The sequence below is a fragment of the Tuber melanosporum genome, assembly GCF_000151645.1.
Source record: "Tuber melanosporum whole genome shotgun sequence assembly, scaffold_116, strain Mel28".
NCBI lineage: Eukaryota > Fungi > Ascomycota > Pezizomycetes > Pezizales > Tuberaceae > Tuber > Tuber melanosporum.
Window position 1 is genome coordinate 132,279 of NW_003298773.1, and position 65,700 is coordinate 197,978.

General features: G+C 46.9%; 7 protein-coding genes; 4 read left to right on the forward strand and 3 right to left on the reverse strand.

Annotated features, from left to right (window-relative positions):
• Positions 1-662: 662 nt before the first annotated feature.
• On the reverse strand, positions 663-2,233 carry GSTUM_00001696001 (uncharacterized protein). XM_052355854.1 has 1 exon: positions 663-2,233. The coding sequence occupies exon 1, from the start codon at positions 1,042-1,044 to the stop codon at positions 718-720; it is 327 nt and encodes a 108-aa protein (XP_052211686.1). The 5' UTR covers positions 1,045-2,233; the 3' UTR covers positions 663-717.
• A 2,889-nt stretch (positions 2,234-5,122) lies between these two features.
• On the forward strand, positions 5,123-6,190 carry GSTUM_00001697001 (uncharacterized protein; the record flags this gene model as incomplete). XM_002835737.2 has 1 exon in its annotated part: positions 5,123-6,190. One exon carries the CDS (start codon positions 5,123-5,125, stop codon positions 5,486-5,488), a length of 366 nt encoding a protein of 121 aa, XP_002835783.1. The 3' UTR covers positions 5,489-6,190.
• A 2,532-nt stretch (positions 6,191-8,722) lies between these two features.
• Positions 8,723-10,176, forward strand: GSTUM_00001698001 (uncharacterized protein; the record flags this gene model as incomplete). XM_002835738.2 has 2 exons in its annotated part: positions 8,723-8,778; positions 8,843-10,176. Exon 2 carries the CDS (start codon positions 9,943-9,945, stop codon positions 10,174-10,176), a length of 234 nt encoding a protein of 77 aa, XP_002835784.1. The 5' UTR covers positions 8,723-8,778; positions 8,843-9,942.
• A 2,785-nt stretch (positions 10,177-12,961) lies between these two features.
• On the forward strand, positions 12,962-14,630 carry GSTUM_00001699001 (uncharacterized protein). XM_002835739.2 has 4 exons: positions 12,962-13,300; positions 13,360-13,440; positions 13,558-13,754; positions 13,846-14,630. Exons 2-4 carry the CDS (start codon positions 13,400-13,402, stop codon positions 14,556-14,558), a joined length of 951 nt encoding a protein of 316 aa, XP_002835785.1. The 5' UTR covers positions 12,962-13,300; positions 13,360-13,399; the 3' UTR covers positions 14,559-14,630.
• Positions 14,631-15,916: 1,286 nt separating this feature from the next.
• On the reverse strand, positions 15,917-16,951 carry GSTUM_00001700001 (uncharacterized protein; the record flags this gene model as incomplete). XM_002835740.2 has 2 exons in its annotated part: positions 16,643-16,951; positions 15,917-16,577 (listed from the first exon to the last, which is right to left on the reverse strand). Exon 2 carries the CDS (start codon positions 16,169-16,171, stop codon positions 15,917-15,919), a length of 255 nt encoding a protein of 84 aa, XP_002835786.1. The 5' UTR covers positions 16,172-16,577; positions 16,643-16,951.
• An 11,719-nt stretch (positions 16,952-28,670) lies between these two features.
• GSTUM_00001701001 (uncharacterized protein) lies at positions 28,671-30,701 on the forward strand. XM_002835741.2 has 8 exons: positions 28,671-28,889; positions 28,944-29,027; positions 29,086-29,234; positions 29,323-29,554; positions 29,610-29,721; positions 29,808-29,934; positions 29,995-30,295; positions 30,343-30,701. The coding sequence occupies exons 1-8, from the start codon at positions 28,772-28,774 to the stop codon at positions 30,564-30,566; spliced, it is 1,347 nt and encodes a 448-aa protein (XP_002835787.1). The 5' UTR covers positions 28,671-28,771; the 3' UTR covers positions 30,567-30,701.
• An 8,585-nt stretch (positions 30,702-39,286) lies between these two features.
• Positions 39,287-40,566, reverse strand: GSTUM_00001702001 (uncharacterized protein). XM_052355855.1 has 1 exon: positions 39,287-40,566. Exon 1 carries the CDS (start codon positions 40,012-40,014, stop codon positions 39,706-39,708), a length of 309 nt encoding a protein of 102 aa, XP_052211687.1. The 5' UTR covers positions 40,015-40,566; the 3' UTR covers positions 39,287-39,705.
• Between the last annotated feature and the right edge of the window lie 25,134 nt (positions 40,567-65,700).

Sequence of the window (65,700 nt, forward strand, 5' to 3'; positions counted from 1 at the left end):
GGAAGGAACGAAAAAAAAAAAAATTAGTTTCGTAGGCACTATATTATTGTTTTGTATTCTTACTGTAGGGGTACAAGGTTTTTTTGGTACAAGGTCCTGCGGGAAGCTATGGGAGAGTTACTTGATGTTGTCGACCAGCCAAATATAATATTATATCCTTGTCAGTTCCGGTTAATAGGTAGGTTCCCTGCCCTTGTACGGTACTGGTAGAATATCACAATATTAGCAGACTGCAATTCTGTACAATACAGTGGATAACCAAGAGAGGGAGGGAGAGGGAGAAAGAGGGAGGGCGCGTGAGCTTGTCAGTCGGTCGGTCGGTCAGTCGGTCGTTAGGCCGGTGATCCTGCGGCGTACCGTATCGTACCGGTCGATCATCCGGCGGTGCTTGTACCCCATACGATAGTGTAGATGGTGGGGGATGGAGTGGGGGGGGGGTGTGCGTGGGATACAGGCTTGACTTGGCCCATGATATGATACTTCACAAGTATCATAGTAGGGTATAGTATTGTACAGTACTAGCACTTCCGGCCATTGTTGCGCGTGCGGAGACATGTGTGCTAGTACAATTTGAGAAATCCTGTACTTGTATTGTAGCTCAAAAAGTCAATACCCCAAACAAGCCGAGTACTGTACTTTAAAAGTCGGAATTGTCAACAATAAGTAATTGGTAGATTTCAAAACGTTTTCTTGATGATCATGACATGATTAAAGTTATTAGGGATTAATTGATATCCTTTTTCCTAGGTGATTGGTTTTAGTAGACTCTGGTCTTTTTTTTTTTTTTTTTTGGTTCTTTTCCCCTTCTCCGCATGATGTGCGGACCAACGCGCATCCGCTCTTCTCCATTTCCATGGAGTCAACCCTTAGCCCAATTGACACTATACCCCCCCTTCCCATCATTCCCCGCCATAAAGAGGGAAAAAAATAGCATGAGAATACAAAAAGGTTCGACCGTGAATTACTACAGATGAGGTAAGGTAGGAAAGATAAAGAGACCGAAATTCCAAAAGACACGAGTACGCCCCCCCGCCCCCCCGACATTACGACACATAAGGAAAAGATAGGAAAATAGATAAATATAAAAATGAAAACCAGGCTCCGTTTCCTTTTATGAGATTAAAAAGAGAGGTAAAATCCTCCCCGACATTCTCAGTAATGAATGAAAATAATTAAACACCCGATATATGCTATCCCAATGGGATGGGACCTATGATTAGGACAAACCAAACAGATCGAACAATAAAAATAAAAAAACCCCCCTGCTATTCCCGCTCGCCGTCAATGCTTGTTCACCGTCGTTGCGTGTCTTCGTTGTGAGTTTGTTACACCTTTTTTTTTTCTTCCAAGGAGGTGTATGATGACATGGTGATGAGGCCAGCTCGTGAATTCGCTTGTTTCGGGATTCCATGACGAGTGTTTCTAGCGATCAATTGGCTTGTGTGATTGTGATTGGGATGAGAAAGGCGATCCGGTTATTTGCTCGGAGTAGGAGGAAGGGGCCTAGTTGGTGGAGGACCAGGACATGGAGGAATACCTGCTGATGAATGGGCAGGTCCGTTGAAGTTGTAGCCCAAGGAACTTAATGAGGTGGGATCGTTGGGGTTCAATAGAGTTTGTGCTGGGGCGGGCATTTCGAAGGCTTGTCTTGTGTTTTATCTCGTGTAGTTGTAGGAGGTGATAAATAGTAAGAGTATTGAAGCAGAGTCAATTGACTGAGCTACTGGCGGTGAAGCGGACGAGAGGTTCTTTATAACCACGGAACCCGAGTCGCTAACAGGCGCAGGACCGATCTTCGGGCAAAAATAGGCGATACAGGGGGGCGATGTGTGCAAGAGACCCCGGTTGTGGTTTGGGGATGCTGGCTGCGGCAAACCAGTGTATGTTTCAGCGCAGAAAGGGGACTCGTATGATTGTAATTTCAGCGGCGGTCGTGAGGACAAGAGGCAACCAAGCCTTCCCGACGGTACTGCGTAGTGGTGGTGGAGGCCTCGGAGGAAGGGACGGGGCAAACAAGCGTCTGGTAGGAGGTAGCGGTGGTAGGCTTGAACTTGGTACAGATGGGGAAGGGCAAAGGGATTCAATCAATTCCTTAATGCCTCAAGGTTGCAGATTGTAGACTTGAGAAAAGCGTGGTGGTGGTGGTGGTGATAGTGATTAGACGGATATGTTTGGCGCCGGTAATAGTTACTAGGCGTAGGAGGTCGTTATGGAGAGCTGTTGTTTGTTTGATAGGAAACAAAAAAGTGCATGGGAAGGAGGGGGGCCTTGGAGGCTATTTATTACACCACAGTTTGTTGGGAAACTGGTGGGAGTCAAGTACAAGTAGTCTGGTCCTAGCAATCATAATCAAAATAATAATAACTAGCCCCTGGTGAAGTCCCCCCCCCCCCCGATGGGGTGCGCAGGCAGGAGCACTGACGACATACCCACGCTGGTGATGAGCCAGGGCCCATGGGTGGGGCGGGCATGGGATGGGATGGAATGGGAGATGGGGCAAAGAGTTCGAAAAAAGAAAAGAAAGGAAAAGGAAAAATGCGAGAGTGGACGCTAGGGGGGGAGAGGGAAAGTGAGTGAGGTAAGAAGGATGATGAGAAACAATGATGGGGTTGTCACCACACGCAAGTCAGGCATAGCCCAGCAAGACACGAACGAACGAACAAATGAGCGAGTGAACGGGCGCACGGACTTACAGTTCCGAGTCACTTTTTATTCAATTAGGGAGGAGAGGAGGAGGGAGAGAGGGAGGGAGGCCAGTCAATCATTCACGACAATCACAGTTTACTCCACTCCACCGACAAGCGCAAGAGCATGTCTCTTTTCTTGTCTTACACCCGCTACATAACAGGTACTGAGTACAAACTGGTAACCATCGTGAAACCTCAGAGTGGGAGAGATAACGCAGGAAGTGCGGAAGAATAACGAATAATAATAACCTCACTCAATTGGATCAAACTTGGCTGGAAGGTTCAGACGACATCCACCATTAAGCCTGAGGCTGGGGGAAGAGGAACAGTTGCCTGTTGTCTCACATCGCTTGCCTACTTGTCATGCTTTGCCTCTCAATGGAACCCGCACCGCACTGTACGGCGGGGTTCCATTCTGCTTCACCCCCCTGTCCCCTCCGCTCTGCTCAGTCTACTGCCGGTACCCCCTTGAGAAGGGGTTGAAGGAGGGAAAAGCTCTTCGATCAAAAATCGAAAATGTGTAAGGGGACGGTAGGCGGGCTAGCAGACTGGTAAGTGAGACGTCCAACCGATCAGCTGGACACAACCACTGCTCGAGTACAAGGGGGGTGAGTTGACAGAACGAGGGGGCCAGTACCGTGCTGTACTTGACAATGCTCGAGCAGATCTTCTGCGTCAAAGTGTGTGCGCTGCCGAGGGGGGGAAGGGACATGGGGGATGGAATAAAGTCCGCCCAATGCAAAATTTAATAATCAAAAAAATATATATTTATTTGGACTGTGCACGGTATGTATGCATGTACGAGTATAGTACTCTTACATACTGTGCCTGTATCAAACCTGTACCCTGAGAATAAAATAAGTACGGTAGCTGTACTGTACGAGTACATATATGGATGATGTCCTGTGTGAGCGCCTCACAGCAAGGATGTGGGTGAAGAGAGAGAGAAAGGGTTCCTGATCCGTTTCGTCGGGAATCTACATCGCTGGTCAGTGCAAGGGCTCGGGATGGTGAATTTTGCATGACAGGCGGCCGCCGGCCCTCATCACAAGTACCGAACCCCCTTCCCTTCTACGGATTGCTGTGCAATGTATGATACAGTACAGTACAAGTGCTCTACAGCACTGCACTACCGGCACCGGTACACTTGCACCGACCGTGTTCAAACGTCTCTGCGACTTTTTTTCAACCGCACACAATAATAACATGTAGGAATCGAACAGAACTAACGTTTAACAGCTAACGGCATGGGGAAAAAGGAACAAACTTCTGGAAACCCGCAAGAAGGATTAGAAATGGAAAGAAGGATGGAAAGAGGAAGGGAGCGGAGAAAAAGTAATTTCACTGACCCCCTAGCTTATTTTAGCAACCATATCAAACACAGCACAAGCAACCAACAAAAAGCCAAACGAACCTTGAGCCAAAAACAATGGAAAGGAGAAAAAGGTGGGCAAAAAAAAAAAGAGAAAACGGTGAGGAACCGCACCGGTAGATTGAAAAGGAAGAAGAAGAAAAATGAATAAAGCCTCGGATATCCGTTACATACGTTATTATTTTTGATCTCATAGAAGATCGTCCACGTGCTGTGCGATTACACAGTATCGTAGAGTGCACGTTACTTGTGGTACTATTGCTGTAGTTAGGCCATCTATCCAAAACGGAGATTGCGTTTGAATGCCCTTTTCCCTTCCCATCTCCCAAAGAAGGAAAGGAAAAAGAAACTTCCATCTCTGCAAATCCTTCTATTCAACCATCATCACCCCTTTTCTCAACAGCATCACAATCCCGACGAGACCTCGTCCGGTACCGGTATGTGTAGCCAGGAAAACGGCTAGCCGCATGGGATGAAACCAACCTATCGAATGATACAAGTACTTCCCAGTGGCACTCAAGCTCATTCAACACGTCGCCCTAAGCTAAGCAGGCGACGGTGACGATGGATGGGGAGCTTGAACTAAGGTGACGAAACGAATAGCGAAACGAAACAATTTCCTTGCTTCCTATCATACCATATCACAGCCCCGAAGGAGGAGCTAGCTATATTGCTAGCAGGGATGACGATGTGCGGAAGAGTCGGGAAAATTTACTGGAGCAACCGTTAGCACGAGTGCTCGCTCGTATAGGGCTGTTTCTCCCCACGAGCCAATCGGCGTGCTGTACCGCAAGAGCCACCAGCATATGAAAATGATGGGAAAAAGAAGGGAAGGAAACGAAGGAAGGGGGAAAAAGAAAAGGAAGGAAAGAAAGAAAAGTCGCCTTTCCGGTACGTCATGTTTTAGGTTACACCTGGAACTACCGTTGGTGATTGTTTGGAAAGGCTATGATACAGAACCTGATGATGGGCTGTTGTTGGGTCACCACGCCTTCCGCTGGTATGATATGGTACGGTACTCTGCCCGCCTGTCCTGGCTAACCTTATCCCCCCAGGCACCACGATGCTCCTACTACCGACAAAACGAGCCATTCGCTCAATCTCACTCGGATTGGAACCAGAGAAATGCCGACCAACCGCAGGCCATGCTGGACCACTTTGCTTCCACCCAGACCGGAAGTTAGGAACGCACGATATGGTACTGTACGAGTGCAATGCAGTACCAAGGGACATGGGATATGCTCGAGTACTCGTACAGTACAGTACACGACGGAAAAACGAAGTGCACTTTCCGCACAATTACCATATCCGAGCTCTCCCCCCAGCTGTGAACTCTTGGTATTTCCTGTCAGTCAGTCAGCCTGATGGGAGCCGGGTAGCAGATGGAATGTGGAGCACACCACCGCAAGAGTGTGATTGCCGCGCATAGCACGGGCGCCCACGCTGGGGACAATTAGGGGAGATTTGTTCATCCGATATATTCTCGAAGAATCCCTAAAACGCCTCCAATCTTTTCTCCATCTTGCTCGATTGACGATTTTAATCTACCAGGTCAGGGATTTAATCAATCTGAGGGGAAAGGAGAGAATAGAAAAATTCCCCCAGTATGATACCGGTAACTTCCCAACAGAGTATCACCAACCGAAGCTGGAAAGTCTAGACATAGCGGTAGACTTCTTTTCTTCTTTTCTGTCCCTTTATTCCTTTCCTTTCCTTTCCTTTCCTGTTCACATTTATGGTCCGCATCAACATGGCGAGATTCTAAAATTTAGCAGCGCGAGTACCCGCGCAGAAGATGGACATTACAAACAAACCTCGACCCGTCAGCCCTCGTGACACCGGGGCAGACTGTAGAGAGTTTGAAGAAATTGGTGCAGTGCGTACGGCAGAAGCAACGAGCCGTGCACGGTGACAGCAAAGTTTAAGGGTAGCGAAACGAAAGCACTGACAAGAGATCGGGATGCCACGTTTTCTCGTTTTCTCGTTTTTTCCTTCTTCTTTCCCTTTTCTTCCGCCCCCTTACTTTTCCTTTGGCCCCGGTTCCCTCGCCTGATCCTCCGAAACATGTTTTTGTTTGCCAATGGTGTACGTGTAGTACGAGCCGCACCACACCATCCGAAGGTGGCAAAAATGGTGGGGATGCAAAGAAAAATCTAGTGGAGAAGGAAAAAACAAGAAAGGAAGCCGCACCTCCAAGACAGTGAGTGAATCACACAGCGCTGTGGCTCTCCTTTCTTTCCTTTCCTTTCTTTTTCTTTTCCACCTTCTATTGTGCAATTCAAGGCCCATGGTTCTGCATCCTGCAATGGCAATGTCCAGCAGAACGGCTTGGGAACCCGTTCCAGCCCTTGTTTTCCTCACTCTCATTCTCACTCTCACTCTGATTCTCACATTCTCTCCACATTCCACATTCCACAATCTGCGATACTCAACCATTAAATTTCGGTCCAGCCCAACAACACACCTTAAGCCACAATGGAGCAAATATTTTTTCTTGTACGAGTCGAACAAGTCCGCCACATATGCATATGCGCCCGCGTTCGGGTTCATCAGGTCGGCCATGGACCATACCGCCATGCCATGCAGTTCGTTTGAAGTGTATGGGTGTTGTAGGTTTTTGGCTTATAATGGCTTATAATGTTTTTTTTTGTTTTTTTTGACCGTGTCTCTGAGGATTCGTTGGTTACACATCCCTCTGGTATTCTTCCTTTTTGCTTATTTCTATCTTGTTGTGGATGAGGAGGAGATAGGCACGGTAGTCTATGATATTTGTTTATGTTTCGATAACAGGAGCCAACATTGGCAAGCCCCCCTGGAGAAACGAAGGGTTCACAAACCTCTCTCACGTAAGTTTCTTGTTTTTGGCTTTTCTTTTTTTCTTTTTCTCGGGATAGTTTCGCTTGGAGGAGGGGCCTGGAGGGCAGTATTTCTTTTCTTACCTCAACTCCTCTGATCGCTGTGGAAAAGTGTAACAGGGATTGGTAATAGAGAGCACGACAGAAGGGCATAAAAGATAGACGGATAGATAGTCTAGACAGTCATACAGCAACCCACTCGGGTACAGACAAGGCTATCTGTCTCTCCGGCCCTCTTAAAGGAAAACATTTACGATAACATGTCGCAGCGGACACCAGATGGGTACAGCTAGGTAAATTTATGATATTGAATGAAGATAACAAGTCGATTTTCGTCGGCCACCTTTGAGGTCGGTTGGTTGCGTTGGATAAGTGAATGTGCCGTCTCACGAGTGCGCAAAGATGGGATGGTTATTAGGCGGCCGGCAACCCGTAGGAAAAAACGTGAGGAGACAAACAATTCTCGGGGGGGGGGAGGGGGGTAAAACGCATACGTACGCCACCCCTTCTTCCCTTGCCTTACCTTCCTTCCATCCATCAATTCTTCCTTCCGTCCTTCCGTCTTTTCCATTCACCTATGGTATGGTAACCCTTCGGGCCAGTTGAATCTGTTGGCTGCCGCACGCAATCACCATGAGCGAGGAAAAGGAAGCTTCTATCGCAAACCTTCTCCCGCTCGCACGAGTGGTGTATCGTACTATCAGTACCATACGAGTACTCTACTACGCATCAATGCGCTGTACGATGGCAAATTACAAGGTCCTCTTCATCCGTCACATCGCAAGAGTGCCGAGGCCGAAAACCGAAGTGGGTGAATTATCGCAATCGGGTCCTAAATATAATAAGATTAAACAAGAGGAAAAAAAAGAACATGACAGGATTATGCCACGATCTCCAACATATAGATAAGGAAATAAAATCTAGGGTACTCGTATGGCGCAGTATTGTGCAAGGAAATACCGGTACAAATACCAATGCACATTTAAAGTGGTTAGATGCGGTATCAGAGTTCAAAATTGCCACAGTCTACTGTACTCGTACATTTCAGCAATACCCCTCTCCTCCTTCCCCATCTCCATCTTCATCCCCGCGTTGCAGCGCCTCCGAACCCCCTTTCCCCTGCTTTTTTTCCCCCTCTCCTTCTTTTCACAACCCAGTTGTTTATTAACGCACCCGTGCTTAATTGCATGACGGACGAATATTTTCACGCATCCGGAAACCCAATCTTACTCTACTACCGGTCCCAGTGTGTGGTGGGGAGGGGAGAAGAGAAATGAAAATGTGGAGCAATGGAGAAAGGGTTTTCTGGGTCGGCGTTGTGGCAAAATGGAATCGCTGGTTGATTCTGAGAACTATTCGGCACCTATGATATCTTGCTTTTTTTTTCTTTTTCTTCTTGTCGAAAAATGCAACTCCTCGGTCGAGATTTCTCGTTTCTTGGCGTGCACGGACATACAATTTTATGGAATGGCAACTCGAAATTTGGGACTTTTCGAATAGAAAAACAAGCGCCAAATGACTTTAATTCAGGAACTCTGCTCGAGCTGTGCTCTGTTGCGCCTCCTGGAAGAAAGGGGGCTTGAATGAGCTGGGGGATGCGAAGTGTGGCGCGTGTGGCTGCCGTATGATACCAAGTTTGCCTCGAGATTTTGGTGGCACATATGGTAGCCGTTCACGACCAAAATATCAGAAAATTACGAGTACCGTACGAGTACGAGTACAATTCGCACCACCAATGAGCAGGGCGACGAATGAGAATAAATTAGAAAGGAACCGTTGGGATTACGTTGCGGTACGTATAGGGGTACCGTATGCAAAGATTCCGGATCACGAGTGAAAAAAGAAAAGCGGAAGAAGAAAAAGAGTTTGGGGACCCTCATCTAGTGTCACACGTGGATATATTTTTTGCTGAATGTTCAAATTATCAGGTGAACCACAGACCATCCCTCCGTCCGTTCAGTCTTGTCACTTTATGAGACATCACACGTTTTCGGATCTGGCCGCCGGAATTTGCCTGGTCGATGGGTGTCATGTCCATGTACCGTACCGGTACGAGTATAAGAGCTCGCAATATAGGATACCGGTATGAAAAACGTGGCAGGATTTTTTTTACTTTCTTTTGGCAAATTCTCTCTCTTCTTAATTATTCCTCCGGCTTAATGCGTTCGATTTTGGACATCGCTTTCTACGCATTAGGGGAAGTGCGATGGGAAAAGGAGCAAGAAAGGGAAGAGAGGGCAATTTAGCAAAACCCCGTTTCCTTGCTCTAGACCTCGGAGGACGTAACAGATTGGTACCACGATGCAGCAAAATTTGACAGAAAGGCGAGAGGGAGAGAAAAAGGAGACCTTAGTTTCTCCCAAGCGGATAAGAAATCTGCGACATGCAGCCTGCACTTGATCAATCAAATATTAAAATGAGATAAAGTTCTGCTCATGCAAAGACTTCTAACTGCAGGAGTCAGGCAGGCAGGCGGCCTCGGAATTGCCCTCTCGGGACCGGGACCAGTAGCAGCAACCGAACCAAGCCAAGCCACGGCAAACGCCACCTTGTTGTTATTGCCGATTCTCGACCGACCAAAACCACGCAAGGGCGGCAACCGGAATAACTTTGGATGAGCGCAGGAAAGAATTTGTTTCATGTACCGGCATGCAGTATGGGGGGAGCCGGAAGGGAGGGTACAGCACCTGCCTTTCTCTACTCGTACAATTGGAGCATGAGAAGCGATGGAGAGAGGGGAAGAAAAAAAGGTTAACCTGTCTGGCCGGGAAGCGGGTCAGACGCATTGGCGAATCGAATCGCTTTGTAAATTTTTCCTCGGATTCTCACTGTCGAACCCCCGGGCTCAGCTCGGCAAAGAGCAAATCTAACGCACTACCGGTATGTGCTATTGAATTTCCTCTTGCTATCGTACTTGCTACTGTTGGAGGTCGGTTGGGATTTCTAGATTTCCACTTTTCCGGCTGCGTTTCAACGGATTCGCTTCCACGTTTGACTGACTTCTTGGTCTAATACGTTAACTAATGCAATGTTTGGTAGCGTAGAGTACAAGTTTTCATTCTGCGCTGCGGTAATTCCCGTGCACAAGACGAACTCCACTGTGCTAGTGCTCTACTCTCGTACAGGTAGCCTTCAACCGAACCTTAGCTTCCCAGGCTCTTTGAGTCGCTCCCCGGAAATGCCATCGTCGGCCGTAAATGTTTTTATTATTATTCAATTCTTCGCTTTCGCGAAAACCCGAGCGCCAACCGTGTCACCATAGTTATCATCGGCGCCTTCAGGCTTGGGCGAGTTCCCACCTCACGTCACTTGCCTTCCTTCCCACATACTCGAGTAACTCGCGTGCGCCTTATAGACGCCACGAATGTGGCTTCCGAGATGAACTGCACATGACCCGGAGGGAAGGAGGGTGTAGAATTGTGAGTTTTTTTTGTGTTCCATCCCCTGTCAGAGGTGGTTTCGTCGTGCAGTTGGAGAGCTGCGCGGCAATACAATACGGCATGGAGGGAGGAGGGTGGAGGATGTGTGTTAGGTTCGTTCGTTAGTTACAAGTATGATACCAGCAGCTACCGGTATCGTACCGGTAGTGATCATGGGTTGGGCAGGCAAGCACGCACGATCGACAGGGACAGGGTGGCCACGTGGAAATTGTGGGCCAGCAGTTGGGGTTCGAATGATGCTGGTTCCTGGTTGCGATTTTAGTAAGCAGTCTGATCAAGAGGGAAGGAGGATGCAAGTGCGTGGTACGAAGGATAGGAATTGGGGAGGGAGGATGAGGATCTTTGAGAGGAGTTTGGGCTTTGTGTCACGGTGGTCTATTGTAGGCTTTTTTTGTGGTGGCTTGGACTTTGGGCTTTTGGGAATCCCACGCTATTGTGCACCTGCTCGTTGACGCTTCTTTATTTATTTATCCTTGTACTTGTACCGTGATGGAGTAATTCGGTGGGAAGTTATTGCGAATGAATATTGAATTACTTTTTTTCTCCCGTGAGATAAGCTCCTGCTGGACCGGAAGTGCAATAAGATGGCGAATATGACTGAGGCTAGGTAACTCTCTCGTATTCTTTTCTTTCCCACGTCTGAATATCGATCTAGTACCGGTACCGCAAGGGAGAGAGAGGGACGGGGAAACCGCCTTGCCTACGGTACTGTATTCCCGACGATACTCCTAATTGGTGCTGTCGATCTATCAACGAAACGATCTGCGTTGAAACGAATGCTTGTCTGCACTATCAAATACCGGTACTGTAGACTTGCTGACTGGTCAACTGTGCGATTCCAATTGTACCCGTACAGTACTTGTACCCCCACGCTCCCACCTACCGAAATAAACAACCAGCGACCGACCGACGATCAATCGTTCGTTTCGTCATGAGCCGATTCGAATACGAAAGCTAACCGGAGTTACTCGTATAGTAAGTCATATCGTCGTGAAATATTAATATTGGGCTCTATGCTAACTGCATCCATGTAGCATCTACAAAGTAGCTTGTGAACCTAACCGATTATCCCCGACCCGGGATCATTGAGGAGTGGGGCGAGGCGGGGGAGAGTGGTAGCACCGACTTTACCCTATCCTATTCACATCATATCCCTATCATGTCACAAAGCGATGATCAATGAGGGAGGGGAGTAAATTGATGGGGGACCATGGGGGGTTTGGCGAGGCCAAAGATCTTCTTCATGCGGAGGGCACGGAATAAATTTGTGCCCGCTCACAACACAAGGTCAAGTATTTTAGGCTAAGATGGAGGAGATACGAGTACAACTTTTTTTTTTTTGCTCTATCCCATTTTCCGGAAGTCATATCCGGTAGGAGTGTTGTTCTCCACTTGAGTGCTTACCGTAAGTGGTGGTCTTGTACTCGAGTACCGGTACAAAATACTCGAGTACGAGCGCTGGAGGTGCGGGCATGAGGTGATCAACAAGACCTGGCGCAGTAACTAATCCGTATTACAAGTTATCATGCTTCCAAGTGTATATCCTACATGTTTACCTGTACGCCCGTGGTAGCCAGTCGCGATTGCAAGATACTGTATCATACGAGATATGTCTACGATGACTGGTTCACTCATTCAGGTAGGGAGCATAAGGTCCTCCCCCCTCTTCTCCGTTCTTTCCAGTCTATCCTTCGCATGCATCCGCCTCCGTGATTCACATTTCAGCTTTCGCTTCCTCTCCTCCTTCCAAATCGCGGTTTCCTATTATACTCGTACAAGGCTCGAGCAAAGAAAGAAAGAGAAAGAGAAAAAGAAAAAAAGTACTTCGTAAAAAAAAAGTGATTGCGCCATTCTCCGGTTAATCGGAAGACCGGGCCGATAATTTCCTCTCTAAAGTTGCGCAACTTTGTCTCTACTCGAGTACGAGTAGACAGAACTCAGCTTCCTGATTGCGCCATGTCGCACTTGTTCCTGTACGAGCACCGGTAAAGCAAAAGAGTGCGAGTACTGTACAGAAATAGTGCTAAGCAGATGGAGGGGATTTGGAAGCACAAGCACGACCAAAAGAGCATAGAGAAGTCCACGCCAATCGTACCTGCATTGAATCGCACCGAAGCGGGCCATGGATGTAACCTTGTGATTGGCTAGTACAAGTACGGTACGGTACTGTCATTGCTGGGATTTGGAAGGGTATGGGTTGTCTCTACCTGTACGAGTACTGTACTTGGTACGGTACCTTACTACCAGCAGTCGGGGTCACGATCCATCGATCATGTTGTAATCATAAACTCTACGCTTGGTGGTGGGGGCGTTTGTATGATAGTCTACTCGAGTAGGAGAGACACAGCCGAGGGTGGAAATGGTTTTGGGGGAAGAGCTTCCGAAATGGGTAATCTACTATTGGGATTGGCGGGGTGGGTACTAAGTACAGGAAATGGGATGAACACGGCGGTATCGGCGGTAACATTCTATGATAGGAAAGGGTACCGGTACTCCGCTGCAAGACTATGTCATGGTGAGAGTTCTCTCGAATACTGTTCAAGTTAATAACTTTGTTAATTTTTTTCTCCAGCTCGAGATCAGCACGAGTACGAGTACTGTGGGTGGGGTAGTTTGTGTCACAGGGTGCACGTGCAAATATTGAGGCTCAAAATACACAGATGGATGCCCAGCGTGACCTCATCTGTCTTTGGTCGGCATTGTAACTTGTCATAAACCTGTCGAGCTCGACGTCCCCTATCCTGAGCTTCCCACCCCCACGGTTATCGACGTTCTTATGACCCAAAAGTCGGAAGAAACCCGGGAGTTACGATAAGGTATCATACACAAAGTCTACGCGACGATAGGAGGAGGGGCACCCCAGAGCTCAACCTAGACGGGGGAGGTCTGCTGCCTCTTGGCGATCGCGCATCGCACCCCCACAACCCCATCCCCAACACCACCATCGTGAGCACTACCAGTGGGGTATGTCATAATACACTTTAACTTACCTTACCACGATATAGCTCACCTCGCCGCACCTTTCCGCCATATCCACTGTCCAAAATGCCGGTTCTCCGCCGCTACTGTCGCGTGTCAAAATACACGTATGACAAACCCCATCTTTCCACCCCTCGCCCCCGTTTTCAGGGAGTCGCCCCCACCAAACAATTCAGACTGCACCATCTTGAGCACTGCTGACGCTATTTAACGAAACAAAACAGAGTCCTAGAAGTCCGAATTTACCTCGACAATCCGGTCCACCTGCACACCTGGTTACTCTCGCCTCGGTATAACGTCCTTCCGCGAATATTTCAATCGATCAAACCACATGTGTTACCGAAGCTCAAGGAAGAGCGTGAGCGTGGGAGTGGTGGGAAAGGCAAGAGTGCCAAACCAGTTAATGATGTCGTCGTCGAAGGTTTGCATTCTTGCTTTTTCCCCCGGAATGTGATGGGGAGGGGGGGGGGGTTGGATGGGAGGTGATTAATTGATCAATTGGAGAATCCTAGACGACTACGAAGTTTCTATATTCCTTACGAACTCTGGAACGCGTCACACTGTAATGACGAAACGAAAAACGCTTCGGGGTTATACTAGTGGTGGTGAAGTGGGTGGGATGACTGGAGGTACTGGGGTGGGGGTCCAACATCGAAGAGAGGAGGATGATTCGGACGGGGGAATAATCGACCTTGATAGCATCCCGGAAGCTCCTCTGCTGGAGACATCGGGGTTATCGAGTGCCTTCGCGGCGGAAAACCCTTCCACTAGCGGAAGGAGCAGGCGTAAATCGCCAGACCCCCAACCAAACACAGGCAATAGAGATAGAGAGGGGGAAGGGAGTTTAGGTGACGATAGCGATTCAGACCCCTTCGAGCCACCCTCGAAACGTCTGCGGAAGACCGCGAAACGGACTGTAACGATCCGCGATGAGGATGACGATGCGGACCCTGATTGGTCGGAAAATAGCGAGGACGAGCCGGAGGATAAAAAGAAGTTGCCGCTACGCACAGAGTTTGAGGGCTTCAATATCTACAGCCGGATTCTATGCCTTGTTGTTAAGCGTCGCGGGCCCATCAATGCAGGAAGGGCTCCGGCTGCTTCCACTCCGCCTACTGCAAGGCAGATGAACCCGCCGAACAAGAAGGGTAGGTCTGGAAGCCGGATAATGGAGAACTGGATTGCCATGAGCCAAGTTGTCAAGGAAGGGGACGAGGATGATTAGTAATACGTGTGATATTGCTGTATTATCATAACTCCGGGAATAGTAATACGTTATCATAATTAATAACCAGAACCACACCCGTTTATGACCTGCCAGTATGTCTCTGGGTGTAAATATTCTTCCTATATCCCAGCTTGATTACCAGATGATATAGTAAGATATTCCAAAAAAGTAGAGATCTAAAAATGCAAATCCACGCTCTAAACGCGGTCTTGCTCCCCTATCCTGCCCCATCGTATCCCACTCCCTCGCATCCAGTATCGTAATAGTCGTGCACTTCGGGACCCTCTCCACCCTTGCATACCTCCCCCCCCAAAAAAAAATCATACTATGCCCTGCGCGCACATCGCATCATCTCGCGCGAATCCCTTCTCTTATAGGGGGGGATATAAAATTAAAGAGTGAAAGAAATGAAACCTGAAGCAAATCACGAAAATCAGGTCACCTGACCCCTGTTCTGTTCCTGAATTACTCCGTACTGGGAGCGTTCAACCGATAGCCCTAGCATGGTTAGCCGAGTTATGCACATTTCGCAACATTCCACAGGTGGATAGGAAATAAGTGAATAAAATAGGAATAACGCAAAACGCTCCCTTGCTCGTCTGGATGCGGGTGGAGAGGGAAAAAAAGGGAAGAAAAGCTAGGGATGGTGTGGAGTTTTGCTTCAGCTTTGTTTTAGGATTGGATGGGGTACCGTATGTGCTCTGTTTGGGCGGCGTGCTAGTGAATGAGTGAGATACTATGACGGGATGACTAATGTTGCTTGATGAGACAGTTGACGCATTCCACGCCATAGCGAGAGCCATCCACCCAAATACTAGCCACTATTCAAATCCCAACCGAAGTTCAACCAATCACCCCATCCAGACTTGCAGATGGCTCACTACTCGAGTATGCCGGGCGCTCGCTATGGCATGGAATGCGTTACAGTAGGTTCTGCAACGGCATGAACGGACGAACCGATGGGTGGGCGGATGGACGCGACGAGAGGACCAGCGAGCGTGCCTCAAAAATTTTCTTCTTCCCAAAAATCAGGCGACCAATCGGTTCCCCCTTGAACACTGTTTCAACCAATCTGGTGGTTCCTTATCCGATCGGTGGCTTTTCACCCCGCCCCGCCCCCCCCATCGAGCTCGGAGGGGGTTGAATGATTGATTGGCCGGTCGAAATCTCGGTTTTGTTTGGAAAAAAATGGTTGGTGGGCGATCGTGTGTGTATGTATGTGTGTGTGAACCTAATTCTCATTCTTCTACGAGTACTCGTACCATCTTACCCGCAGCCCTTCATGTACGTGAGCGGCGAAAGGAATGGCTTTTTCGAAGCCGCGGATTGGTCTGCGCGAATTTGAGGTCTAGACCTCAGCCATCTTCCCCGCCCTCTCTCTCCTCGATGACTGGCGTGATGTATGTCGGGCGCTGTTGGGTTATCGGGTGGAATATGGGCCCTTGCGCTCGCGGGCGGGACATTGGGGACGGCGACTGCGTCGGTGGCAGGCCAATTGCAGGGTTTTGAATCCACCTGTTTTTTTTTTCTTCCTCGGAGCCTTGCCGGGGCTCGTGGTCTTCCGAGGGGGGTTTTGGAAGAGGAAGGTGGAGTTTTGAGTGTTGGCGCATGTTCCGAACACTTTTGGGTGAGGGTGTGGGGAATTCGAAGCGGCTTTTTCTGAGTGAGGGGTTCGGGAGGGGTTGCGTTAATTCGGTGGAGAAAGAGTCGAGTGATTTCTTGTGAGCGGTGGTGCGGTTGCACTGCAGAATTTTTTTCCTGCGTCTAGTTATAACGAAGTGGAATAGTGAGGGGGACTGATGGGTGATGTAGTTCCTTCGTTCGTTTCGCTACTTTTTTTTAATTTTTTTCGCCTGAAACAGGGCGTTTTATCGTCTGAGAATTCCGGAGAGCGGGGTCGGATGGGAGTACCGCGCTCGGTGCTTGCTGTTGGTATTTGTTCGTACGAACGAGCGATTGGGGGTTGCTGGGAACGCAGATGTTGAAGGGGTTGTGTTCGGGCTTGTCAAAAACTTCCTATATGCCGGCAGTTGCTCTATAAGCATTCACATCTGATACCAATGGGGGGGGGGAAAATAAACCTGTGACCGTGAGAGTGTTGTATTCTCAGCAGGCCTTTGAACCTCTTGGTAGGTGGGCATTATATCCCTGTGCAATTCACTCTGAGTTAGCTCTACAAGCACGAAATATCATATTCATTTGGGAGTATGTAGTGAGAGGGCCATTAAGTGCTTTGGCTTCGAAAATTTCCCCGTGCCCCCCCCATTCCTGAGCCCGAGACTAAGCTGAGTTGATTTTGCATTGCAAGCCAGGATTGAGCATAAAATGCCCAGAGTAATGACGGCCTGGAAGAAGGGTAAAGGTAGTGATTTGTGTTGAGATATGGGAATACCATGACAACCCTATAATGTTTAAAAACGAGACAAAAACGCAATGTATGATAGTAATTCAGGCTTGTCTATGGAAATTAGTATGCGGAAACAGGGGGGGGGGGGTCAGGAATTCGTATGGGCTTTTTTTTCATATCTCTTGCGGGTTTCGGCTTCTGGGTAACTCACTGCCTGGGGCGAGTATGATAGAGGATTCGCTACTTTTGTGGTATGATATTACGCTACTCCGGCACGCATTGGGCATAGTGCAGTACATGCGTACCCTATCACCGTAACTCTCCAGAAGCAGGGGCGGACCTCCATACTCGGAGACGGAAAAATTCCCAGGAAGGTCGGTTGTTGGTGTTTTCCTTATAGCGGTAACTTGGAGCCTGAAAGAGTACCGAGCGTGGTGAAGCTTGTTAAGTTATACGGGATTTTACAAAGTATTTCGTTGGTTGTGTAAGATATATCCAGTTTTGTGCTATAAGCCGTCGTCAACATGGCACCGATATCGGACCGGGATCGGGGAATCCTAATCCGCTCGTTCTTGGGGCGCTGAGGTGACATGAAGGGTTTATCGTATCGTACTGAAAAAAAGAAGTATGATTGCACCTGGTTCCTTTAGGACCTGATTTTAAACTGGAAATTTATGAGGGGTTTTCTAAACTTGAAGATAATTGTAAGGTTATATAAACTGGGCTAGGTGAGGGAGAAGAGATGAAAAGAGAAGACAAACATTTTAGATTATTAAAAGCTGTCCATCAAGCTGTATGTCTCCCGTTGGTAGTGATAATTGCCTCAACATTTACTAGTAGGAGATCAATGAACCTCAAAAGAACCTTCAGGGTGATATTTGTCCATTCTTATCAGTAAAAACAAAAGTTTCTGCGTCCGATTCATAGGTACAATGCCCTGATATCATCTACTAGCTGCTATCTGTGTGCCTGTTACTACGCGGGGCTGGAATTCGCGACAGCCAAAGCGCACTCTGATATGTATTTCGATTCAAGCCTAGAAATTGGGCCTAGGCCGAGTCGCCCAGGCGGCTAGCCTGGGTAGCACAAGGAAGCCCGTAAAAAAACCTGAAAGAATTGTCCCTTATGTTTATCAAGTCACACAATATCACTCATATATTCTAATTTTAAACCGCAGTGCTTTGAGCCCCAGGACTTGCGTCATCCCCAAGCTAGTATGATATTTTGTTGAGAAATTTCCAGTTAATTACCCCTTTTCATCGTGCAGTCTGATTCTTCACAGGTCATTTCTGTCTGGGAACATCCTACCCCTGGATTTGGGAATATCGCTAGCCTCTACTCTCCACAGTTATTACTTCTTTAATTATGCCAGGCCTTGAAGACGATATTAGCGAACTCTCCTCTCCTTCCTTTCCTAGCTCTCCCGGAACTTCCTCTCAAATTCTACTTGATGATCCAAGCAAAATCTCTCGTGTTAACCTACACGATAAGGACGATCGTGTGAACTGTGTTTTATCGTCACGGAGTCCTTCTCTGGTTCCAACCTCGATACTGCTAGCGAAACGAAAACAGTTGACGCCGCGCTCATGGGTGTGGCTAGATATTTCTTGTTTTCCTTCATCCGGGTCACCAACTCTCACCTGTTTTTCCTAGAATCAGCGCAGCTTCAGTGTCTCTAAAGTTAAAACAATTGATTTATCTAAATAAAATTGAATCAATCCCTGCTCTTGAATAGTTTGGGCTTTCAAGGTGGCCCGTGCTTTGTTCGGGTCGGGTCGGGTTCAGGTCGGGCCACCCATCATTTGGGCCAGCCCATTGCAAGGCTTGTTTCGATTTCTATTCGTCAATCTGTATCTATAAGAATGGATAATTGGTTTGGATCCTACATTCTTGGGGTAGAGTAATCAGATGGGACACAGAACTCGAGTATTTGTGTCGCAAGGTGTGCTTATTTATATCACACTTGCTCTAATCATACAGTGTAGTTAACACCTTGTGGTGTACCTCCCAGCCTCCGGGCAACTAACTTTAAGGGGGACCTGGGGGTTTCGCCTTGGTGCCCCTGAATCACAACTCTAGTTTTCCGTACTTTTTGACCTTGCGGTTTTCGGAGGTACCGCATAATATGGATTCTAGTATATTTGTTATGTCCCGCGCATCTAGTATGTCCTGAAATAGGTCGTAGCAGCCTGCTTTATCCTGTGCATTCTGTTGTTTCGCAGGACATTGGCTATGTCCCGTGGGCAATCTAAGCAAAGGTGCAGCTAATACCTTCTCCTGAGACTAGTATCTGTCTTTCTGCGATCCAAATGCTTTCTCAAGTCCAATTGCATCTGGATACTAGGGTTCGTGAGTATTATGCTATGGTATATAGGTTACTATATATCGGCTACATATCGGCTGCATACTCATTATATATTAACTACACACATAGATACAAACAAACTTCATCTATCTACTCTACTATGCACCCTCCATCCCCTCCACACTTCTAGCGATTGAAATATCAATACTGCGAGAAGCCATTACCACTTTCATTTCGTTTTCTCTCTCTCAGCGCCCCTAAGGAGTATTACTGTACTCGATTAACCTAATTTCTGTACCAATGCTCATGCATATCTTTTTTATAAAAAGGTCGTATTAATACTTGGTTTCGCCCGGCTTTTATCTGGACGACATGATAACCGATTTCTGGCATGGATATCATAATTATTATCATATTATTATACTGGGATTGGTGTTATATGCTAGGGTTTATGTTTGAACTCTGTGGATGAGGTGATGACATATCATAACATCATCATGAGGCCATCTTGCTTCGGGTTGACGCTCTGGTTGTTTGTGGATTTGATTCTCTGATGGTAGAAATGGAGGTGTCATAGGCGGTATGGGTGCTTCTGGAAACCTTTTTTTTAATTTTTAATTTTTTAGTATCAACCAAGGAGGAGCCATCGAGAGCATACTCTTCAGGATGATGCGTCACTGAGATAGTGGGGGAAAAAGGATACCCAGGCAGTTTTACTCTTTGTTTGGGGTCTAGTTCTATGGTGGTCTCGAATCTACGATCCTTGCTTATTACCGCAAATGGATGAATTGATGAAAATAGTTTAGCGCTTTTGTACTACCTAGGATTCTGTCCCTGACCGAAGCATACCACCACCCTCTTGACGCTTAGCTCCAACGGATCAACACGAATCTTCAAACCCCTCAAACAACCCCCTCGAAAGAAAAAAAAAAAAAAAAATGAACCCTCTCGCGATCCGAGATCAGAGACCAGAAAACATAGCCGAGCTAGTCGAAGCATATATCCACGCGTCAGGGGTTATAACGCAAAAATATCTTTCCACAGAAATCCTGCGAGTCCCTTACCCTCCAACGTACAACACGAAATTCATTCTGAAGCGCTTTCAGTCGCATAGTGACCTCATCGATGAGATGGCTGAGACGGAACGCGCTAGATCAGCCTTCAATAGCTGGATGCCGGGGAGCCACATTGTGCCAGACACGTACTGGGAGTCTGGATCCCCCCCTATGATCGCGATGGAGTACATCCCTGGAAAGAAGGGGAGTGAGGTGGACATGGAGCTCTGGAATGGGAGGCAGAGGAGGGTTTTCGTTAGGCAAATGGCTGTGATCGGAATATGTCTTATTTGGAAGGCCCAGGATAGGACTTCCCGGGCTACCACCAAGGAAATGGTCGGCCGGGGTCTGAAGGATAAGTCCGCTGTAGCATATGAGAAGGAGGAAATCGATAGGCCTTTTAATGATACACAATTGGGGTTTATTGCTCCACGAACGCCGTCGCTAAGGAATTTCATATTCTTGCGCCCTTGCGACGTAACCATAAGAGGGAGCAGGATTGTCGCAATAACAAGTTGGGAATGGACTGTGATCGGTGGGAAAGAGAGATAAGCCCAAGCACTGAGGATCTTTTTGGTGTGGCTGATTTTGATCGCACTGCCTCGACGAGATGTGGAGCCCTAGACTGCCTGGATTGGGCTATCATTGGGGAGTATGGTGGAGGAATTGGGGAGGATGATTTCCAGGAGGAGCGGCTTGAGAATGAGAGCGATGAGCACGACAGTGGAGGAGAAGGCGAAAAACTGGCAGAGGACTGGTATCATGAGCCGGTTTGGCAGCTTGTTTTCGAGTGTGTTTATCGCCGCGAGATACGTGCGGATAAATTGCCAATTGGGGAATATCTGAGGTGGACCAAGGGGGATCCGGGGAAGGGTTTGCCGGATAGTGAATCTTGGGCTGGATATGGCAAGAGGTATTAGCAGCAATATCTATCCGATGCAGAAGGGGAAAGCGTCTGAGGTTTGTGGGGTTTTATTAGTCAATGTGCGTGAGGGCAATCGGAGGTCATGTTAGAAATACTGCTTTGAAGGGGTTTGTGAACTTTAGGTCTCTTTTTGTGACTACCGTAATTGCTGTGGTGATGCGTGGGCTCTTCTCACCTACATTAGTGCCGGTATGTGGTTGGGAGGTTTAGGGGGGTTTGGCACGTCAGAGTTTGTAAGGTTAGAAGCATTTGGCAGTGCATACCCTATAAACTGCAGTCTGATATATCCTACCTTATAAACCGTGGCTTGAAAAAATGCCAATGAAGGGCTTAAGAAGCTATTGAACTGGTGATGGACGCGGTCAGATCATGCTCGACCATGCTCGAGTATATGTGATCATGATTGATCACTCTGCCAATATTATGCGATATACATGTGTGTCTAGGCAATCATGCTAGTATATTCAATCAAATATGTTATCCTGTCAGTATAAAACTATCGGCCCCGCACACTTGATAACAGATCCTCAAGGGGCCCCTTACTGCTAACTCGTCGACACACTTCCCTTCGAAATCCACGTTATAAAAAAGTCCTTGCTGAAATCATCCCGGAAAAGTGGCAGAAACGGTATCCGACACTCCAAGCGAACGGAGTAGCACCAATGACTCCGGCCTATAGGTCTTGGAGTAATTGCGTTTAGTAAATAAAAGTGTATTTATTAGCTAAAGTGTTGGCAGTTGAAATCGAATTGAACAGAGCTGCTTAAATATTCTATCACATTTCGAATGACGAAAAGCGACTCGAATGGAGAGAAACCGATGATGATTGGATATGCTCGACCAGGGTCTACAAATTTGCTGGAGCATTCGAGCATAGGGTCCTCTCGATCAGATCATGCTCCAGCATGCCCCCCGAAACCTGCTCGAAAATGCTCGTGTCCATCGCTGACGGGTGCCCGGCGAGTACTGTCTTCGACACTGCTGGCTGGCTTCACTATCGGCGAACGTGTTCGTGTCCCGATATATGCACGTCCATGTTTCCTTGAATTCTTGAATGCCATAGTCCGCTCTGAATTCTTCAAGGCACTCAGCCTAGGGTGTTTCCCTTGGAGCACTGGGTTGGTTATTATTTGGCTGATAGTGTCCTTGTGCTCTCCCGGGCTCTCGTCTCTATCATTGATCTTATAGCTCTACAAACTCATTAGAAGTGTTTGAACATGAGCTATACATGGCCACTTATAGAGTATCAGCACCACGGCGCCAAGACAGCGTTTTAATCAAGGCCCGGTGTCCAGATGCTGGGGCTTTATAAGGGGCTAGGTGTATCTCTCACCTGATCTTTAGCCAGCAGCTCTCGTAATGGGGAAGTTTTCTGTCAGCTTCTTTGGTTGAGGATCGGTTCGGGGTTCTCAGTTTTCAGTGGTCATTTAGAGAAACTTGGCAAAACTCCAGATTCCCTCCTAGGATATCATATCAGCAATGAGCCAAAGTGCCCAGTTCGTCCGTGGAATATACCGTTTCTTTTTAGGTGGCAGGTGGACCATGCAGATCCCCTTACTAAACTTCGCCACGAGGAGGCTTCGATCTGAGGATGATATTTTGCGATTACGGAACCCCCAACGCCCACCCCACCCTAAATTCGCAGTCAAAGCTGTTTGGATTGTTAGCTGGAGTTGCTAGAGTTCGATTGATGGCTGGAGAGCCAGGTGTTTGTGGATGTGTTTGGATGTTCAGCGATTGATACTTGGGAACATAGTTGCCAAAAGTCCCGAAAGCCATCACCATCACCAGAGCCTAGCACTCAATGTGTGCTCCCTGCCGGTTTGAGTCTCCCAGGTTTCCAACTTTCGTTCTCCTCCAGGGAGATGAAACGCTAGGAGGGAGTTCGAGGGCTGAGGGGAATGAAGGCCTGGTGCAAATTTGGGATGCTGAACGTAGGTCCGCATCCTAAATAAAGCATGCCTCCCGGTGGATTAAAAATGGGCTATTAGGAGAAAGGGGTGGTCTGACCTCGCTGGGAGTAGGCCTGTTGAATTTTGTATGGTGTGATCCCCCGGTAGGGCGAAGTGAGATAATAGCTCTCATAATTCCGGGGTTCCAGCAAGTGCGCTGTTATATCCTCGATGTCTGGGGCATGAATTAGGAAATGGAAAGCTCATCTCTGATCGATAACTGGTCTTATAAAGTAATTATGTTGCGGGTCATCGGTGTTGTGATAAGCCCAATGTTGGGTAGGATGGTGCTCCAGAAAACTCTTGGTTTTTCAGAACTTGGCCCGGGCTAGGGCGGTAAATTGGTCCTGTGCCGGTAGTACGAGGAGATCTCGCTGTCAAACCTTCTCGTCCCGATCTCTAATTAGAGAATCCTGGGGAGAAGAGACATTGGCTTTCTAATTTTAATCGGATATATACAGCAGGAGAAATTAGCCGTGCGAAACGCAAAAATTTTTTTGAGTGAAACATGTACCGTAATCGAGTACTCTAGATATTTGCAATGTGGGATCCCGGCAAAATTGGTAGTCTTGTACTTCGCCAGAGGCGAATGAAAGTTCAAGCTTTGAGGTTAGGTTTCCACGGAACGATTCACCACCAATTCTGCGTTCAGAGAGGACTTAACTATGATACCCTTAGGCACACTGCACTGGACAATAACTGAGAAGCATAATAGAGAGATATCTCCTACTCCCGGGGTTTGGAATTTCTGGCCCTGTTGCGCTCTAGCACTGCCCTGTTATGTTCTTGGCCCTTCTTATGCATCGTCACATGTTTGGGGTCGAGGGCGGGTCGCGTGCCCTGTAGGTGTACGGGTAATGCGATACTTGTGAGTCAAATAAGTTTAATGATACTTTTATAGGTACGGATGCCAGAGGCTTTATATACCACCGAGGGAATTGTAGGCGTTTGGAAGGCCTTGTGCCTTGCTAGGGGTGTGAACATGGATCTCTGGAAGGCTCCCCTTAGCCTCACTGAGTGTTTTATCTATGCATTGCGAAGAAAGTACTATATCATAGCAGGGTCGTCCATTGTATCATGTGAGATTTGGGCAGGGAGGGGTCAAAGGCTGTGGAGCGGCCTGAGGGCTCGGCTGTGAGCATGGGGGGACCTTAGTGTGATAGCAACTTCGGTTTGAATCTTCAGAATTTCGTCGAGTGGAGCGAAGCTCCAATATTAATACTAGTACTCGTTTGGGTTCTCTTTCACTTCAGAGCCAAGTCGAGCACAGAGAAGCTCGTGTCATGACGGGGTGTCATGCTTTTAACATATACTGGGAGTGGTCGGAAGAGTACTGCACTAGTTGCTAGATTGGGCGAAAAGAGTGGTCATTTTGGCCTGAGTAAAGAATGAATTGAATGATAGAAGTATAAGACTGATCGGAATGGTGGGAGGGGGAATCCAAGGAAAAACAGCACAGCACTTGTGCGGTCAACTACTAATACCGTCCGTGATTAGATCATCCTGAAAGAAACCACTAAGTTACAGCTGACAGTGTGTTCAACAGCTGGGGGTACACCGGCAGTAGTCAAAACGTGAGTTCTTCCGGCCTCTCTTTTGAAACCATATACACTCAATTCCTATAAGTTAGGTGACATCATGAGAGTTGTTTTTATTTCTCTTTTTTCGAACTCCTTCACTTGATCCCGATTGCCGAGGCCGGCACCCGACACAGTGGTATGAAGAATATGATCTCTGTACATTACACTACTGCACGAGGAAGCGATTGAATAGCGGCCCCACTTCCTTTAATTCTGGTAATCAAGCTGTGCATGTGCCAAAGCGCTTACCCTTCTACCGACACCCCGTCACCTACTTCGCTGGCATCTTATCAAGAACCTCATCAGAGACATGACTTTACAGCTTACCCACCGCCCACCGCGAGCAAAACTAAGACTTGAACGAGAGCTTATCTCCTTAGCTAAGTAGGCCACTTTTTGAATGGGACATGCCATCGCCCAGGAAAATTTGGTCTACACCGGTCGAGATGCAAATTTTTTACGGACAGGAAAAACGATCCTTAAAGAGATAGACTCTAAGTTACCACAGGATAAGTATCTCTGGATACACTCTATAGTGAATAATCTACGAGTTGCTGGTCCCCTAAAATGCTCGATGAATTCCAGTAGCCGGGTAAATTGGAAACCAGTTTTGCATCTCCTATAAGTTACAGACCCTCAACGTCCCCCTGTACCATCAGTGCGACCGGTCCCATGCCCTCTAGCAGGCGCTTGAGCTGCTACATATATTCGTCTCTGTACACTATGAGAGAAGTACGCAGTACCAGTGGCGCAGCCTCGTCTGGACTTTGGGTAATCGAGCTTTGGTTCTGTTCGAAGCAGTTCTCACGTAAGTCAATAGTGCTTTTTATAAGCCCTTAGCTTTGTGAGCGGGATGACATAAACCATTTCTTGGTCAACGGCGTATCTCACTCACAGAGTGAGATACTTGGTAAAGGGAATATGCCCTTTATGAGATGCATATGCTCTTCACGAAGCGAGCCCATCGGCGGGGGAGATGGAATGTGTGTTTGGGTAAGTCTTGGCAATAGAAGGTTTTACCATCTCCCGGCAAGATGATGCTGATGGAAGCTTAATGTGCTCAGGGAGATTTTGGGTGTGGAATGTTGGTCGTAAGGCCGTTGCTAACTATTTAAATATGGATAGGTATGCACGCCCACCTGTCCTGTACAGTATGATACATACTCATGCCTCCTCGCCAAGAGTTGGCACCCGTTTCGGAATAGCTGCCACCGACCTCTATGCAGTATAGCCTTCAATTTGCCACCCCCCCACCCACCTAGTATTCCAGTAATCAACCGACTGTACGTGTAAATACAGAAATCAAAGCAGCAATAATTTAAACAGAATCATGCATTAAATCTATTATCCCCTCCACATGCTCGAACTTGTAGCAAATTTGTATGAAAATTCATACAGAAACGATCAATCAGTTCCTGGGGCATACATTCCCACTCAATTGCCAATGCCTCCCGTACCTGGTCCTTAGTCTCCTCACCACTTCCAACAAAATTATACTGAGCCATTGAGTCCTTTAAGTAATTCCAGCATTGTTCGATTTTGTTGAGGTCAGGAGAGTTTGGAGGCCAGAATGGGATCTGGCTAACTCTCTGTCCTTGAGCTTCCATATCCATCCGGGCAGCTGTTGTATGGTTACCAGCATTATCTTCAACAAGCCAGCATCTGCGACCTGTCTCTTGCTGGATTCTTCCAATAAAGGGATAGAGTCTCTCATGAAGGATGTGCTTCTGGTAGAGAAACTAACCCATCCCACCACCGATACTTCGACTACGTATTTCCTCTCCAAACTCCCAGTAGGGCCGCCGGTGTAGCCGATGAGGTTCTATAGAACCATGGTTCGCATTGAAGAAGTTGATATTTTGGTTCAGAGCTTGGAGATATTCATGCTCCTCGGTGCCAGGTATCATTCATTGCTATTTGTCGCCTCTCTTCTGCTCGCTGAATCTTCACTGTATTTTCATCATGAAATTCTTCTGCATTTTCATGTCTCTCAGCTGGTGTTTCTTTAACCCAAATCCAAATTGGACCCTTATATCCTAATGATATACTTGCAGATACCATGATACTAAAACCATTTCCCTTCCTCTTGTCATGTAATAGTATTATATATGGATCTTGACCCTTTTCACGAGTAATCCATTTGTGCCTATGGGGTGCGCCAACCTCCAAAATCATTTCATCACTGTAAACTAATGACTCTATTGGTTGGGCCAATGCCCAGTCAACAAGCTGTAAGCGCTTCAGTTTACCGGAGGCATCAAGAGGAGGTTTATGTTGTGGCTTATACCGGTAGAGATTGTAGTTCTCATGCATAAGTTTGTATACAGCCGAATCTACCAGCTTAACTCCCGCCTCACGGACAATTTGTGGAAAGGTTCGAAGCCGGTATTCTTCGTCCTGAGTAGCTAACTCTTTGAGCCTTTCTGAGACTTCACTTCTGGGAGGATATCGTTGTGGGATAGCCGGCTCTTGTCTTTTTTTATTACCAAGATTGACTACTTCTAGTATATGCTGAATTGCAGGACTTTGTGCACGCTCCTATAACTCTGGTTAACTCTATCTTACTGACTTGTAATAGAGGCATTCAGTACCGGGTTGAAAGACTTTGGTATGTGTAATGTCCTTTTTGCATACATATTTGATGGACTAACTTAAAGCTTCATTTTCAAAATCCTTTTTCAGCCCAGGACTGAATGCCTTGCAATGGGGTTGATCTTGCCTCTGTTCTTCTGTAGGTTTTATGAACGGTTTCTTGGTGAAGGTGCAGGCTTGATGCGATTTGGTCAAATGACATATTGGCGGAAATATGTAGAGCAATAATTGGTCCTCTTGTAGACTCCGACAGACTTCTACCAACTGTCATCCTGTCATTTGTTATTAATATTACAATTATCCAAAGGACTGTAAGCAGTACCTACCTGTTAATTGATGACTTGAATGGATTGTAAGGATTGAACGAACTTTGGTATGCATATTTGACGTAGTACTACTTCACAATTGCGAGAGGTCACCCTGCAGTGGATCACGGAACATATTGCCACCAAGTAGTCATACCATACTACATTTGGGCTCACGCTCGCTATGCTGAAACGGGTGCCAACTCTTGGTGAGGAGGCACGAGTACAGTACGTACGCTCACAGCCTGATAAAGGTGCTGCTAATATTACAAACCCTCGCCTACTGTCCTACCAATGAGATTACTGTGCCATCACAAAAGAGGGCGGAGAGTAGGCGTGGTGTCAAGGAGATATTGTAACTAGTACTTTACTGTATGGCTCTGTCTTATTGAGCAGTCTCTTAGGGCACCCATTGCAGGTGCTATACCTTAGTTACCTGACATTGAACCGTACGAGCCAAACCGCAGGTCGATTGGTACCTCACTTGGGCAGTATCTCAGCTAGACTCTACAAGTTCAATTGAAAAAAATAAATGAGTCGCTCAATCAACCCTTCTTCTCTCTTTTTCTGTCGTTGGCCCCTCCACTAAATTGGGCATTGCTACTCGCAACCCCTTGTTTTTATATAGACTATCGGACATCTATGGTGCCATTCCTTGTATGAATATGACCTCTGGTTTTCCCGGTACAATAGTAGGGTGTAACACACGGGCTGGCTTAGAGTAGAAACCGCTGCAAAAGGGCCTGGATGAGCCCTCATTAGTCAATAAAATAGTCTACAGACGTGCAGGAGCACCATTCCTGGTTGCTGCGTCATTTATGGCTGCGGGAAATTTGGGAAATTTGTGCTTACGGAAAATTATTCATTGTTCTTTATTGATGTTTAGCCACTTGGTTGCCAAAGTTTGACGTCATGGTTAGTTTTAGGTTAGCACCGACGTTGCCAAGAGATTCCCTTGTCCGCCGCCCATCTCACGGGATGATTATTCATCCATTCAAAAGTGCGCCATCTCGCTTCGCCCTCATCGGTTTCTTCCTCCAGAGTCTCTTGCAACTGGCCGCTCTGACTACCCTAAGTTATTGGAAAATCAAACATCTCCAGCCCTTTAGGCCTCCTCCCGGGTTTTTAGAGCCATAGCCGGTGTCAATAATGTCGAGCAAATTTCGCCATGGAACCGAGGCGGTGGATGGCATAGCATCTCTAGTTGATACGGATCTTTACAAACTTACAATGCAATCCGCCGTCTTAAAGTTCTATCCTAACGTCGGTTTGTTTTCCCTGTTCGCTGCGCAGAATCGAGGCTGGCTGATATGTCTGGCAGATGTAACATACGCCTACACAAATCGGACATCTGACCTAAAAATGTCGCGCGAAGGCTTCGAATGGATTAAGGCTCAAGTCGCGAGTAGGAGTTCCCCGCAGATTGCGATCCTCTGGCCACTCCGCTGACCTGGTGCGATCAGAATTGGGACGGCTTCGTCTTTCGCAGGCGGAGCTTGAGTTCCTGCAAAGCGCCTGTCCTTATCTCCCGAAAACCTACCTTGCCTACCTCGAGAAGTTCACCTTCAAACCAGATGATCAACTTGCACTCGCCTTTACGCCTGACACAGGCGTTTCCGACCGTATGGCGAGTGAAGAGAATGGGGGGTTGGAGCAAAATGTCGAATTTGTACGCGATGTTTCAACCTTGTCATTCCGAGGCTGACACTGGTGCGAAGGGTGACGTGAGGATAGACATCAAAGGCAAATGGGTGGAAACGATGCTCTACGAGATTCCATTACTGGTTCTAGTTAGCGAGGCGTACTTTAAGTTCTCCAACACGGATTGGAACTACGAAGGCCAGGAGGAGAAGGCGTTTGCAAAGGGCATGCAGCTCCTGGAGAATGGATGTTTGCTATCGGAGTTTGGGACGAGGCGGCGAAGGAGTTATCGTAAGTATGGGCCATCTCGCTTGGCGTATGTTTTTTTTTACTGGAAGGTCGGCAGATACCCAAGAACTTGTATTGAATGGATTGGTTCGTGCGATGGCGCATTATGAGAAAAGTGGGGGAAGGAAGGGCAAATTATCGGGAACCAGCAATGTACATTTTGCTCATAGGTCTGCGCACGAATTTCCATCGCCTGTCACATCTTGGCAGAGGGGCGACATAACAATATGCTGAAATACGTGCTCAAATTTTGTAGGATGGGACTCAATCCTATCGGAACTGTTGCGCACGAATGGTTTATGGGCATTGCCGCAATTACAGGCGATTATACCCGTGCCAATGAGATCGGCCTCCGGCAATGGATCGATTGCTTTGGTGAAGGAGTAAGTATCTAGCTCCGGTACTCTTGCACAGAACCGCGCCTGACTTTGTTAACCCATCAGGTTCTCTCAATTGCGCTTACGGACACTTTTGGTACCCCACACTTCCTGAGAAACTTTGCCTTGAAATATCCTCCATCCGGCAGGTCCTACGCTGAGGTATTCGCAGGAGTCCGTCAGGACTCTGGTGACCCAGAGGAATTTGTCAAGCGTATGCGCAAGTTCTATGATGAGCAAGGGATTAAGTCGAAGAAAGTGGTTGTGTTCTCAGACAGTCTGGACGTTGACCTCTGCCTAAAGTATAAGGAGTTCGCTGAGAGGGAAGGTTTTATGCCTAGCTTTGGCGTTGGAACTTTTCTGACAAGTATATTCCCACATATCTTTAATCTTATTCAGCTACTAACTATTCAGACGACTTTGTGCACTTGAGTAATCCGAGCCGGAGGTCCTGGCCCTTAAACATCGTCATTAAAATCAATTCTGCGAATGGTAAACCCGCAGTGAAGATCAGCGATAATATCTCGAAGAATACTGGCGACCAGGCGACTGTTGAGAAAGTCAAACAAGAGTTGGGATATGTCGAGAAGGAGTGGGAAGATGGTAACGAGCAGAACCGCTGGAGAACTAGGATCTAATGAGGGTTGAGTTTCTATCTGAGACGATTAGATCCGATGGATTCCCTGGGTGTTCAGTTTCATTTTGTTTGCCGCTCTTCCTAGAGTCATGCAATCGGTCTTCATAACATAGATACGGGCAGATTTTCCTGGAAATTATATCTTTCTTAATACGTTTGTGTGAAACCTCAATTCTTGCATTCGTTCTCTCCAGCCACAGCATTCTCTAGTTTCCGAAAGCATAGAGAGGGTACTGGTTTGTGGGGAAGCCTGCACTAATTTACAAGTAAAGTAAGATATCGTCGAACCACCCCCCTACCACAGCACCCGCATAGCCCCCTGGTGAATATAGACAGGAAAATGAGACGGATTTCGGAGTTCTGATTAGAGGCATTTAGTGACTCGAGCTAATCGTTGTCCGTGTTCCCAGCCCCTACTTTCTCATTTTTTTTCTATGAGCTATACTAACCAGGATGATAGAACCTTGGCAACATCGGAATATGGAATGGGCGGCGATGCGGTGGGGTCGTTAGCCCCAAAACACCAAAATTGGGGTTTTTTTTTTGAGCCATTATATCCCACAGATACTTTGAAACTCACCATTGAAAGAAAAAAAACCTAGCATCTCTGAAGTATCATATAATATATGCTTGTTTCGGACTTTTCATCTCGAGTTCGTACAGAGCTGTGAGCACCTGACAGGGCAAGGTTTGTTGCAATCCCACCGGATCTTTCCCGTACAAAACCCTTGTCTTGGCAGGTACCTTGAAGAAAAAAGAGCATTCCACCCCTCACTACCTCAAGAGAATAGAAGGGGAAACCCACAGACTTTTTTATCTGGGCGTTGTTGTACAGATCGCTTACGGTATTGGATTCTTTTTTATGCTTTCCGCCTTGGCAGTGGGGTACGGTAACGGTAGCCCAAAACGAACCTCTACAGATGTCTTGGCACGAGTGAGTCCTGATGATCACACTTCCTAAATTCGGGCGGGGTATTCTCATTGACATGGAATACTCCTTCGATCTGAAAATGGGAATTTTGGGACAAGTCTAATTTCTCCATATTCATATCTTTCTATGGTTTCCATCGCAGAATGAACCAACGATTTAAAGATTAAATTATAGGAGCATTTTTTAGCAATAGAAAACTAGATCAAGAATTATTGGGGACCCTAAATGGGCTCCGATGTGCCTTGAACTGTTCTCTTTTATGTTTCTCGGATTCAGTTGCAGCAAGGAGAAATTTCAGAGTTATTGGGGAGATCCATCTTGATGGAGCTGCACTATGTTGAACCATAGTTTACGTTTCGTTACTGATTTTTTATTTTACCCTTTGAACCCTGGATTTTCTAAGTTGCAGTTAGGTTGTGGACTAGATGGTATTTATTGCTCAACCCTCATTCTTACTGCGACTTGATACCACCCATACTCTACAACCACTTTCCCAGAAACCCTATATAGCAGTCTTATCAGAAAAAACCCCTCCACAAGTTCCTTCTCAACACACACCTCCCACCTCCCACTTGGCAAACCCCCCCCCCTCATCAATCTTTCTTCCCTTCTCCCCTTCCATCCCCTCTCGCAACAAGAAGGTCCCACCACCACCCACATCGTCCTTCTAAATTTTCCTTTCAAACTCCATCCAAACACTACCCAAACATCTTCCTTACGATTCCAGGCTGGAAAACCATTTTCAACAACTCCAATACGATCAATCCATCATGGCTACTGGTGCAAATAAGCAAGCGAACACTTTTCACGAAACCCCCACTCAAAATCTCCGCTCGATCAACATTCAAGACCTCTGGTCTCATGACCAGCGCCATGTTAAAAATACTGGAAACGGGGGATTTTCCTACTGTCCTTCCCCATTGGGAACTGGAAGGGGCAACCAAGGTACATCTACCTCCTCTACTGAAGACCGTACTAAAGGCACTAATGAAGTGGAAGTAGCTATTGGGGGGACTGTCCAAAGTATGACTAGTGCTCAGGGGACAGGAGATTCCGGGTGCAATTCTTTCCTTGCCATTTATCATGGACTTGATTGGGATGATTCTCTCGCAATGCTTAATTGGAGATTGCAAGAGGCGTACGCGGGAAAAGGTGAATCCGCTACTATTACTACCGGTGCTACAACCTCCCCTACCGTTGGGCCTGAGGTAGAGTCTGTTGAAATGAGGGTTATCAGTCCTCTAGAACTTGAACCTTGTTATCAGTTCCGCTATTCCGATAGCCCGGGTTGTATGAAACGCGGCTCAAAGGGTAATAATTCTCAGCAGGCCGACGTATCCGTTCCTGCTCTGAAGAGCCTTGCCTCAGAATCCACCTCCGCTGCCCCTCCTGCGGGGAATATCTACCACGGCCTGAGTTGGACCGACCGTCTCAAGATGTTGAACCGAAACCTCCAGGAGGCCTACGAGAAGACTGATATAGGGAATCCCAACACCCCCCCCACTAATACCACCCGCCCACAAATAAACTTTTTCGCGGAAGATTCCCCAATATCCTCTCCCTTGCACCCCCCTGGACTCCAACTATTTACCCCCGAAATCCCCCCACCACCCAACTCTATGACACAGCAGCCACCGCTGGGGGACCAGCAACAGGTGTATCCGGCGCACGATGCCAATTGGGGCCCTTACCCGCCCTTCTCACAGCAAAACCCGCAGATACCGCATCATCTGTTCTGCCCATCTGCTGCTCATGCCATCTCCTGCGGTGGGTTTTTTGTCGATCCGAGGGCGGTAGTCGCGATAGACCACGTAGTGTATAATTCTGCTATGTTGATGTTTGAAAACTTCCGGAGGCAGTTCCTAGCTATGGAAGGAAAGTCTAATCTTGGCTGGTGGCCTGTGCAAGATAGTGGATTCGATGCTAGGGGTGTCGCCCAAACACCTACCTGGGCGGTTAATAATACTGTGGCTTCTGGCGATAATTTGGGGAGAGAGGAAGCTAAAGAGGAGATGAATGAGGAACCTCATGAGGAGATTGGCGGGGGCGCGGGTGGGGGGATGAGAGTTGGAACTGAAGTTGAAGCTCGGCCCGCAGCGGTAGCACATGATACTACCCCAATGGGTATTGATACTCAGCCCATCACCCCAGGATTGAGTATGCAGGATTTTGGTTCCCAGGTCGATACCGAACTGCTCCAAAATCAACTGAGCGTTACAAAGACTTCAACTTCCAGCTCCCAGACCGATATCATCGAAACTCCTTCCACTCGAGATTTCGGCTGCCAAGCCTATATACCTGAACCCACTATCGCCTTTTCTGCTCAGACCGCCCCTACTAAAACTAGCAGCACAGGTACATCTGCCAACGCAAAGAACCCACCAGCGCAAATACATTCAGTCCCTGAAACACAACCTCAAGCCCCCGCCACCAAAAAATACAAATATAAGAGGAAGAACAGGGCAAAGAGGAACACATCTGACGCTGTACCCCCACCACGACTACCGTCGCCACCACCACGCCCTCTTTTTTCCACTACCACCTGCGAATCCCTAAGTTCCTCTAAGCAAACCATCACTTCCATTACTATAGAAAAGGTTAACGAAGTGCCGCCTGCGCCAATCCAGGCAATGCAAATGCAGCACACACTAACCCTCAAAGGCATCACCAGAACCATTCATTCAATTGACCCCCACTCCCATGGCTACTGAACAGGATAGAGAACCAACAACCACATCGTTCATGCCACTAACTCAAGAAACCACCACACAACCTAATTGGAGCAAAGCGGTTATGTTCTTTTCGATCCTTTTCCTCGCCCTGGATTTTGCGTTCGGTCCAGTGGGGGGATGTTTGAGCGATTTCTCTCCTTTACAGCAAACATTGGGGTTTGAGAATAAAAAGGGGGGAGGCGTAGAGATAGAGCGAACAATGGAATTAGCAGACAGGGAAGGGAACGGAAGGGGAGTGGTCGCTACATAGATTGGGATTTTCCGTTTGCTTTTCAATCCCTTACTTTACGCCTTTTGTAATTCTTACTCTTCATTTCTACCAATTAGCAATCATAAATTTTTTTCTACTTCATCTTTCCCATCTCTTCCATTTTCTCCCCAGTCGGCTTTTTGCTTTGGGGGTTACGGTAGCAGTTATTGTATGAATTCGGGATACCGTTAGACGGTCGGGTGAGAGTGGGGGGCTGGTGGTATTAGAACGGTACAGGACAGCACACGACCTGGAGGCATTGACGCCGGGCTCTATAGCAGCTATATCACTACAAAACATTTTCCTCTTCTCATGACCCGTTTTCACATTTAATTTTCAGTGCTTCCCATCATTCATTGCCACTGGTAGTCCAAAAGGGTATCAATCGCCAAAATCCCGCCAAGCGTGAAATAAAGGGAATACGGGCAGTAGGGCTTCTCAAAGGGGAAGCAAGTATCATATCATACCAAAAGCCCAAATCATTTCATCAGTTTTGATATTCACCCCGTGTATAAAGGCTGGGTTGACAACTTCCCACACCAACCCGGAAGGGATTTGGGAATTGTCTTGGCATATGGTGCGAGAATGGATAGGGCGATAACTAGATCCCGGATGTGCAACACGGAATAGCCAACCTAATACTGGACCAAATTGTGTGGAAAAACCGTAGAAATATGCACGGAGTGAGGCATAACAAAGGTGGGGCTTTTTTTTTTTTTTTTACTTGGTTTGGGCTAGTATTCGGCAAGTTATTGTGTTGCGCAGAGTATATCTGGTAGACAGTTACCCGTTCTTGCGCCATATTTTTATGCTACAAGTATCATGCATGAAATAGAATCTACTAAAGTAGAAAATCAACTCTTGTCATAGCAGAGCGTTTGACAAACGTGATTGTTACTTGAAATTGTGATCTGGGATGAAATCCCAATTTAATTTGAGGCTGGATATCATTGATTTCAGGAAAGGGATACATTGGTAACCAAATGTGTATTCAATTTTTATATCATTATAACGAGTATACGTATTTGAAAATTAGAACTGATTAGGCGCAAAAGTACAAGTTATGCAAATCACTTTTTCCCAATATAAATCAAATCAGGAGGTTGTGTTTCGCAAATTGCGATTTCAAATCACTTTTTCAGGAAAAGTTCTCATTTATAGATTTCATTCAACCCGCGATTTGGAATCGAAATCAACTTTGCCGAATATCACGCCCTAAATCTTGTAGAATCTAAACTGCACCCACCCCCCAGGTTCGGATCGCAGGTCTGCTGTAGAAGATCGCGTATCTCACAATTGGTCAGCAAACCCCAAGGGCACAATTCCCAACACCTTGGGCAATATTTCCCGCTACACAAAATGGGGAGTTCGCAAGTTACGTACTGTGCGATGAGATCCTACGGGAAATTCCTTACCACTCCTATTTGTTATGTTTCGATGTGTGATTTCGTTTCACTGCAATAGTCATAATCCGGAATTTTTGAGGCTGTTTTCCTCAAAAATAATAGTCTATGAGCTAGAGCTTTGTTCCAACTCCAGGTTTTTCTAAATTCCTGCGAGAAATCCTCCGTTATTTTTCCCCCACGCACCACAATACTACTGCATGGGTGAGAAAAGCTCTCTTACCATTGCTCCTTTTGATTATTGCTCAACCTGCAAAGCTCCTAGTTTGAAAGATAAAAATAGACATTTTCACCAAGAGAATACGGAGTAGAAGCCATCTAGTATGTTAGGCAATTATAAGCGGCCCCCATACTGATGGTTCAGCAGAGCTATACGCACAATCCCCCCAGAACAATTGTTACGCCATCACCCGAATGATACCCAGATACCCGAGTCACCCCCCGGATACTCACACAGGCAGTCATGTGCCATAACTCTCAGTCTTTCAAGAGTAAATCACCCAGGGGGTTACTCGACCTCGAGTAAGCCAATAAGCACACTCCGTCCCAATCATCGACCGCAGATTAGCAAATTTCCCACAGGGCGCCCGGGCTACCGGCGGGCCTCACCCTCTGCGAAACCGTAGTACTTAAAATTGCTGTTTTCTACAGAAACGTTACGCAAGTAGAGCAGTTTCCAAATAGCGGTTGTAGAACGCACTTTAGTGCTAACACTAAGAATAGTTTGGAATTCAGGGCTGATCGGGTTGGGGATATCAAAAATACCGGTCCTCCAGTCCTTGTGTAACCGGAGCTGACCTCATCATCTGATAGCGGACATTAACAAATTGCTGCCTTACGGTAACCTCCGGGGTGTGGGGAAAGTGGGTTGTTTTCAGCTCTACCCGCAGGAGCTTTAATGAGCCTCGTCCTGATATGCATATCTTGATCCGATTGAGCGTCCCGCGCATCTCATTCCGTTCACTCAGGGTGTAACACCGAATCCAAGGCAAATTTAATCTCTCCAGCTTGATTTCCCCTACCCCAGACTCAACTCCGAGCGACGGCGCTACGGCACCTCGAACACTAAGCTCTTACCAAACAGAGATATCGCTATATCCCTAGGCTCACATCAGGGATCAGACCTTCTCAAGAATGCATCCAATAGAAATAATAATAATTCAATAACACCTTCGCCACTTGTGCGAGGGGTTGTCAGGGGCTTCGTAACCCCCAAAAAGATCTCCGTTGGGTTGACCCCAGACGTCGCAGCTCAAGTTAGGTAACGAATAGGACACTGTCGAACAGGGCACGGTGGCTTTTTCGGTAACACGCGCTACTTTATGCTTATTTTGAGACATATAACGGTGGAGCCAGCAAAATCCGAAGATCATCCGAAAAGTGCTGTTACATTGCTCCCGGTAAGCCACTCTATTGGGGCCCCCTATATGCCTTGTTCCGCGCTCAATCCCAAACGTGATACATCAACTTTTTTTCGAACATCTTGGTAGAAGGAGTCGGATGCACTCAGGGGAAGGCGGTAAAATAGTCGGTCGGTACAACTAAACCCCTTAATTATTTGAGGAAGATCCCGATTGAGCGGCTATCATGAGTGACAGCTTTCAGTAGGGAGGTTAACACCGGGAAGCATGATTGAACAAGGCTTTGACTTGCACTTGTGCGGCACGACACAAGGCTATAACGAATGCTCTTCACTGAAGCCGCCCTGCGCAGCCAGTACTCGAAGCAGGTCCAATCCTCGAAGCACACAACCACATATCAGATGCAAGAGATGTGGCTGCTCAGAGCTCATGCTACGCACACACTCGACAATCGAGGACTCCTGTGCCCCACCATCCCGGCTACCTTATTTCAAGAACAGTATGCTTCACATTCGTTGACGCTGGTTAACACAAGCTTGCTCCCAGCAATTCGAACCCATTGGGTAGTGCAAACTGGTAGTGAGGGTAGAAGCTGAGAGGCTGCGCACAGCCCATGCAATTCTTGACGGAATTTCGATAGCGCTGTTCCAATACCGGTATGATATTACCATCGTGGAGGAAATCGCCCTCAAGAGCGATAGGATATTGAATTCTCACGACACTGCCCGATGGGTGCCTCAGCCCCAATGCACGTCTACTCGTACCGCATTATATTTGCGCATGGCTAAGCCACTTCATGCGCCCTCAGGACTTGGGTTAGGGTTTAGCTACTCCATTGAATGACCCAGCATGACCAAAGGACAATTTCAGGGCGCCCTGTCCTGGAGCATTCCCCAGACAAGGTGGGCGCAATACCGGTATGCCGTTATCAAAATTCGATTATGCTAACAGGCCTTCGGTCGATTATGACATATTGCTGGTTAATTGAGTGTATGCCTCAGGGCCTCATAATTCCAGTGTTCGGATTCCCATGGGCTATGAGAGTTAGAGTGGGTTAGTCTAGGCCGAAGCGACCTAGCCATCCATCCAAGAAAAATATAGCCCATCTCCCCCCAAAAAAGCAAAAACTACGAAATAAGGTTTTTACCAGCTCGGTTTCCCCAGCCTTAGACTAACTTAATGTTCTCCAAACATCCTAGCCCGCGAATTAAGTTTTTTTCGGTGAAGATCAACGAAAAAAAAGAAAGAAAAAACACAAAGGTCCAAGGCCCCGTCCCCATGATAACCTACGACAGTGTGCGCGCGCGCAACACTTTAACCATATTAAACGAGGCCCCGGGATCGCTGGGAAAACCGCCCCGCGTCAGTCAAGTAACCCACCACTCTCGCCTTTTTCCAGGAGAGACAAAGTGAATAACCGCGCACGAAATCGGTACCGCAAGTGAGATGGCAATCCCCCCCCGACTACCGTAGCGATGGCGGGTATCGCCCTTGTGAATTCTCACGCCCCACCGGAAATCGCGTTGGTCGAGCATTCGGTGGAACACGTGATGAGGCTTCAGGGTTGAGACAGACAACAAACAGCTTACCGCGACGACAAGTGTTCAATGACTTTTCAAACTCCAGGGCAACAGCTACCTCTGTCTCTCCACTCTGGAATCGGGTTTACCTGGCCATATTTTGTGTTCAGTCGTTGTATCGCTATGTACGATGATTTAAGTTATCGTTATCGTATCGATAACCTACTAGCGGATCGGAGTCTGGGTCCTAAACTTTGTGCGCTGTCGAGGGGGGAAGGCTTAGGGAGGAGACGGATAAATTGATTCGGTTTGCATATTCTCACACGCGCTTTCGGGGGGGCGGACTCCTAGGCCAACGCACCACTCATAATTTAAAATGCCCCCAAATCAACAACACTCGGGGACGTCATCATAGGATATCACTCGCCTGGGTTAGGTTTGAAAGTGACACAGAGCGTGCCCGCCAAGAGTCCCCAAAGACCTCAAGGTTTGAATAAGGTTGGGAAATCACAGACTGGGAACCGTAGCGAGAGACTTCCCATTCAAGATTCAATACTCTATAGACTCTTTCATGTCAACTCTATAGGGGCTTTGAAGTCCCCAAGGTATGATATAAAACGCTTAAAGATTCGCTAGAAAGTGCTGCCAACTTCCACCGGCAATACTATCACTATCGCCACTATCACCACGCCATCTGGCCGTCATCGCTCACACTGCCCCCCCCCCCCCAACTATCAACACTACCAAAAAACCACCCAGCTCACACCAAAAATGTTCGCAGGTACAGTAGGAGCCTTGGAACCAAGAGTTTCACGCTTCTCCAAAACTTTCCATGGAGAATCCTGGTCTCCTCCCGAATCGCCCCCGCCATCTCCCTTAGGGTGGCACCTCGGGATGGCCTATCGGGTCCGCGCCCAACTAGAAAACACATCTCGTGAGATCCTCACTCAAGCGAATCCCCCCAGCCTATCGATGCACATGCGAAAGATGGAGGGAATGATAGAAGAGATGGAGAGCACAAATGCCGCCCTGGACCACGGCAGGATCTCCTACAATGACGCTCGTCGATCTTTGCAGCTCTCAATGGAGATGCTCTTCGACATGAGTGCGGAGTTGGATAGGCAGCTGCGCCGCATCCGATTCTCCGGCCCAGCGATCGCGCAGCAGGAGAGCTCCCCGCCCGGGCGCCATAGGAAGATGAGGTCCCATGGAAAAGGAAGAGAAGGAGGGGAACAGACGAGCGATAGCCCATCCCTCTGGCAGCGGTTTGCGAGGGCAACGGAAACCTTGGTGAGTGGGATCTGCGGAAAGCCTCGTAAGACCCGGGTCTCGACAGAGGGCATTGCGGGAGAAGGTGGGGTGGCGAGCGATCCGCGGATTCCAGAAAAATGATATTGATGCACAGCCGTGCCCGAGCTACCTCGGTGACCAAAGTGTCTAACACAATCAAACTAGGGCGGTTTAGTACTACTATCGGTCAAATTTCGACGCAGAAACGTCAGTAGTTCAGCTGAGAGAGAAGCCGCGGGGCAGGGGGCTGAAAGGAAAAAAACGAGCAAGGGGAAAAGGCACTAAAAAAAATAAAGGAACCGGAGTCAGACTAGTTACTGTGCTGACCAAAAGAAAGTAAACATCTTGAAAATTACTGTTTACCATCTTGTCTCTAACCAATGCTCCAGTAGATAAGAAGTACAGAGGATGGATCGCGCGGCATTACCAAGGCACCGTATATTAAACACAGTGCCCCTAGAAAATGGTCGCACAATACACCATGTCTAGGGCCACTAGCAAAATTTCAGCATAGATCAAAGGAGATGGGCTTTCTCAGAGGTGTCCCCTCCAGGTTTCTAAGGGGACAACAAATTATATAGCCACCCGGCAAAAAAATAACCCCCTGTTGAGTTTTGACTCCCCAAACCAACAAATAAGTTACGACATCCCTCACCTATAATGTATATATATACCAGCGTGTAAAAATGCAAGAACAAGGCTGGGTTCCCCCAGCCTCTCTCACGACTTGTGAACCAAAAAAATAGAAGAGTAGACATAGGACAAATAAGCAATGATAACCAAATCACACGCACTATGGACAACAAGAGTATAAATATCACAGAAAAATGCGCTAGCCTAGCAGCACCTCACGCTGAGAGTTCACGAATAAAATCCGGGGCGTGCTAGTACCCCACCAAAACCAACAGAAACAATAAAATCCGGTTACTAGGCAACAATATTTCTCCGAGCAGCGTTTCCAACCTATGGAGAGCAGTTAGACGCCAACCAAATCAACCCATCATGGAACCCGGGATGTGGTTCCATTGGTTATCTCCGATTTAAAATACACGGTCGCAGCCGCGTATGATACCATAATTACGAGCGAAGGGAGATGCGGTACCCCCATAAATCATCGCCCTCGTCATGCTACCCCAGCTCCTTGTATCCCAAAAATCCCTCTACCCTCCCGCGGCATAGTGGTGTGGAGCCCATTGCAGACCCCTCAGGCCCTGTATTTCCTTCTCCCGCCTCAACCCGCCGTAGCACCCGACCATTGTTCAAGCCTTACGGGACGTGAAGCTCCAAAGACTATCGTATCCTGCGAGTTCACTCCCACAAGTGCGATCTACACTTCTGCCGTGCACCAGTAGGTTACGCACCAAGTAGAAGTCTACCCTTCTCTTGACAAACTCTTAGAGGTACAGGCAAGGGGTGCTTGAACTACCCCCCAGCTCTGAATTTTCTTCTTTTCTCCTCTTTTTGCTTTTTGGGGGTTCAGTATTCCCTCTGCAGCGGATCGCGGCTAGAGTTAGTTGCTCCCCCTAGTTGCGCGCCTCCCCCTTGTACAGTACAGGGCACAATTATCAATTTACCGCACACAGCTCTCCACGTATTAGCTTTTTGAGAATCTTTTAAAAACCCCTAGGGATATAGTAGTGTACGGAGTACTGGTAGACTAGAGAGACTCCTGTGCTTGAGAGCTCAAGGTGAATTTACTTCCCTCTAACACAAGGGTTTAGTTAGGGGGTGTTAAACAAGCCCCGGCGGGCCCCTCCGGAGGATTTAGTAATGTACTGCACTTGAGCTTGTGTATTTTAGGTTGCGAAGTGACGAAGCTACGCTTGAGGACGTTTTTTGCTACAGGTGCTTTTTGGTGTAACAGCACGACTATAAAACCTATTCGCCCCGCGAACGTCATAGAAGTCGTGATACCCTACCGTAGAAGACTTCAGAGTAGAGTTTGCAAGGAGATCCATAAGGTGAGGTTGATACTATATGTCTCCATCTCCCGAACCCGCTCTATCAATACCTTAGGTTTCCACAAGATTGTCATTTTCTGTAAAAAAAAAACAAAAGAAAACAAATTTCTCTGAAGCCAGGCGAAGTGCAGGATTACCGGTAGTACTAGTACTGTAGCCTGCAGAATCCCTAGCAGGGGTGGTCAACTGCGAGGATTCCAACAACCCTAGAAGGTGCAAATAACTTGCACTTTCAGCCTCCGGAAAAAAGAAAAAAAGATTCGGAAGACAGGGGGTTGGAACACAGAAAAGAATGGCACAAGACAGCAACCAATAAAAAGCTCCAGAAATCAATATCTCTCATTCCTGGGTCTTTTTTTTTTACCAGGCGCTCTAGATATGCGCTCACCGAGGGGAACCAGCGAATCAATCAAGGATCAATATCAGAATGACCCGGTCAGCTGAGGTACCGTATCCGACGTATTGTTCGCTGACGAAAATTAACCGTGCGTGGTAATGCAACTGGTGTCTAATAAGTTTCCGTATGCACCCCTACATAAAAAACCAGAATGAATTCTTACCCTTATATGCGTACTTTACTGCCCACGGGGCGTTTGGCTGCGCGGTTTGGATTTGAAATCGCGATTTGAGATTGTGTCTTGGCAACTTTGACTTATGGGCCGCTTGGCAGTACGGTTTCGCGTGGTTACAAAGCCTTGGTTTGGCCGAACAACTCGCTTGTAAATTTATGGTTCCTGCCGTCTACTCGTGCCAAGGTTGTGGCTAGCGATCACAACCCCTGGCTGCTCGCTTACTCGCAAACATGGGCACTGCGTGTCAGTCAGCTCAACATTACTTTGTGGCTTTTCACAGTAACCTTGCGGCTCAACGCAACTTTGTAGCCCCATCATGATATTGTCATACTATATAACCTTATCGTTATGATATAAACAACTTTAAAAGTGATTTGAGGACTATAGAATATTATGTTCTACTGTATATTTATTTCTGAAATATTTCCTACAGATTAATACCTATTACCAGTTACTGAATTTCTTCTAATTAGTATAACTAGCATATTTTTCTTTTTGCTTGTACTTTTATCTCAATCAAGAAATGGCTAATTTGCTTTTTAAAAACCTTTAAGATTATTCTCATTTCCATTACTATTTTGTCATCTTTGTAGAACTTTTTATAATAACTTAGAAGTATAGAAGATATTTCTTATTGCATCTTTATTAATAATATTATAATAGATAATATTCAATTTCAATAATAACAATATTTAATAATATAAGCATTAACTATAAACCAACTTCAAATTATTTACAAAGTATTATTGAGTAATAAAATTACAGTAAAGCTATAGAGTATTATAATTGTCCAAATTTAAGCTCTCTAAATCATGTATCAGGATTAAAGTAGAAGGAAAACCAATAGTAAATACAGAAAGCCAGTAAACACAAGAGAGATGTGGTATAAGGAATTGGACTTGACTGATACTAAATGACAAAATAGTTAGCAAATAGTATAAAATATAGAATATCTAAGTCTAGTAGAAATGTTAGAAAGTAAAGGCTAACTGTTACTATTTTTGTTATATACTCAAAACAGCTTTGTTCTTATCATATAATGGGAATAACTTAAACTTTCTATTCAGAAGACTTTATAGATTGTCTTCTCATAGGACTACATATAATATAAAGACCACTGAGTCTTATATTCAATATTTAAGTCTACAGTAATCTTCAGGTATCACAAGTCCAACAAGTATGGAATCATGAAGTTTAAACATAATACTACTGTTTATTAAAGGTTCTACTGACTTTAATTGGTGGTGTCTATATTTAGATCAGTATTGTCTTAATTGCTTAAGTATTAGCCTAATACCTAGACATTGGCGGTTAGTTTAAGTCTTTTTTTTAGGAAAAAAACGAAAAGGTACTCTTTATTATCTGATGAATAATAGAAGAGGTATGTGATATTCGAGAACGAAGGTTCAAATACTTAATACCTCTCCAATACCACGGGGCTTGTTTATCGGTATTTACCAATGTACACAGACCTCTCCTGATATGTCTCACTTCCCCGTCATATCCCTGTTTCCCCCCTAAATGTCCAAGTACTTCTCACCCGGGACGAGTACAAAAACACCTTCCCGAGCACTACGTATGTACCATAATCCCCTACGAGTTACTTGTATATATGCAAGCACGGTAAGTCCGAGGCACATTCCTGATTCCAAAACGTGCATGGTCCCATACCGTACTCGTAGCTTGAGCTTGATGGCTTCCGCTGTGGGTACAACACTATGCCAAGCCCGATGTGCACTACTACATCTAGCCTGCAGAAAACAATCGCGGCCCACGAGCAAAGATCGTGAAGCTGCTGTGAATCTCACTCCCAACTACCGATGCTCCTACGGCAGCTCAGTTTTAGAACTATGTGCCCTAAATTCATTAGCTGGTACCGGAGTAGCTTACCTGGGCGGCCACGTGCCGTGCGTGGCCATCCAAATACCGGTAGTGTTACAAAGGACGACAACAACAACAACAACGATAATTTGACAACAACAAACATGAACAACCAACCTAGAGCGCCAGCGCGACGCCAGCTCCAAGAAAAGATCCACAAAGAAGACCAGCCAATTGGGTCACAAAATCCCGCTCCCCTCTTGTGTCAAAGTGCTGTTTGAAGGGGCGCATTCTTAACTAGTCGTACTCTGTTGATACTGTTGAGTACGGTACTTTGCTAGCCCCTACGGACCCCCCAGTCTGGCGAGTCAACATATCGAGCAAGCTCAAAGTGGGTTATTAAGCGGGCGATCATTTCCCAATCCGGTAAAGATTTTACACCTCTGCTCCCTAACCGGGATAGAACGCTAAGATATTATTACCTTGGCAGACAACACTAACTTGAGCAACCACTGGGCAAATTTTAGGGCTAACTGCAACACCTCTTAGGGGGTACTTAGTAGGTTGGACATGCTTACAGGGAATCCTGATCGAGTACGGTACCGGTAGACTATTTGAAAGAGGTTGAGGTTGTTCAGCTGCGCATAAGTTACTCGGCCACTTATCATGAACGCCTCAACTTCAAGGCAGTTAATCATCGGCGCTAACGTGTCCTGATGCCCCGCAATGTCCAAGCGCCCCATCGCCGGGTAAGGAGGTTCTCGAGGCATGGTGGAACGTCAGTTAAAATGCCGGGGGGGACAACGAATACAGGGGGACAGCGAACATGGGGTGTAGTAAGGGCTAACAGAAGTAGTGTGAAAGATGGTGTGTGTGGCTGATACTAGAGTCAGATGATGAAATGATTAGTTAAGAATAGCTAAATCATGTGAATATAGCCAGATTGTAAGCACAACACCATAGTTTACTTGTCTGAAAAGTATTTTCACAAAATGTCTTCCACAATTTCCGAGTCAGAATTACAAAATGTGCCCATTCCCCAAGCCGATCTATTGCATGATATCCGTGAGCTGATGGGAATCAATCTTTTGAGGCAGAAAATAGCGAGCACGAGTGAATCAGCAGCGGAGATGGTTGGAGTAAGGCCATCAACCTTGCGGCATCGCCAACTTGGAAGACGTACCCGTACCGAAGAAAATCAGCGGCGACAAAAGTTCACACCACAGGAAGAAAAGCTTCTTGATGAACAGTGCGAGCGCTTGGGAAAGTGGTTTCCTGTAACAGTCGAAGAGATGCGGGAGTATGCTCTTTACATTTACCAACAAAGAGTTCCAGATGAGAATCTAGGTAAATATTGGGTAAAAGATAGCTTTTACCCAAGACATCCAGAGGTGAAGTCTAAATTTAGTAAACAGCTGGATTATAAGAGAAGACTCTGTGGAAATAATAAGAAGTTATTGGGCAATTACTTTGAGATGGTACGTTACTTAGATAAAGTTCAAGTTTGAAAGAGAATATGTACTTAATTTTTTAAATTTATTTAGTATTATGAAATTGTTATACAATTTGCAATAAAGGCTTAAAATGCATACAACATCGATGAGATAGAATTTTTAAGGCTCTGTTTGGCGGGAACGGAACTGGTCCATTCCCCCATACAAACGACTGTTTCCTTCCGTTTCAAAACGGTTGGAGTAAATCCAGTGTTTGGTAATGTAGAAAAACAAGAACCGTTCCGTTCCAAAGTGGATCTTGGCAACCAGGTTTGCAACAGTAGCTGGTCCCCCACTTAGGCTAGTTTTGTATTAAAAAAATTTTGTAATGTATAAAGACATCTTAATTAAAAATAATAACCAGATTATTCCCTATACATCATATTTTCCACTGGCACCTCCGAAAACAACTCATACACCTCCAAGATGGCATCTGACCCCAATATGAGCACAATTCATACAGCCATAATTCAAAGACGGATTCATATCGCAATTACCTCTGCTCTCTATTCTCATCTATTCCTCTCTAAAGAACCTGTTCATACATCTATTCGAACTGGAATGATTTATACTGCTGAAATCCTGCAAGCACATCCTCGTCGTGCTCTAGAGGTTATTTGTATACCAATTACAACATTGTTAGACCTTCGAGACTGGGTAATTGAGAGGGGATTACTGGTGTCTACACGTCAAGTAGCTGTGGAAGAACAACTTGTATTGTTTTTATGGATTATTGGACATGGAGCTACAAATAGGGAAGCTCAGGAACACTTTCAGCATAGTGGAGAAACAATTTCACGGTTAGTATTAATTGCACTATAATATTTATATATGAAATGTTTATTATTCTAATTATTTTACAGCTATTTTCATCAAGTTCTAAAGGCTCTCCTGCCTCTGTATGAAGCATTTGTACATCTTCCACCAAACAATATTCCTGCAAAAATACGGAAAAATTGGGGAAAGATGTCCAATTTTAAGGATGTTCGTGGAGCAATCGATGGGACACACATTTTGGCCCATGTCCCACGAAACCAGCAGGGTCCCTATCGTAACCGGAAAGGTACCCTCTCGCAAAATGTTCTTACTGGATGCAGCTTGGATATGTACTTTTTCTATGTATGTTCTGGCTGGGAGGGTTCAGCCAATGATGCTCGAGTATTAGAAAATGCTGTGATTCATGGATTTCTAAGACATGAAAATACAGTTTATCTTGCAGATGCAGGATATGGTCTTCGTCCTGGGTTTTTAACACCATACCGTACCGTACGATATCATCTGCGGGAGCAAGCACAAGCTCATTTACGTCCACGCACTAAGGAAGAGCTTTTCAACCTACGTCATGCTCAGTTACAAAATGTTATTGAACGTATCTTTGGAGTTTTACGGAAGAGGTTTCAAATTCTCAATACAACTCCAGAGTTTGACCTTACCACACAAGCTCAACTTATATTGGTAGTTTGTGCATTACATAACTTTATTCGACACCGGGTAAATGGAGAGGAGGATCAATTTTACCAGGATGCTGATTTATCCTTGGAAAATATCAATCACTCTGAGGAATCAAATCCAAGTTATGAGGAGGATGAAGGAAATGTTAGAGATGCACAAGATATGGGAGAGATGAAACAAGATCGAGACAAACATGCAACACAAATGTGGCTTGATTATGTACAATACCAAAACCAGTCACAGTAGACTAACTGCTGTAGAATTCCTAGGCCTTGTAACGTACTATTTGACCTCTTAACCAAAGCTCCTGATCTTCACCTTCCTCTAATGCTAAAAACACTTCTGCCTTAACTGGGTTCTCAAAAAGCTCATATCCAGTAACAATATCTTGTGTTGACCACCCTAGTCTTCCTTTATACTTTTGTTGAAGCTTTGATACAGCTTGCTGAACAACTGATTGGGATGCTACAATAGTAACTGGTGTAGTGGCCATCCCTTCAACAGCAGTGATCAGCCGTTCAGAAACACTCCTTGGAGGTTGTCGAATATGTCCCAGTGGTGCTAGCCTTCTCCGCTTATGTTGATGAGGACTTGTATCGGGGCTGGTCTGCTCTGGATCAGCCTGAGTTGCTAGATTTGACCTAAGGGGCGAAGGAATCGTGATTTATTGTAATTTTGTATGGCCAGGATAGATTGCATGACCACCTGTTGCTTGAACTCCCTCCATGATTTCCGCCAACTCAATTGCATTTGCAAGTGGTTTGTCATGAAACTCTCGTATTCCAGGCAGTTTTTTTATTTCTTCCTCCCATACTTCATCTGGTGCAGTAACCGCACCAGTCTTAAGATCAACCCCAAAACCACTCAAATCTTTCAACCTGGTCCACATCTTCCATTTTTTCTTCAAAGTCTCCAATTTGCCTTGACATCTCTCACCTGTTACAGGAGCCCCAGGTCCAGCAATCAGAAGAACTGTCTCAGCAATCTCATCCCAAACTTCCATCTTTAGCCCATTATCAGATTATTTTCCAGTCCTAATAGCTTGAACTAGTTCTCGCAACAACACAGATGTCATTTCAGAAGACCATTCAACTGGACGCCGGCGAGGCTTGCGGGTTTTCTGCTTGCTTCCCGTAAAGGAGGAAGGTACTTCACAGGGGTCTAGAACACGAATTTCGGATAAATTTTCTGAAAAAAATATTAGAACTTATCATAGTAACTATAGTGATATTTAACTTACCTTCAATCTCGCAGGAGTGGTTAGAACACTCAGGTTGATGCCCACTTGGTAGTATACATGCAGTATTTTGACTTGCAGTAGTATCCGAGTCTAACTGTATTGATTGAGTCTTATCGCTCAAGGTTTGTGTGTTCAAAGGTGAACTACTATTTTAAATTAGTAAACAATTATGATAAGTATGGTGAAAGTGGTAACACATTGGTATTGAGGAGAATGCTCGTCCATCTTGGTATCTGTGAATAAGTTGAAACCTCTTTAGAGAAGGGAGAAGTTTTCACGAATGTTAAGATAAGATAGTTTTTTTTGTACAGGAGACTGAGAGATTTGCACATAATATAGAATTTATTTCATTAGTTTACAAGAAAAAGAAAAAAGCAGATTTATTAGGGTATGGTATTCAAAATTACTCTGTCCTATAGAGTGTTGCCAGGGGTTAAAAAAAATTCTCAATTGAAGGTAAGAGAAACCGTTTCGAAACAGAAGTGCTCCATTTCACCTGTTGCAACCATTTTGAAATGGACCGTTCCTGAACGGTTCCGTTCCCGCCAAACAGAGCCTAATAGGTCTAGGCACTTCAGAAAGAGTAATTGAGGTTATTCATCATCTCCATAAAAATGGTTCTTTAATTTATACTAATCAAGGTATACAAATCGTAATAAGAAAAAGAAAAGAAAAAACTAATAGTTAAATTACAGATAGAAATCGAGACTTTGCAACAGTAATTGAAGGGATTTGTGGTGACAGTACCCCCTTAGAAGGACCATGCATTATTTTTAAAGCAAAAGAGTTTCAATCTGTAACGATCCCTCTCTGGATAGTTAGTGCTTGGCGACGGGGAACGATACTTCTCTTCCTGTCTTCTCCTTCCTTTATCTTATAATAGCTCTAGGCCTCTGCCTACGTTACCGATAGTACAAGACCCTTGTCTTCTACCAGGAACGCCTATTGTAAGCTTTCTCTAACTCTTCTTCATAAAGCGCCTTCCTTAGCATAACGATAACGTTGCAATAAAGATAAAGATCGTAAAGGTGTTTTATATTCGTTAAAGTAATAAGTAGGAAAAGTACTTAGAATTCAATCTAATTTTACTTATACTAGTACCGCCGACACCGGCATACGACCAGTCTCCCCCTCGCCCCACAAAACAAACTATCTAAAATACACTACCGCGGACCATTCCGCCTCGCAATCGCTCCCCCCAAACATAAATCCAAAAATTACTACCGATATGGGCTCACGGGCGCTCGCAGCAACTAGTGCTGCCCCGGATTCACGCGTCTTCCCATCTCGCTACCCAGCCACCTCCTCATACCCTCCCCCCTATCCGCCTCCAACACAATCTGACCCACATACTCCACAAACGAAACATACAATCTATCCCAACATCCCTCCGTCCTTTTATAATGTAGTCCCAAGTCCACGTACCCTTCGGCCAAAACCGTCCCACAAAATAAACAACGCTCCCCCTTTAGCGATCCTTTTGTCTTGGCCCACCGCAAAACTATCGACGTCCGAGTTGCGAGGTCCAGCTTGTCCCACCGCTGGTGTCGAGAATGCCAAAACCAGTCGTGACACGTTTGTAAGCAGCGGGGCTTTTTTTCAAAGTGTTCGGAGAAGGTGACCCGTTTCTGGGTGGGCGTCGCCGAAATCGCAGCCCCACAGCAGGGACAGTCGCAGCGTCGTTGGTAGGGCAAGAAAAACCACTTCTTCGGCATGGTAATCAGTCCTGGCAGAACGCATCCGCTACTATCATGTTTTTTCTCGCACCAGGTACAGGTCCTGGGATCCTCTACCGTCGCCAACCGACCACTTCTTTCTACCATTAGTGTGCCGTCAAAAGGGTTTCCTGCCACTACCAACTCCCCATCCACCATCTCAACATGCCGGGGAATCCCTAGGCCTAACCATCTGTGACTCACCCACCAGGATTTCCACCGCGATATCGCCGAGTCCTTATATAAGTCCTCATCAGCAGGGCGTCCTATAGTATAGCGGGGGCACTTAGTCCAGTGGTGTCTGTCATCCTTCCCTTCACAGCTGTCATGCCCAACCAAACCAGTCCCACTGCGAATTCTCAGTAAAACATAGGAGTCCATACGGGTGAGGCCTCGAAGATGTCGAGGTGCCCTAAGTTCGCGAGCATAATACCCGTGTCCTTCCCTGTCGTGCCACGAACCCCACTCTGCTTTTCGCAATTCTCGGGCCAACGCCGCCTGCCCGATTCTAAAGCTAACCCCTTCCCAAAGCAGGGGGCGCAATGGACGACCCACGCATGCCTTAGCCTTCTGGTCCACCGTCTCAATGCCATCAATGCCCATGTGCCCCGGAACCCAGCTGATGTTGACGTGGCTAAACTCATTAAGTAGTGGTGCCATGACTTCTCACAGCTCAGCCGAATCACCTTCCGAGAACATGCCGTCTACCAGGGCGAGAGCAGGAACGCAGTCCAGAAACACATGGACCGGGCACCTCTTGGCCATTCCCCGGGCATATCGAAGTGTACATACAACCGCAAACAGCTCGCACTCCACAATACTCCAAGACGGGGGAACCGAGCACCCGTCTACACAGGTTAGGGCCCCTTTCTCCAATACCGCCCATGCCACACCAGCCCCCTCAGAGGACTTTGACCCGTCCGTGTATATAACCACATCCGAGGTTCTGCAAAGGCCCAAGTACTGCGAATGGTGTCGCGCAGCCATCACCGCTTTGCCTTTTCCGATCGTAATCGTGGGGCGGCGGGTGAGCTCCTTGTCTGAGGTCTGTCGGTGTGCCACCATTCCTTCCTGTTTCCAGTCATGCCATATCTCACCGAACCACGGGTGTCGATCACAGTACCGGTAGTTAATAAACCGGCTGTAGCATCTCCTCTGCAGATACCTTCCTTGGACGGCAACAGGTGGCGTTCCGAACTCAGCCAGCAGTATATTGTTTGCCAGCCTCATAGGGGTCCGGAAAACCGACCGAAGGCAGTCGTTGACGTGGACCTGAATCTGTTTCACATATGACCCATGGTCGGTTACAAATTCAAGCCTGTAGTACACGGTTGAAAGGTAGGCTGCCTGCACCAAACGGTAAGTCTCCCATGCCCCAAGCCCCCCAACACTTCCAAACCTTCTTCCCAAAGCCAAAATCCTCCTCCTGACACCCAACCCCCTTTCTAACCAGTACTTTACATGAGAAGAGAAGTTAAGAAATACATTAAACCTATACCCAAGAACCCGTAAATCCTCAGAAGGCAAAACCATTTCTCCCAACAACTCCATACCTCCCCACGCCCTGTCCCCAAACCCGATCCACTGGGTCTTGAGGGCACTAAATCCCATCCCCCTAGCCCTTGCTATGCGATCGCAGTCTGCAAAAATTTCTCCCGCATGGTAACGGGCAGCGTTGCACGAATCTGCAGCCACCATGATGACCCCGTTATCAACGTATGAGATCACCAAATGTCGGACCCCAGGGGAGTAGCGCATTCGCGGTGTGAATATATCCGCTACGTAGGCCCCGAAGAGAAATGGGGAGAGGGGCGAGCCCTGCGGCACCCCTTTGCTGACATAATAGGTCTTGGAGATGCATCCATTAAAACGGAAACGAATCGATCGACAGGAAGTCCACCTTCGTACCCACTGGCACAGGTTTGACGGACACCCCCGGGCGACCAGGAAGTCTGACAGAAGGTCAACATCAATGTTATTGAATCCTCCTTCAACGTCCATGGACAAGATCAGCCGTTTATAGCCCTCATTGTGCCGTAGGAATTCAAAGACCACCGCCATGGCATCGTGAACCCCTCTCTTCCGGCGAGAACCAAACTGCGTCTCTCCCAGGTCAAGACACGTAGCTAATCTTAACAGGACTATGCGTTCCGCAACCTTCGCAGGGGTCGGGAGGAGGTGTATCATTCTCCATAACTTGACGACATCGTACCTGGGCTTGTCAATCTTCGGTATGAGCACCACTTCTGCCCTATGCCAATCTAGAATATCGTGACGCAGCCCGTAGTCAACCAGACGTCGCAAAGTTGTTGTATCCCTCTGCTTCCAGAATCGTATGAAAGGATACCCAATATCGTCCTCGCCTGGGCCCGTGTTCGTAGGGGACCTAGCAAGGGCGATCTCCATTTCCTGAGCACTATCCAGGTCAATGATGGAGTTCTCCCAAGGGGCAGGACCGCCAGGGGATAGCTGTTTTGCAATCAGGTCACTGATGTCGGAATGTGTAGTGGCGTGGGACCCATCTGGTCTGGCCATGGAGGGAAGCGTTCGCTTGGCCTCCAATTTTCGTGCTAGCCGAAAAATGTCTGGGTCCTGACTCTCAGCTATCTTGGTCCTGATGTGTTCGAACCTGGCCCTCAACAGGCAAGCCCGGTAAACACTCCTGACCAGTTTGTAGTCCTCCGTCCGCTCCGCCTTGTGTTTGGAGTACCGTCTTAGCCGAGCTACATCCAACCTCATCGTTTCCAACTCCGGTGTCCACCACTCGCACCGACCTCTGCCAATAGAGGCCCGCGGGAGTGCGTCCACCACACACCTCACCCCTTCCCACAACTTCTCATCTTCCACCTCTTTAAGGGCATCCAGCTGCTTCCCAACCTTTTCCCAGACTGCTTTCTTCCAAGCCGGTCTTCGACGCATAATGTTGTTAGGAAGGTCCATTTTCAGCTTAAGGGCTTGGGCACTATGCTCACAGCCAGTGCTGTCCATGTATCGATGTCGGACATATGGTGCCCGGTGCAGGCAAAGGTCGATTCTGGAAATGTCTCGAAAGGTTGGCACTGTTGGAGGTACCATGTTCATATCGCGTGTCGGGGCCGTGAACCACTGTTTCAGCCACCGTCCGCCCGTATTGTTATAGTCCACGTTGGGGTCCCAGTCTTGATGTCTTGCATTGAAGTCCCCGAACGCGATGTCAGGTTCCCCAAGCTCATCCAACCACCGTAAAAACTGATCTTTGGTATAGCCCGGTCAGAAGTATACTCCAGCGAGTACCTTCTTTGCCCCTTTCTCCCAATACCCAATCTGCGCACTGCCTTCCCCGTGCCTCACCACCTCAAACAGCCCACAAACGTGGGACCGTACAAATACCTCAACACCTGATCCTCTAACAAAGGAAAACAAATCCCATCCATCAACATCCACTGGTATATGTTGTCCCTCTCGATCAACAGGAGGTTCAATAATAAAAAACAAATCAACAAAAGAAAACAAATCAAACACCAGCGCCCGATTCCGACTGCTCCTCCCCACGTTTAATGCCAATGTCGTAATAAGCATTAAAAGGGGGCCTCAACTGATCCACTCGGGCCATAAGGGCCAGAGGCATAGGTGGAGCCGGTATCTGGATCTCGGGCAACCCAACTCGTTTCCTCATCTCGCGGTTTGGTCGCGGTACCAGCCCTAGTTTTTAGAATCCCACGTACTGGGGAGGGGGAAGGCCGTTCCGGTTCCTTACCTTTAGCCTTTTCTGACTTACGGCGGGGCGTTTCTTCCTCCTCATCACTGCTGATTTCGACCAGCCTGGGTGTCGGGGACCTTCCGTGGCTGCGGCTTTTTCTTTTTCTATTTCTTTCTGTCCTCCTGCCCTGCTGTTCTGGTATTTTGCCAGCTTCCCTGGCTGGCCCTGCCGGTGTAGTTGTTCCTTGTCCAACAGGCGAGGAGGGGGGAGTCGGGGATGACGATTTGATACCTGGGCATCGCTCATATCCTGTGAAGTGGTCCATCCGGTTGCACAGCCAGCACTGTCTCCTGGTATGTCCACAGGCCTGACCCACCCCTCCGGGACAGGCCAGCTTACTGCACATGTGTTCTCGAGAGAAGTGTTCTCCGAAGCAAAACCGGCATCGAGGGGGGTGGCCACATGTCGCTTCAAAGTGTCCAGTTTCCAGGCACCTACCACATACCTTAAGGGGGCGATGCTCTTCAAAAACTCTGATATTGCGGGCTCCTTCCCGCAACTAAATCTTCCCTTCTGCCAGTCTTTCCTTGATGGCTTCATTATTCTCCACCACGAAGCGGATGCCGCAACTTGTGGCATTGGCCTGCCTCATGGCGTGTATGGATCCCATAATATCGGGGCGGGACACAGTGACTACACCAGTATTGGATTGCTCCAAGTCAGTGCGAAGGCCATCGAAGGCCGCACTTCCAGTCTATCCTTCCACCCTCCAAATCGATCCTCGTCCTGTGTCAGCAAGCGGAACACCAGAAACAAAGATCTTCACCTTTTCCAGATTCCTCTGGAATTCAAACTCCGGGAGTGACAATTCCCTAAGTAGATCAAGCCTGGCCTTGTCCAACCTGTTGCCTAGCTCTGTTACGGAGTGTGCCGCCAAGGTCAGGAAGACACATCCAATTTCCGGCCGGACATGTCCTGCGCGAATATAAGGAGCATTTCCGCGAATCTTTCCCTGATTGGAAAAGGTTACATTGATCCAATTTCGGATTGTCTCAATGTCGACGCCCTCTGGCAGAGCAACCTTCTTCCGGGTGGCGAAGCGCATGGTGATGTGCCTTCCCCTAGCATTCGGGGTTGGCGACGAGCGCGGTGGTGGTGGTACTGAGTTTAGTGGGTCTGGGGGTCCCATTGGTACCCGTCGGTATTCCGGTCGTGCCTGAGCCGCACCTATCTTGACATTGGCCAGTGCTGCCGGCCCAGATTGAGCCGTTGTGGCAACAGGTGTCGTAACTTTGGGGCCTGATTCCTGTTTATCAGCCTTTCCCTGGGTCTTGGCCGGGGTCGCCGCCTCCCTTTCATCACCAGATTCTCTGGCAGCCTTTCTTCTCCTTCTAGCAGCACCACTCAGGCGCCTGCCCCGCTTCCTTCGTTCTTTCTTCTTACCTTCTTCCTCTTCCTCTTCCTCTTCCCAGTGAACAGTTTTGCCTTCTCCTCCCCGGGCTACTCGCAAGACTACCCCTCCTTCACTGGAGGAGCTGCCGCTGCTGCTGGACTGGTGGGATGAGGCCGCTGATGTGGGCCTGGCAGGACGAACCCGTTCCTGCGGGCCAGCGGGGGGTTTGGGCATGTATGCCATTCGTTTTACTACCTCTGTGAAAGAGGCTTTAGCAGCAGGAGCCTCCGTAGAGGCTTCCTTTCTCCCAGGGGTAGGGGATGGTGTAGTCGGCTCCGAAGAAACAACGGAGGTGCTGCGAGGTATAGCAGGGGGTGTGTGGCGGTGGGGGGACGACTTTACCTGAAGGGCTTCAATTTCCTCTCCTTGCCTGCCCACAATGTCGGTCAATGCTTTTACTGCTCGTTCCAAAACGTAAACTCGACTCCAATAGTTTATCCCGTTCCTTGGACCATCGTTATCAAAGGTGGGGCCACTGTTCATCCAAGTCCGTACATCCTGTATTGTATCGTCCTCAATCAACCCGGACTCCGAGGAGAGGAGGGGTTGAGTATTACCAGATCGGATGTCCTCCAGACCTTCCAACATGGATCCGATTATACTCCCTGAGCGGGGTCCAGGCGAGGGGGTCTTACCAGCATCCAGCATCTCACAGACACCTGCCATGATCGAGTCCGCCTGGGCTACTACCATGTCGGCATCCTCAAATTGGGTTTCTGGGAGCTTGACTTCCAATGGGGTTGAATCACCACTGGGGGTCTCCAAGGGGCCCTCCAGTTGGCTTCCTGGAGGTGACATCCATCGTCCAGTAACAGGCGAAGGTGATGACTCCATGGCTGGTGAAGGGGCGTGTACGCTGTCGCCCAAACCGGTCGCTTCCAAGTTGCGTCCCTCATCCAGTTCCATAGGGGTGTCCCTGGCCAATACCGTGGAGGTGGGTAGGATATCCTCAGTCATTAGAGGGGATGGAGAAGGGGGTGTGGCTTCAATTGTTGATGGGAGCATCACAGGTGGGGGGATGGCCAGACGCCCATGGTGAACACCCAGGGGTAGGCCGGGAAGAGCGGGGACAATCTGTTTTTTCCGCCCCTCATCAACATTGATAGCCCTTAAAAATTGGGGACCAAGGAGAGGAGCAGCAGATCGCTTAATGGGAGATGGCGACCGTGTCCGGCGGCGCGTTCCAGAGGCAGGAGGGTTGTAATCCTAGTCATTAGGGTCGTCCATTTTGAACTTCGGGGTTTCGTAAAGAGCCCTTTCACCTGAAGACATTCCTGCCAGAAAGGAGGGAGTCGAGGAGCCGGTCCCGGTAATGTGGGCCTGGCGGAAAAAGCTGGGCATCTTGCTTTGGACAGCCCTAGCGAGGGGAGGAGTAGCGGACCAAGAGCTGGCCTCAACGGTGGCAGCAGTCGAGTCGTCCTTGGTGGGGGGGATGGAGGATTCAGGGACTACAGCCTGAGAATCTTTTGGAGGGGAAGGTGCGGGGGCTGGAGAGTATTCCGAGCCATGGTCCGAATTGAACCGAACAAAGAGTCCCGTGGTAGTGTTCTTGTTCAAGCCACACGTGGCTGAGCAGCCTCTCCCGATCAGGAAACCTTTTACTAAAACCTCCACCTCTTTCATCATGGCAACGGTCGCGTCAGCGACCGTTTGCCGAACCAAATCGTCAAACTGCGGGTTAACCGCGTTCTGACAACCATGGCAGTGGTGGAACTGTAAAAACTTAAAGTTTCCCCTGGGTGCAACATAAGACCGTGTAGTTGTAGGGACGAGGCCACGGTCGGCCTCAGCAGCAGGTGCAAGAGACAGGGCCGCACGGGCTGTCTCAAGCGAGGAGGAGGGGTTGGAGTCGAACCAGACGGGGGACGACATCCTCGAAGGGGGGGGAGAATCCGTGGATGAGGAGGCTGTCGAAGACGCCATCCTCGCCCAAACTATACTCAGTGATTACCGGGACCAGGCCACGGATATCTCATACTGAAGTATCATCTAAGCGAGAACAACAACTTCTAACCGACCGCCCGAAACGAAAAACACAAACAAGTAACAGTAGATGAAGTATTTATCGCGAGCGAAATAAGGTAAAGTATTGGTTATGCTCACTTCCGACACGGAGTGCAAGAAGTAGGAAAAGTACTTAGAACAAAGCGTGAAGAACTTATCTTCCTCGACCTCATCGGCCTCCTTATATAGTGTTCTTCCCGCCTTTAGTCATGTGACCTAAAGTGGTCACATGTGCAAAACTAAATCATAACAAACTAGTCATATGACCGAAGTGGTCACATGCTCAAAACCGATGATCTCATAATGAGGTCATGTGCGAAATATAAATCATATGCGCAAGGCTTACCCGTAAGGCACACTCGTAAGGCATACTCATCAGGCGCATGTCCCATGACTCATACTTGAGCCATGTGCGAAAGCATCACAAATCCCACACATAACAAATCATATAACCCGAATAGGTCATATGCGCAAAACAATAACATACTTGTGACTCATAACCATGTGTCACGTGAAAACCCTTTCCTCGCTAAGCCATGTTCGTGACATTAGCTCCCCTCCTCCTAAGCCTGAGTCCCATCAGGCTTTTTCTCCCAGTTTCAATAGTTCCCGTCCTGCCGAGCGCATGGTCCTTCTCAGCTTGTGGAACTTTTCGTCTGCCGTCCTCCATCTGACCCTTACCGATTCCAGAGTCAGATTTGCCATCTCAATCGTGTGCCACTGATTGTCATTCAGCTGTCTAAGCTCCGTGATCGTTTTGTTGTTTGCCGAAATTGTGGCCTCGGCTTGGCCCAGTTGTTCTCGGAGTCCCTGGATCTGTCTGTGTAGGCTCCTGACATCCGGTTCCGTGTCTGTGGAGGAGTTTTGGGCCCCTCCCTCTCTGGACCGCGTCCTCGCGGCCCATGCCTTTCTGGTATCTTCTCCTTCCAACTCTTTCCTGCTTCCATCTTTCTGCGGGTAGAATCCCGCAGATATTTTCTGTGCCCTGTGCATTCTGCACCCATTTCTGAAGCATTGTTGCCAATGCTTTAGAACGTGGTCCAGACGTGGGCCACACTTTCGACATTCCCTCGGGAACCATCCCGAGCCTTCTTTATCACCAAAGTGTGTTTGGCAACCGTCATCGTAGCATACCGTCCATGACATGGCGTTTTGCTGTGCTTGTTGTTCCCTTTCCTTAAGTTCCTCGTCGGTTGGCCCCATGAATGAGTATTCGGGGCTGGTGGGTGTGATTTGGCGGGGGCTATCATCCCAGCCCTCGTGTTGCTGCAACGGCGCGGGAGTTTTTCCCTCTCCTTTGTCTTGGTTGAACGTAATCGTCACCTGGGCCGGGCTTGCCTGGGTATCGTTGGTGGAAGGTTGAGATTGCATCTTGTGCATTTTCAAAGTTGTGTGCGAAGTACCAAGTTTTATCGTATTTAGGAGAATATCCTGTCCACTTGGCTCGGTATTGGAGGTGACCGTAGAAGAAGCGGGAATCGACTATTTCGTCAAGCTCGTATTCTGGTTCTCCATCAAGTTCCATCGGAGAGGGAGGAATAAGTGTTTGTGAAGGAAACTTATTGTCGTTGTGTAGTTCGAGGAGTGAGATGTGGAATGTATTGTGTATTCGCATTGAGGAGGGAAGGTCGAGTTTATAAGCTCAGCTGCCCATTTTTTCCAGTATCCGCAATGGTCCTATTTTCTTGTAGTCCAATTTTTTTGATGGTTGCGTTATATGAATATTGCGTGGTGTTAGCCATACCATATCTCCTGGTCGTATGTTCGGATCTGGTCTTCGGTGCTTATCGTATTGTTCCTTCTGTCGTTGTTGTGCTTGACTCATTTCGTATTGTAATGTTTCGTGTAGTTTCCCCATATCGGTTTTATCCGGTATCACCTCATTAATCATATAATATGTGGTCTGACTTTGTGGATGTTGTCTGTAATTTGCGAAGAAGGGTGTTGTGCCAATTGTTTCTTGCTTTTCATTGTTGTATGCAAATTCGGCCATAGATAACAGCTTGTACCAATCATCTTGCTGATAGTTGACATAGGCCCTTAAATATTGTTTGAGTATCGCATTTACCCGTTCCATTTGTCCATCCGTTTGTGGGTGGAACGCTGTGCTCATTCTGTTTTGTATTCCCATGTTTCCAGTTACTTTCTTCCATAGTCCCGATGTGAATAGTGTTCCTCGATCGGTAATGATATTCTTTGGGAGGCCGCGAAGTCGAAAGACCTCTCGGAAGAATATTTGTATAAAATCCCTCGTGTTGATGTCTTCTCTAACCGGAATGAAATGACTCATTTTGGTCAGGTGATCCACCACGACCAGGATGCTATCGCAATTTTCCGATGTTGGTAGGTCCATGATGAAATCCACAGTAATTGTTTCCCATGGTTGTTCAGGGACTTCGTTTGATTTTAGTAATCCATACGGTATGTGTTTAGCCGTTTTTGTTCTCTGGCATATGTCGCAGTTTTTGACATATCGTTTGACATCTTCGCGCAGTCCTGGCCAATAGAATGACCTTGTGATGAATTCCATTATTTTAGCCGTTCCTCCGTGTCCTGCTGTTCGGATATCATGGTGTTGTCGTATGATGTCTGTCCTTATCTCCTCTTCTTCCGGAATCCATTGTTTTCCATCGTACCACATATTTCCGTCCTTCCATTGGCATAACCCCAGTGCAATTCATTTCATTTCCTTTTTTCCTTCTTCCAAGGCTTCTCTTATTGCCTGGATTGTTTTTTCTTTCTCATTTGCATTCTCAATTCCTCTTTCCTCTTGTGATGTGAATTGGATAACCTCCATTGCCTCGAAGTAGGTTTTTGGTAATAGGGTCTGTGTCTTTTGTTTGATTCTTTCATCTTCTTTCGTTTGTAGTTTGTCGCTTGCAATCCTCGTGAGAGCATCTGGCTTTCCACTTTCTTTGCCTGGTCAGTATTCAATTTTGAAGTTGTATTTGCTGAGGTGTTCCATCCATCTTATCTGGCGATCGTTCAGTTCTTTCGTAGTTATGAACAGCACCAGGTTCTTGTGGTCGGTTAGAACTCGGACTGGATGGTCGTTGTTCGAAACGTATCATCTCCATTCTTTTAATGCTTGAACTATTGCTAATAGTTCTTTGTTTGCAACATCGTAGTTGCACTCTGCGGGGGTCATTGTCTTGGATCGATAGGACACTGGCCTCCATTTTCCATCATCGCATTGTTGCGATAGTATGCCTGAGCATACATATTTTGAGGCGTCCGTCTCGATCATTGTCCTTCGGTTTAGGTTGAAATGGACCAATATGGGTGCCGATGTTAGATGCGTTCGTATTGCATCATATGCTTTTTGTTCCGTTTCTCCCCATTCCCATTTCTTGTCTTTTTTTGTTAGGTTATAGAGTGGTTTTGCAAGCCTGCTAAACCCCTCTATGAACCTTCGATAAAAGTTGCAGAATCCCATAAAGCATTGAACATCAGTCTTGTTGTTTGGTTTGGCCCAATCCCATATGGCTGCTGTTTTAACAGGGTTGACCTTGACCCCACTTCGATTGATGATAAATCCAAAGTATTCTGTTTCTTCCTTATGGAATTCGCATTTTATTGGTTTGATCTTCATTCCTGATCCTTGTATTGCCGCCATGATATTGCTGATATCTTTTTGGTGTTGTTGTATGTTTTCCGAGTATATGATTACATCGTCCAAGTATGCGATGCAACATATATCGAGGTACTTATTAAGTACCTTGTTGATCCATCTCTGGAATGAAGCCGGTGCGTTGGTTAGCCCGAAGGGCATAACCAAGTATTTGAACATTCCGTATCTTGAGGCGAATGTAGTCTTCCATTCGTCTCCTGCCTTGATGCGTATATTGTGGTATGCATCTTTGATGTCAAGTTTGGTGAAGTATTTTGCTGATCGTAGTCTGTCCAGTGCTTCCCCAATCAAGGGTAGTGGATATCGGTCTTTCTTGGTAACCGAATTGAGGGCTCTGTAGTCCACGCAGAGTCTCATTTTTCCCTCTTTCTTTTTGACGAATAGTATTGGGGATCCTCCTGACGCGAAAGAGTCCCGGATCTATCCTCTCTTTAGGTTTTGCTCGATATACTTCCTAAGTTCTTCAAGCTCTGCTTCCCCTAGGGGGTATAACTTCTTATAGGGAATCTCTTTTGTCTTTCCCGTTTTTTCGTCTTTGTCCAGCTGAATTTCCTGGTCTATTCCTGGTCTTCGAGGTGGTAGCTCCGTAGCTTCCTCTTCTTGGAATAGATTTGTGAATTGGTGATATTCTTTTGGAACCAATTCTCTCCATCCTTTTTTGCTTTGGTATTTCTTGTCCTGGATTGCTAGCCCTGTGCTGATGTTGATTTTTGCTAGAACCGCTTTTTCGTCTTCGTATGTCCATTTGAGAATTCCTGTCGTATCTCCTCTTCAATAATATCGTCCAAAGGCTTGTGCTGTGATCTCTTTGATCTCAATTCTTTTTGTTGTATCGAGCTGGTTTTGGTCCGTACTTTCAAATCCCTTGTTTCCTCTTATGGTTTCTTCCAGTTGATCTACTTCATGCAGATCCTCTTTGTTGATTTTTTCGATTATCAACTGTGCGATTCGCTCGCCTTTCTGGACTTGGTAGTCCTCTTGAGCTAGGTTGGCTAGGACCATTTTGATTTCACCGGTATAGTCGACGTCGATCACCCCTGCCATGGTCATGAGTCAGTGTTTGACTGCTAGACCACTGCGGGGTGCTATTCGTCCATAGGTGCCTTCTGGGAGTCCAATGGCTATTCCCATCGCTATCATTGCCTGCCCTTTGGCAGGTATCTTGATTCCTTTGTTAGCATATAGGTCATGTCCTGCTGCCCCTTTGGAACCCTTGGTAGGCACTTTTGCCTCTTGGTCCAGTCTTTGTATCCGGACCCTCTTGTCTTGCCGCATCTCAGCAAACTTTGCATGCAAAGTTTCTTCCTCCACTTCTCGTATCGGTATTGAGTAGACCACAGGTGAACTATTGAGACATTGTGTCACACATAGTTCACTTGTAAAGGTCATCTTGTTCTCATTCCAATCGATCGTCGGATTATGCTTTCGTAACTATAGCATCCCTAGGACTATCTCATGGTTCTTCAGATCTGCCACTTGAAAGGTTGCCGTTTCCCTATGGCTGTCAATGTCCATGGGTACTGTCGCCGTATGAGTTATAGGACCCATAGCGCTTGGTTTTCCATCCGCTAAGTAGACTTGTCTTGCTTTCTTCGCTTGTTTGGTGTGGAGGCCGTATTTGTCGCATATTTCTTTGTCGATGAAGTCTTCAGTGGCCCCCGAGTCGAGCATTGCATATATTGTTGTTTCTTCGCTTTCTCTATTGTATATCTTCGTTTTGATCATCACATGATCTCCATCTTCTTCTCCTCTTTGCGTGTGTAGTGCCGTGTAGTAGTTCGCTAATTTCATGGGTTTTCCAGGTCCACATCTTGGGTCTCCCAGACCACCGTTTACTGGGGACCCTCGTCGTTTTCCGCCAGTGAATCCTCTGCTATCATTTCGTGGATGTTGCTTCTTTTCTGATTTTGGAAACGATTATTTCCGGCAGCTCTGTTTCTTGGTATCCGTTGTCCGGTCGGCTTCTGCATTCTCATATCCGATGCCCTACTTTTCCACACCTTAGGCATAGTTTTCCATTCATCCTTCTGGCATATTCTTCCTTAGACAGATTCAGAGCAGGCCCTGCTCTTGACTTGTCTAGTTCTATTGGTTCACCTGGTGGTAATGCTCGACTTTCTCCTCTAGGTGCTTGCGGTTTGAAGGTCCCGTCCACATTCCTGGATGATTGGACCACTCTATGTGCTATAGTATTTTCCGAGTTGCTCCGAACCATGTTTAATTTGCTTTCTTTGTCGATTGCCCATCTTGCAAATCGTTCGGCTGTCGTATAGCGCAGGTTAGAGATTCCCCATGCCTCTCAGAGTCTCTCACAGCAGTTTCTCAGGAGGATGATGTAGAGAGTCGCATCATCAAACTCAGCCTCGTATTCCAGCAGTCGACATTCATTCCAATATGTTGAGAACGTTTATTTTCCTTGCTGGAGTTTTTCTAGCTTTCGTCTTGCTGTTTCTTTGGCGTTGGGATCTCCAAATTATTCAAAGAGTGTCGCCTTGAACTCTTCATATGTGACCCATTCCCTCTGCTTCCTTCCATCTTGAAAGGGCATGATCAATTGTCCCGCGAGTCCTCTGAGTAGAGATTCCACATCTGGAATCTTAATTTCATCATGGTGATCTCCGTATCCCTTAACGGCAAAATATCCCTCGCATTGCGCTAAGAATATTCATAGCTTGTCTTCGGCTCCTTCGTATGTGTCGGGCTCCTTTGCTTTTGGTCGTTGGACATTTCCTTACCCTGTATTGCGTGTGGCTGCAAGAAATGCCTGAAACTGATTTTCAGTCATTCCAAGTATGCTGGTTCCTGGTACCGGAGTGGCTGGGGCCGGTGGCCCAGGTACTGCGGATCCCGACATTCTCTCGGGTCGTGGAGTTCTAGCAGGAGAGCTATCGACTGGTGATCCTTTCTCTGGGGTTACTGGGCTTGCTGCTCTCGAGGGTTCTGCTGAGACGTAATCTAGGGCGTCGCTGAATCCTCCTAGATTAAGATTTTGATCGTCGATGTCAATATCTCCTTCCCTGTCTGGGTTGAAGGATGCCGTCTTGTATCGTTTGGCGTCGCGCTAGGTGACGCTTTGTAATGTAACGATCCCTCTCTGGATAGTTAGTGCTTGGCAACGGGGAATGATACTTCTCTTCCTGTCTTCTCCTTCCTTTATCTTATAATAGCTCTAGGCCTCTGCCTACGTTACCGATAGTACAAGACCCTTGTCTTCTACCAGGAACGCCTATCGTAAGCTTTCTCTAACTGTTCTTCATAAAGTGCCTTCCTTAGCGTAACGACAACGTTGCAATAAAGATAAAGATCGTAAAGGTGTTTTATATTCGTTAAAGTAATAAGTAGGAAAAGTACTTAGAACAAAGCGTGAAGAACTTATCTTCCTCGACCTCATCGGCCTCCTTATATAGTGTTCTTCCTGCCTTTAGTCATGTGACCTAAAGTGGTCACATGTGCAAAACTAAATCATAACAAACTAGTCATATGACCGAAGTGGTCACATGCTCAAAACCTATGACCTCATAATGAGGTCATGTGCGAAATATAAATCATATGCGCAAGGCTTACCCGTAAGGCACACTCGTAAGGCATACTCGTCAGGCGCATGTCCCATGACTCATACTTAAGCCATGTGTGAAAGCATCACAAATCCCACACATAACAAATCATATAACCCAAATAGGTCATATGCGCAAAACAATAACATACTTGTGACTCATAACCATATGTCACGTGAAAGCCCTTTCCTCGCTAAGCCACGTTCGTGACACAATGGGAATTGTTTACAAATCTATCTGGAATTCTACCACATAGACTATTTGGTAAATCACCAAATGACTGGACCGAAGAGCAAATGGGAGTCCATTTTCTGAAATGAAATTTTGGACCTAATAGCTTGTCAGCAAGTAAAGCACAAGGGGAGTTTCAATTACTTATCTTTGATGGCCATAGTTTCCATGTCAACATAAGGTTCTTAACTTGTTGTCTTAATAATAAAGTTATTCCCTTATACCTTCCACCTCATACAACATATTATTTGCAGCCTCTAAGATGTCGCAATATTTAGTTTATGCAAGAATTATTATCAGAAAGAAATTCAAAGACAATGGGCACGATGTGAATGGGGGATCGGAAATGAGAATTTTTATAAAACCATAAGCCTTGCCCGCCAAAAGTCATTTACAGCAGAAAATATCCTGTCAGCATTTAGGAATATGGGCCACATACACTTTTATTGAGATATTGTCTTGTACAAAATCCCACAACTAAACAGTCCACCATACATACCAGAACTCACTGAAGAACTCCTTTCATTCAACGATCTTAGCAACTTAACTGCCGAAGAGATAACACAATTCTATATTCTAAAAAGCATTCGTCAGTTACGCTATCAAGAACATTTAATAAAAGGAGAGGAGGGAGACTATTTAAACTCACTACAGAATTGGAAGCGCCATCGACTAAGGGACAATATTGTCTATGCTGCATATCAGAGTATGCTATAAACTGAAGAACATAAAAAGAAAATCAAAGATATTTTATTAGCAGAGAGAAAGTAAAAAAGTAAGAAATAGATACCTGCAAAAGGTTATGAGCTACTATACAGACCCGTAATGTCGGATAAACTTTC

Bases quoted from the DNA above. Each gene is read 5' to 3' on its own strand.
- GSTUM_00001696001 (XM_052355854.1), bottom strand. From the start codon at position 1,044: ATGTCGGGGGGGCGGGGGGGCGTACTCGTGTCTTTTGGAATTTCGGTC.
- GSTUM_00001699001 (XM_002835739.2), top strand. From the start codon at position 13,400: ATGCCGGTTCTCCGCCGCTACTGTCGCGTGTCAAAATACAC. The intron at 13,441-13,557 runs GTATGACAAACC...GAAACAAAACAG, and splicing joins TGTCGCGTGTCAAAATACAC to AGTCCTAGAAGTCCGAATTT. The intron at 13,755-13,845 runs GTTTGCATTCTT...GGAGAATCCTAG, and splicing joins TAATGATGTCGTCGTCGAAG to ACGACTACGAAGTTTCTATA.
- GSTUM_00001701001 (XM_002835741.2), top strand. From the start codon at position 28,772: ATGTCGAGCAAATTTCGCCATGGAACCGAGGCGGTGGATGGCATAGCA. The intron at 29,028-29,085 runs GTAGGAGTTCCC...TGGTGCGATCAG, and splicing joins GATTAAGGCTCAAGTCGCGA to AATTGGGACGGCTTCGTCTT. The intron at 29,555-29,609 runs GTAAGTATGGGC...GAAGGTCGGCAG, and splicing joins GAGGCGGCGAAGGAGTTATC to ATACCCAAGAACTTGTATTG.
- GSTUM_00001702001 (XM_052355855.1), bottom strand. From the start codon at position 40,014: ATGGGCTATCGCTCGTCTGTTCCCCTCCTTCTCTTCCTTTTCCATGGG.